The following is a 72,089-nucleotide window of genomic DNA, read 5'->3' on the forward strand; positions in this document are numbered from 1 at the left end:
ATCGAGCCAAAAATTCTTATCCCTGATGCAAGAACAAAAAATTGATGAGTGGAATATGAAAATTCTCTTTAATCTCATCTTTGCACAACTCAAAGCAACATCTTGAAGTTCAATTGTTGAAGGAAAAATTGACTCCATCTTGGAAATCATAAGCAAAATAAACTTTCTTTACCATCCTCAAAGTGAACTTGTACAGAAAAGTACACTTCTGCTAAAATTCAATGACCTAATTGGCTTTGCCTACAAAAACATAGTCATCTTGTAAAATTTTAAACAAAGATTCTATTCACAACAAGTTTCGTCTTGAATACTTGCATTAGTGTGTACATGACAAACTTGTAGATAAAATTGAAGGACAATTTGTATATTCCAAAAGTCCTTACACATACGGACTTATAAACAATCCAATAACATAACATCAATGAAACATACTTGTTGCACAGAGTGACTATTTTTGTTCAACTTACAAAAGTACCCAAACAGGTAAACAAAAGCAAATAATTACAAATTTACAAATCAACTTTACAAATAGTCTACCCAATCTCTGCCTCTCCTATGCATATGGGTTCCCTTTTTTTGCATCAACTTTGACTTGAAGTTTTCCTTAGGATCATTATGGGCCCTCTTTTCCCCCTCTTGTTTCCCTTGCATTAGGTTGCACAATCTATTTTCCCTTCTTGGAACGAATCTCTTGATGTAATGTCCAACATCATTCATTTCCATGCCCATGCATCTTGCAATGGGTACAAAATAACTTTCTATTGCTTTTCGATAAGGAATACCTCTCATGTGAAGGAGATTCATGATGCTTGATGCCTATAATCTGATCCATCCTTTCAACCATTACGAGGCATCGTTCACAGAGAGCCACACAATGGTCAAATGCATCACTTAAAGTACAAGGATACATATTCCACAAATATTCAAAATTACCAACATTTGGAAAACACCAATGAGATTTATGCACATCCCTTAGGCTACAACTTTGACGATGTGGGGTGGACAACGATATGCAAAGTCCCTTGAAGAATTATTTTTTCTTGAGAGACAAATGAACATTTTCACCACCATCTCGGTGTGACATATCATCCTTAGATGATTGTTGTGCCTCAAAGCATTTAAAGGATTCTCCAAACTCCCTTTGACCATATCCCAATCCATAATACTTTGGTCTCTTTTGTACCATGATTAGATTGGTGATCCCTTGGCCATTGATGTCGAGGCCTCCTCCTTAATAACCCATTTTAGAAAGAATATTCATACCAATTCCTTTGGTATGTTGCTCAAATGATGCAAAAAAGGTGTTATGAACATAAACATAATGAATTGTACTTAAAATTTTTATTAGCTCCTTGAAATTGCCATTTAATTTTTCAGCTTCTGATGATGATGATGACATTTTAGATGACTCTAGCCACCCACTTTTACCAAGTAGAATATGGTGATAATATTAGAGATGCTTGAAAAGTGCACATGCATAATTTTCCTCATATGGTCCATAACTACTGTTTGAACCATGTCCAGGTATTGGCTTCATTTTGGAGGTGTGTTTTGTTGTCACATAAGTGGAACTTTTAGCAACTTGTTCCTCAAGCATATCCTGCAACTGAAGGTGTATATGATTCTTATCCTATTTAGCCATTTCTAGCATTCTTCAAAACTCAATGTTCTCCATATGAAGAGTCAAATTCATATCCTCTAGCTCTTGGAGAATATTCTTTCTGATTTTTTCAACTTTGTTAGATGAGGCTCTAATACCAATTGATATGAAAATGGAGGAGGAGATCAATTTCCTCTTCCTAAAAACATGGATCATTCTCTGATGCTTTGCAAGGAAAAATGGGTCTTAACACAAAACATGTTTTCCAAAAGGTCTCTTCAAGTTATGAGTTAGTTTTCACATGTAAACTTAAGCATAAGAAACACAACATCACATAACGCATACAATCATTCATGAAGAGTAGAATGAAGGATTTGGTGATGGAATTCAACCCTCCTGAGGTACATCTCTGAGCTTTCCAACATAGCTATACTGCTTGATATATTTAGTGGAAAAGGAGTAAATAGAAGTTTGTTGATAAAACATGTGGCTATTTTCCCTTCAAGGAAATATTCTCCTATAAAGAACTCTCACATAAACACCATGACAACCTACAGTCAGTCAGGAAAACATCAACAACACAAGGTGTCTCCTACAAAGACCTTGTACTCCATCTGAAAAATGAGAATACATGAGCATATAAGTAATTCAATTCCACATTGAAGGAAAAATAGAAACATTTCCTCAATAAGACATAGTGAAAAAAGTATAGAAGAGTTGAATCCTGCAAGTAACAATTGTTGCAGTAAACTTATGAAGGTAAGAAAACCCCTACAAGGCCTTCTCCATGCTCAAACACCTTCAACAACTGCTCAACCATTGGATCCACCATTGGATCCAAAATGTCCAAAAACCCCTAGGTAGACTCTTCTTGAGCTCCAAAAGGCCAAAAACTCACAAAGATATGGCTCTACAAGCTCTCCATGTAGTTTTTCTATTATCTGTCCTACAAATTGGACCAACAGTCTAACTGTCCTACAAATCTGCCCAGTTTTCCGTTGTGAAGGAGACAAATTCGCCCACCGAAGGTGCAATTTGTTGGATACTTAAATTTCCAAATATTATCTGAATTTAAACAAGAACGCAACAAATTATATATATAACCATAAATATAGAGATGCAGCAGAAATAACAATTCATTTCATTAACATCAGATACTGAAATATGCTTACAAACAAAATGGAAATAAGACTAGCTCGGGTGATGATAACTTATCTCTGAGAAGAGATGTGGTAGCTACATGCCTTTGAATTGTGTTACAATGAGAGTTGAGGACCTATTTATCATTGATAAACAATATTGGAAAACACCAAACATCCAAAATCCTAACCTTAGAAGATGAAATGCCAAAGTATGGGCCCCGTTGGGTTAAAGTGGTACATCAACTTCCTTGGGTCGTAAATTTGGCATACGATCTCCGTTTGATGCACATGGTACCCCGTTAGAAATATATATCTGAGTACAACTGTTTACACTGGCTACCGAAGTTTAGGACCCAAAAAACTTCCAAAAATAGTAAATTGTGCTACAATTAAGGAAACTCAAAAATTGAAAGAAAACAATGGTGGGGACCCAAGTGGAATAGGTGGGTAGCCACCAATATCCACCTGGATCACCCCCCGAGGAATAAATGGTTCCCATTGGATTGAGCTCCTCCATGAGATGAAGAAACTTCTGTTGAACTTGGTCCCTGGTGAGCCACTTACCCTGGTGAAGGAGTTGGCCTATTTTGACAACTTGATATAGTTGGATCATTTGTTTTCGGGTGTTCTTGATCTATGTGTCCATGATCTGATCAGTTGTGGCCTTTTCCATGCAATTTGGATATAAATCTGCATGTGTCGATTGTTCTGTAATGTCTAATCTATCCAACAATGGTGGAAAGTGTTGGGACAAGGTCCCCTAGGGTCAATTTTGGGGCAAAAATCCCAAGTTTTGTTGTATAGAATGTAAATTTTCCTCAAGTTGTTGTCGCGGAGCACGTAGATAGTAAAGTGTCATAAAGGGTTTTAACCTTCTTTTATGTAACTTGAGTTGGCTTTTGAAGATCTACCCATGGTCCACGGACGATGGGATTGTGTAGAAAGGTGTGTCTTAGGATGTCTAGAGTAGAAGAAAGTGATGATGAAGATGAATGTAATGGTTCTGTAGAGAAAAGAGCGAAGAAGTCTCAAACTAGAAGAGAGGCTATGCAGCTGTGGGTGTAGAGGCCTAGAGTAGAGTCCGCAGCTGAGTGCGCGACCCCTGCAGCTGAGTGTGCAAGGAAGTCTTGAGTCTATAAGAAGAACTAAAGTATTAATAACGAGATTATTCCAGAAATTCCAGTGTTTTTTCCATTTACTTCTATTATGAATGAATGTGCTTTTATGTTGTAATGAATGATGGGTTATGAAGTAATATTATATTGATGCGCGACTTTACATAATTGATGTTTTTGTTATATGAACACACTTAATATTAACTGTTTACGTGAAGCATATCTTATTGCATGTTAAAGTTCCCAAAATCTTAGGCCAAATCTAGGTAAAACATTGGATTAGGAGTAGTCACAGAGGCGCGTAAGTGGTTGATTCACCTATTTAGGGTCCGCGAAAGACAGTCGTGAACATTCGCAGAGGTATTTGAGCTAATTAAGGTTAGTTATATCGATAAGCCTTAAGGGATTATCGATCTACGTGAAGGCATGTTTAGGGCATAAAATGACATTACACAAATCTCTAGGAGCGGAAACTTGGTTCCAGCATACCCCCATACTACTTCGAGTGAGACGTCAGTCTGCGCTCCACAGATTGATGTCGAAAGGTCCAGTAGTGTAGGGATTTATTTGGCAAAACTAACTTTGAACCTAGGACAGGACCCACTAAATCAACAAATGGTTCCATTGCCAGGACTGGGATCTGCATAAGGAGATGTGTGATTTCGCATCACTGGAATCCAACTGAGAAGGAAATTGAGAAGTGGTTGGATAGAAAGATCCATGAATTCATGGCACAAGAAAAAACAATCCACACCTGACAAAAGAATGGTGGTTGGACAGGTATTTGTACATAGAGATACACAAAAATTTCTTTTGTTCCTTCTCGATCGAGCTATATGAGTTGATCGCTAAAATGGCAGACGGTTAGGGAAGGTGGAGACTTAACGGTCCAATAGTGTGGACCCCGAACCTAGTGGAGAGATTGGAAGCCTCTAAAGATAAGATCGTGTGTGTTGTCAATCACTAACTTGATCATGTCATCGAAGGATTTGTGATAGAATTTATAGTCGATACCTCGGTCAGCTACAATTAAGGAGAGTGACACTTCTTCAAGGGATGGCAAGGCAAGTATTTAAGATCTTTGAATTCTTGGAATAAGATTCTCTTGTGTGAAAAGCAGGTTATGCCATTACCTTGATGTTTGGAGCTACGCGAAGTGGAAAGTTCTTCAGGGATAGAGGGAGAATAGGCCTTAAATATATCCCGCTGATTGAGCCTCCTATGGGTCATGACGAAGGAGCAGCACAGGCTTCACCATAGAGCGTTGTCCAGTTAGTAATGCAAGGTTTCCCACAAATACCCTATCCACCGACACCACCTCCACCTTCACCTCCACAACATACACCTTCACCCACACCGCCACCACCTCCGCCACCGTTCAATATGTCAAATACGATGAAGTTGACCATTTTCAAGGGCTTGGGAAATGAGGACCTAGACCAGTTTTGGTTCATTGCGAAGGCCATGTGGACAGCCTAGAATATTACAGATGATCATATGAAGAAAGTGTAGTTGGTTACTGCACTACAAGATCACATTCTAACATGGTACATTAAGTATTACACTAATAACCTTATGGCATCATTGGTGGACACTCAGACCGCGTTGAATAAGGAATTCAGTAGGCCCAAGTCTAAATTGCAATCAGTCATTAGATTCAAGAAAATCATGATGAGGTTGGGCGAAACACCACAGGAGTTAGATCAGAGACTGAAGTGCCAGATCCACGAAGCTAACATGAATCTGATAAGGCAACCCTTAGGTGTGGTAGGAGCGAGGCTAAAAACCATTCATGATGCTACCCATCAGTGAGATTCTTTGGGAGCTCAGCAGATTCATGCGGAGTTGCAGAATATTTGCCTAGAGTTTCAAAGCTTGAAGAAGGATAGAGCAGCTCGGCCAAAGGTGTGAGAAGTAGTTTGGTGTTTGAAATGTAAGAGCGAGGTGCATGATAAAGATCCCTTCCCTGTCCTCACAAATTATGTTGCAAGAGGGGGGCCAATGCCTCTGAGGTCGGAAGCTCAAGCAGGGCCAAGTACATGGCCCATGCTATGGTGTGCTATCTATCAAGTAGCTGGAAAACATGTAACATAAAATTGCCACTTGTTGTAGAAATTTGTGCAGACACCATAACAACTCTTCGATAGTTCTCAAATCTACACACATGTGACTCACCATCTAGTGTAGATATTTTTTACTATCTATGCACTCCACAAAAACAACTTGCGAAGACTTTACATTATATACAACAAAACTTGGGATTTTTTCCCTAAAACTTTGGGCTTTTAGCCCCAAAGCTGACCCTACGGGACCCTATCTCAACAGGAAGTATGGTCGAAGATGGTTCACATTGAACACTAGGTGCAAGCCAAGAAATGGGGAAATGTTAAGCTCAAATACATTACCTCCCACATTCTTGGTAAAGGTTTAAGGACCATATCAGAGTGGTTTGAATTTCCAATGGGCTCTGGCAAGGCGTTCCTTTTGAAAATGAAACCAAAATTTGTCGTTCACATGAAACTTATGTGGCACCTGTTGTTGACGATGTCGTTGCTTATACTTGGAATTTGATTTCTCTAGAATGTCGTGGACTTGCTGAAGGATGTTTTGGATGTTCTCAATGAATCTATTTGCCTTGTTGTCTTTGAACTGGACCTGAGCGGAATTTGCTTGAGTGGCTATAAATGGTATGGCCACATCAATGGGACATAGTGGCTAGAATCCCAAGCCCACCTAAAAAAGGTTGTGGCCAATTGAACTATGGAGAGCTCGATCATAGCTGTGTTGGACATAGGGGAGGCTCTCATCCCATTTGTATGGATTCTTTGAGTTGTACATGTGTATATTGTGTACGATCATCCTGTTTATGACCTCTATCTGTCCATTAGTTTGGGGATGGAAATTTGTGGACTTAGTGAGCTTGGTGTCCAACATCGACTAGAGGTTGGACCAAAATGTATTAAGGAACCTACTGTCATGATCTGAGATGATAGACTGTGGGATCCCAAAGTGTACCCACACTTGTTCAAAGAAGAGTTTGGCAGTGGCTTCTACTGTGATATTCTTCTTACAGGCTGCCATAATGGCCATCTTTGCGAATCTGTCGACGACCATAAAAGCACATTCATTGCCATGCTTAGTAGAAGGAATACCTGACATATAATCCATGGAGATGGATTCCCAAGGTTGACTAGGGGTATGAAGTGGAGTATAGAAGCCTTGATTCTTGATGGTTGGTTTGACAATGGCACAGGAAGTGCAGGGTCTGATGTACTTCCCTACATATTTTCAAAGGTTTGGCTAGTAGAAATACTTCTGCAGTACTGCCACTGTTTTCTTGACCCCAAAATTCCTAGTGACCCAACTGTAGTGCGCCTCCCAAATAATTTTGGCATGCTCACTTGAAGGAACATAAAGGTTTCCTAGGTGGCATAACAACGCATCCTGGAGGTAAAAATTTGGAACTTGCTGACCCTCCAAGAGTGTATGATATGTGTGGTCAAATTTTGGGTCACTTTTGTAGAGAAGTGGCCAATTACAAGTCTCGTGCCCACAAGAATTGAGCACAGTGGTTAACGCCATGATCAATGGTCAGCTGAGGAAATATACAACATTATTAATTCTTCCCTTCTTGTACTTGATCTTGAAATGGAACTATTGCAGATATGTGGACCACTTCTAATGGCGATCATTCTGCAACTTCCCTTGCATCTATATGAAGTGCAGGAGTCAGTGGTCTGTGTGGATGATCGTTTCCTTCCCCAAAATGTAATGCTTCCATTATCGGTAGGCTTGCACAATGGAATACATATCTTTTTCATAAGTAGGATACTTCCTGACTGTGTCTAAAAGTGTCTCACTATGATATGCCACTGGATGCCTTGTTGAGTAAGGACTACCCTAATAGCATAGTCAGAGGCATTTGTCTCTATCTCAAATGGTTGTTGCAAGTCAGGTAATGTGAGCACTGGTGTAGAGCAGAGGCAATGTTTCAACTCTTTGAATGCCTTCTCTTGAGATTCAAGAAAAAAAAATTTCTTTCGTGCCTCGCTTGGTGACTCGAATCAAGGGCCAAGTGATATGAGAGAACCCCAACACGAACCTACAGTAGAAATCAGAAAGACCCAAAAAGTTGTGGAGCTATGTCAGAGTGGTTGGGGCTGGCTAATCCCGAATGACTTAGATCTTGGCTAGATCCACATGCACCCCCGTTCATCAATAGTGTATCCCAGATACTAAACTTGGTTCATGCCAAAAGTGCATTTCTCCAAATTGGCACACATCTTGTGTTGTCAGAGTCTTTGGAGACCCTGTCGGATGTGGTGGAGGTGCTCTTCCCTTGATCTGGAATTGATCCAAGATAATTAATAAGGTATTACAAACTCATGTGCATGGATGTGCCTATGTTATTTTATGCAACGGATCGATAAGATTATGAAATACACAGGCAATGAAGCAGTTAAAGAAAACATAACAGGCAACACATATAAATACAACAACTTTAATAAGGAGTTCACCTAATACGCTTGGGCTACGTCTCCCGGTCCAGCCTTCAGTGGTGGCCTCTCTATTATGTTTTCAAAGAAGAGTTTTTACAACAATGAGCTCAATTTGAGTTTCACTCAATAGATACAAATCAGTAAGACTGTACTTGGATTCCCCAAGTCTCTGGAGTACACAGACTCTCCTCACTGAATTCTTGACCTCTATTGGTCACAGTAGTATGAGTCCAATCTGAGACTCATACATGACAAGCATTACAGAGGAGTGTGCTTGAACCTCTCAAGCCTTCTCTAGAGTACACAGACTCTCTGACTCTCTCTTTCTCTGTCCTAACTCTAGCTCGATGCTGCCTTTGCTTCTATAGGTTAGTTGGGCTTCCTCTCTCTGCTTTCAACTTACTGCCTACTACTCTTCACTTATTTTTTTCCTCTCTCTCTATCAGTTTGTGGCTTTTAAGCCAATCTACTTCCTGAATATTTGTTTCCACTTCTCTTCTTTCCGGTTCCCCTACCTATGTCTGTTTTAATCCCTCTGTCCTATGTAATCAGTCACTGTATAACGCCTCATAGGGAGGTGGCCACCCAGTTCATAACAGATGAGTGTCAGTTGTCTTGTACATATTTGAAATGACTGTTTTTTCCATTAACTCCAAGAATGGCCGCGAAATATGACCTTCTTCCAACACATTGTCCATATCAGACTTCAAATCCTGTGTGACCTCGCTTCATAATCTTGTCAAATTCGGTCATCCATCAGAACGCGTCTCAACCATTGATCTGGGGGCCCCAGATCCAACGGTCATCGTTCACATCGGGTGGCTAAGTAACAAGATGTTACCCGTCCGATGTGAGCGGTTCTCTCTCTCTTCCCTGAGACGTGTGGCACCCGTTGTATGGAATCGGGCAGAACTCGGTTGAAACCACTTACCACTCGAAACCCCTCTGATACTTTGTCGGTTTTGTGGAATCCCGCTCCGACGAAACCGAAACATTAGTTTCCACGTTTTATAGTTATTTTGGGTTCGAGCACTTGTGTCTTCTCTTCGTTGAGAGGTTTGCCCTACGATATGCGATTAGCAACTTGTCAGAAACTACCTCCACTTCTTAAACTAGTCCCTGCATTCGCTGGTTGGTGTCAGCGTGCATTACCGTGGTTCGCCGCTTTGGGCGCTAGATCGACGGCCCTCGTTGATCCGCACTGATCGCCATTGCAACTATCTGAGGATTCCTTCTGATAGCTAGATCTTTATAAGACTTTGAATCTTTGGCATGATCTTTGAAGTGTTCATGAAAACTTAGAGAGTGTTCCAGGATCCATTTTGGATCACGCCTTCCCACTGAAAAATATTTTGGACCACCAAAAGTTGGTTTTTAAGCATCAATCAAGTGAGGATATAGATTCATCGCTTGCCCAAATTCTATCCATCTTGCACTGCTTGGTTTTGAACCTTTGAGCCCAATCCTAAGGTATTCAACATCCCCTCTGTGCGTAGTTCTCACCTTCCTGACCAGAACTATATCTTCCTACAATTCATTGAGATATTCAGGCAACAAGTCATCAATAGAAGGCAATTGACTCTGCTCTTCAGGATCTTCAATCAATGAAGGTTCAAACAGTCTCAAGCTTTCTACATTAACTACTGAATAGATGTGCATGTAAGTTGGAAAATCAAGGTGAAAATCATTCTCACTGATTTTCTCAAGTATCTTGAAAGGTCCATACCTTATCGGCTTCAGCTTCTTACCTTCACCTTGCATTCTGTCTTTGCTGATATACAACCAGACTTGATCACCAACTTACAAACTATGCTCAATCTGATGCTTATCATGCTTTGTCTTGTACTTGGCTTGGCTCTTTTCCAATTGTTCCTCTACTGCTTGGTGAATCTCTTGGATTTGTTCAATGAGCTTGGTTGCCTTGTCCACATCACTATGTCCATCAAACGGTATGTCTTTACCAAAGATGAAATCCAAGGGAGACCTTGGTGTGAAACCAAAACAGCTCTCAAAAGGAAATCTTTGTGTAGAAGAATGTTTAGCCCAATTGCAAGCATGTTGCACATAACATAAATTTTCATCCCAAAGCTTGGGATGCTTGACGCAATATCCTCTGAACAACTGGATCACTATCCTATTGACCGCCTCTATTTGGCCATCTATTTGTGGATGAAAGGTTGTACTCTTCTTTAGTCTGGTGTCCATCAATTCCCATAGACTTGTCCAAAACTTCCCAACAAATTGGGAATCTCGATCAGATACAATGGAAGTGGGTAATCCAAAATGAACCCATACATGTTGAAAGAACAACTTTGATGTTTTTTCAGCTATAATCTATTTGTTACAAGGTATTAAAATACACATTTTGCTGAACCTATCCGCAATAACATATAAATAGTCATGACCTTTTCTAGATTTAGGTAATCCCCCAACAAAGTCCATGGAAATACTTTCCCAAGGATGAGAAGCAACTGGTAGTGGAGTCTACAAGCCTAGTTTTCTATTGCTGGGCTTTCTCTTAGCACACATGGTACACCCTCTTATATATCTAGAAATCGTCTCATTCATTTTGGACCAATAACAAAATCTTTACAGCTATGCAACTGTTTTACTTACACCAAAGTGACCTGATATTAGAGAAGTGTGTGCTTCTCAAATTATCTTTACTCTTTCAGTTTGAGGAATGCATACCTTTCCAAAAAGATACAAGAGTTGGTCCTTAACATGATAATCCAATTCTTCTACTTGTTTTCCATGACTTAAAGTTGCATATACATCTTTAAAATCTATATCTTGAGCATATTGTTCAATGTAGCTTTCATGGAATATTGAATTATGCTTAAGTATAGTGGATGCATTTATGATTGGTATGGACAACATATCTGCAACTTTACTGTGTATGCCCTTTTTATATCTGATGACAAGATGAAATTGTTGTATAAAACCCATCCACCTATAGTGTCTTGATTGCTGCAACTTAGTTTGTGAGTGTAAATATTGAAGTGGTTGATGATCAGTATGTATAACTGTCTCTTTTCCCATTAAATAATGTTTCCACTTTTTCACACTCTGTACTAATGCATACAATTATTTATCATATGTGGGATAATTATCTACTGCAGAATTAAATGTCTCAAAATGATAACTTATGGGTTTACGATGCTGCATCAAAACTGCTCCCATGGCATAATCACTGGCATCTGTTTCAATCTTAAAGGGTCTTTGAAGATCGGGCAGTGCTAGTACTGGCGTTGTACTAATCTTTTCTTTCAAGGTGTCAAAGGATTTCTGCTATTTGCCTCCCCACTGAAACACCTTGTTCAATCCTGTTAAAGCATGTAAGGGAGTTGTAATCAAGGAAAAGTTAGCAATAAACTTTCTCCAATATTGTGCTGCTCCTAGGAAGCTTCTAACTTCTGTAACAGATTTGCATTTAGGCCAGTTTATAATGACTGCAACCTTAGAGGGATCTATCTTCAATTCACCACCCCCTACAATATGACCCAAATAATTCAAAGATGTTTTGCAAATTCACACTTTGATAGCTTAACATAAATATTTTCTCTTTTTAAAACATCTAGAGTCTGCTTTACATGCTTCAAATGTTCTTCCCGTGTTTTACTAAATACAAGAATGTCATCTAGATATACAATGAAAAAATCGTCAATAAAGTGCCTGAGTACATCATTCATTACTCTCATGAAAGTAGTAGGAGCATTAGTTAAGTCAAAAGGCATAACTAACCGCTCATACAATCCCTGCTTTGTTTTGAAAGCAGTCTTCCATGCATCTTTCTATGCAACTCTGACCTGATGGTAGCCACTATGTAAGTCCAACTTGGAAAAGTAAACAACTTCTTTCAACTTATCTAATAGATCATCTATGCGAGGAAGAGGATAATGATTTTTTATCATTATCTTATTCAATTCTTGGTAATCAATGCACATTATCCATGGGCCATCTTTCTTTCTCACCAAGACAATTGGAGACCCACATGGTGATGTGTTAGGTCTTATGAACCCTTTCTTGAGCAGATCCTATACATGCTTCTGGATTTTTGCATTCTCTAAAGCGGACAACCTTTTATACCTGTGGTTGTGATTGTTGTTTCATCCCTTGAGTCTAACCCAAATACTTCTGAATAGCTGCAGAAGTCTTCTTCTTTTTGCCATCGTACTTATTGGGCCTCAGCTCCAGGTTCAGAATCAAGCAATGTTCATCATCATGCCCATCCTTTTTCTAGTGAGTGCATGAAGGTTTGGTCTTTTGTACAACATTTTTATTCCTCTCTTTCGATTTCAGCTTTCTCCTTTCCTTGCTCTTGCTTGCAGTGGGTTTTGATGATCCCCCAACATCTGGGTTCACATTCTTACCTCTAGCCTCTAGATGTGTAGCTTGGACAAATACCTCATCTATGCTAGTAGGATTAAACATGAGAATGGTGTGCTTTAAATAGCTGTGTATACCACCTATATACTTCAGCAGAGTTTCAGGTGAGTCTAAAGAAATGCATAGAATCAAAGCTCATTTTCTAAATTCTTGGGTGTAACTTTGTACACTTTGCCCTTTCAATTGGCGAAGAGTTTTCCAACTCATCATAGCTTGCTGCATATAAGCTAGTGGATAGAATTGTTTTTTAACTGCAGAACCAAATTCATTCTAGGTAGAAAGTATTTTACCATGATTCTTCAAATCAGCTTGTGTCCTGCCTTCCCACCATGCCAGGGCGGTGCCTCCAAGGCGTAGGCTAGCTAGCTGAAACTTTCTCCTTTCTGAATCGATGTTCTACACTCTGCAATATACATCAATCTGTCTAATCCAGTTATCTAGCTTTTCTGCATTCAATTCTCTGTCATAAACTGGAAAATCAAACTTCGTATCTAATTTAATCAAAGAAGGTTTCTTCCTTTTCTTTTCAGGGCTTTCTTTATGTGAAGAAGATGGTGATGAAGGTGATGATGGGGGAGATGGTGGAGAGGGTTTCTCTTCTTTTCCTTTGCATTTTAGATGGGCAACTAGAAGAGGTTCTTCTACTCCTTTATCTTGTTTGGAGGTTGATGACTCTTCACCTCTACCTCTCTTAAATTTTCTATACATTTTTTCTACCATGGCTCTCATGGTCATGAAACTATCCATGAACTGGGAGACTGATTCCAAGGGACTTTCTTCTGACATTTTCCTCTTTGGATAAAATCTTCCAATTTCTAGGTTAGCTTCAACCAACTCTCCTTCTCCTAATTTAAGATTTGATCTAGTTATCATTCACAAACAGTGCAACACAAGTTTTCCTAACCTTAGAAACCTAAAGCTCTGATACCACTTGATCTGGAATTGATCCAAGACAATTAATAAGGTATTACAGACTCATGTGCATGGATGTGCCTATGCTATTTTATGCAACAGATCAATAAGATTGCGAAATACACAGGCAATGAAGCAGTTAAAGAAAACATAACATGAAACAAATATAAACACAAGAAGTTCAATAAGGAGTTCACCCAATACTCTTGGGCTACATCTCCCAGTGTCTCCCAGTCCAGCCTTCAATGGTGGCCTCTCTATTATGTTTTCAAAGCAGAGTTTTTACAACAGTGAGCTCAATTTGAGTCTCACTTAGTAAATACAAATCAGTAATACTGTACTTGGATTCCCCAAGTCTCTGGAGTACATAGACTCTCCTCACTGAACTCTTGACCTCTATTGGTCACAGTAGTATGAGCCCAATCTGAGACTCATACATGACAAGCATTACAGAGGAGTGTGCTTGAACCTCTCAAGCCTTCTCTGGAGTACACACACTCTCTGACTCTCTTTGTCTTTGTCTTAACTCTATCTCGATATTTCCTTTGCTTCTGTAGGTCAGCTCGACTTCCTCTCTCTTCTTTCAGCTTACTACCTACTACTCTTCACTTACTACTTTCCTCTTTCTCTGTTAGTTTGTGGTTTTTAAGCCAATCTACTTCCTGACTATTCGTTTCCACTTCGCGACTTTTCGGTTCCCCTGCCTTTGTCCGTTTCAATCCCTCTATCCTGCGTAATCAGTCATGGTATAACACGTCATAATGAGGTGGCCACCTAGTTCATAACATATGAGTGTCAGTTCTCTTGGACATATTTGAAACGACCATTTTTTCGTTAACTCTAATTATGCCCGTGAAACACAACCTTCTGCCAACGTATCATCCATATCAACTTCAAATCCTATGTGACCTCCCTTCATAATCTTGTCAAATCTGGTCATCCATCGAAATGCATCTGAGCCGTTGATCTGGGGGCCCCAGATCTGACAGTCATCATTCATATCGAGTGGCTAAGTAACATGATGTTTATTCGTCCAATGTGAGTGGTTCTCTCTCTCTTCTCCAGGATGCGTGGCACCCACTGTATGGCATTGGGCGAAACTCGATTGAAACCACTTACCACTCGAAGCCCCTCCAATATTTTTCCGGTTTTATGGAATTCCGCTTCGACGGAACCAAAACATTATTTTTTGCATTTTATATTTATTTCAGGTCTAGGTGCTTGGGGCTTCTCTTCACTGAGAGGTTTTCCCTGCGATATGCGATTAGCAACTTAAACTACCTCCGCTGCTTAAACTTGTCCTTGCATTTGCTGATTGGTGTCAACACGCATTACCATGGTTTGCCACTCTACGTGCTAGATCGACGACCCTCGTTCATCCATGCTGATTTCCATTGCAACTATCTAAGGATTCCTTCCGATAGCTTGATCTTTATAAGACTTTGAATCTTTAGCATGATTTTTAAAGAGTTCATGAAAACTTAGAGAGTGTTCTAGGATCCATTTTGGATCATCCCAACTTTGGATGAAGATTAGGATGCCATCCAAGTATACCACTACAAATGAGTTGGTGAATGGCCACAAGATGTCATACGTCAGCCTCATGAAGGTTGTACGAGCATTTTTCAACCTGAAAGGCATAACCAGCCATTCGAAAAGTCCCTCCTTGGCTTTGAAGGCAGTTTTCCACACATTGGAGGGTTCGATTGGTACTTGGTGATATTCAGACTTCAAGACGATCTTGCTGAAATATTTTCCCCCTTGAGTTGGTCCAAAACGTCATCAATCCATGGGATCATGTACCTATTCCGGACAATGATCTTGTTTGGTGCCCGAAAGTCAATACAGAGTCTCCAAGTCCCATTCTTCTTCTGTACCAACATGATCGGGCTCCCATAGGGCGATGAACTCGGACGAATGTGAACTTTCTACAACAGCTCTTGAATATGCGTCTTGATTTCATCGTTCTCCAGAACGTAGCATTGATAGATTGGTTCATTGTACAATGACGTACTTAATCTTAGATCGATGGAGTGCTTGACCTGACAGTGCAGACGCACCCCTACAGGAGAGGTGAATATGTCCTCGTACTCTTCCACAACCTTGTTCATTTGTTGTTGTCATGTGAAGGGGCCTTGTCTGGAGGTCTTGGCCACCCTCTTCTTCTTTCCTTGAGGGCATATCATTAGGAAAACAAATTTCCAGGTTTTGTAAATTAGGTTACTGCATTGTTTTGCAATAACCAAAGAGATGATGGTAGGCATGCTACCTTTGGTACCTTGTACAACTTATTTCCCAAGATAACAATAACAACACGAGGACTTGGCTCATACATAGCATGCTGCTTCCACAAGTATGGTTGGCCTAATAATACATCACAAAAATCAAGAGGAGCAACGTCACATAATACCTCATCCATGAAGGGCTTGACGCTATATGGAAGGCAACACTGTTGGTTGACACGAAGGTCCCCTTAATGGTTAAGCCACCCGATGGTGTACAATTGTGGGTGTGCTGTTGTCGGTAAGCCTAGCTGCTTCATGACCTCTACTGAAATGAGGTTCTTTTGGCTCCTGTTGTCTACAATGAACTCTAGCGGGGAAAAATTTACCCACATCTAGGAAGAGGTGCTCCTCCTCCTCTAAATCTTCAGGTTCCTCCTTTTGTATCTTCATGGTGGCAATGGTGGCGTTGGGCTCTGCATCAATAATATGCTTCCCTTTTTCATTTCCCTTGTCAAGTTTTGAATCAGAGTCAGAACATGCATCTGATTCAGAAGCCTTTAGCTTGGCCACCAGTGACTACTTAGCCTAACAATCACTTGTGTTGTGAGTGGAGCTCTTATGGAACTCACACCACTTTCCCATGTTCTTCTTCGACTTCACCATGTTATTCTTTGCTTGTGAATTTGGCGGGTTGTCCTGGGCTGCCGCGCCTTGGCTTTGTCCTTTGTTCTGTAGTTTGGGGGTACCTATCCCTTACTTTTGATTCACAGATCCAAAGTATAGATTTTTTTGTTTAAGCCTCTGCTCAACCTTGACAGTGTATTAGTATGTTGTGCCAAGTGAGGAGATTTCTAGGAACTCCATATCATCCTGGATGTACCTGTGTAGGCAACTATGGTACTTTAGTAACAAATGTTTCTCAAAATCCTTGATACCCAACTTCGTGTGAAGGGTATGAAAATCATTGGTAAACTCTAGCACGTCTTCGTCCCTTCCCTATCGTAGCGTTGTCCACTTTATGTATTTATCCTCATATCTCCCTATAGGGTGGTATTGGTCCTTGATGGCGTCCTTGATGGTGAGGGTGTACTTTCATCCTTCTGCTCACAATAGGTTTCCCACCAGTCCTTGACGTGGGGGGCGACTTTGAGAAGAGAAAAAGTAATATTTTCCCGACAGGAACAATCATGAATAGAAAAATATCCTTCTAGAAGATTTAAACATTTATCTATGACATCTACATCTATTTCACCCTCAAATATGGGAATGTTAAAGTTTACTTCTACCTTAAAAGTAGTGGTGCATCTAGAGTGGTTTTTGGATGTGGATGCATTGTCGGTGGGCAACCGTTGAAGGATCTAAGCAAAGTTATCCATCATCGCGTTCCTTTGTTTCTCAAGGACCTCCTTGAGCAATATTTTGATAGGATTTCCTGCTCCCTCCTCTTTATTTTGTTCCCCCATGGGCAGTCATTAAGGTTTGCGAGGATGATCTTGCAAAGGTTCAACCCCATTAAGCCCTAACTCCTTATACCCTGACCTCATTAGGGACATGCAAAGAAGGATTGAGAACGAGAAGATTGCTCTGACACCACTGATAAAAATTTAAATGTGAATGCAACAAATTACAGACATAGCCATAAATATAGATATGCAATAGAAATAATACTTCATTTCATTAATATTAGATATTGAAATATGCTTACAAACAAAATGGAAATAAGACTAGCTCGGGCAATGGTAGCTTATCTCTAAGAAGAGATGTGGCAGATACATGGCTCAGAATTGTGTTACAATGAGTCTTGAGGGCCTATTTATCATTGAGAAATAATGGAAAACCCCAAACATCTAAAGACCTAACCCTAGGAGATGAAACACCAAACTATGGGCCTCGATGGGTTAAATTGGTATATAAACATCCCGGGGTCGTAAATTTGGCATAAGATCTCTGTTTGATGCACATGATACCTTGTTAGAAAGATATATCTGAGTAATACAACCCATAATAGAAAATATTGAGGTGTAAACTCGTATTCTCCACCGGTGTTTTTCCAAAAAAACGTTGTTTATGACTTCAAAACGGCTCTAGAAGTTTAGGACCCGAAAAATTGCCAAAAATAGTAAATTGTGCTACAGTTAAGGAAAGTAAAAAAATGAAAGAAAAAATGGTGGAGATCCAAGTGGAATAGTCAGGTGGCCAAAAATATCTTCCTAGATCACAATAACCCTTAAAGGTGGAAATTTTTGCCACATGGGCCATGCAGTTGGGGTCGGGGCTAATCGCCCGCCCTTGTTGGCCTTGGCCCCCTTAAAATTTGGGCACGTGGTCAAATTGGAGTTAATATGGCCTGAGGCCAGTCCCCTTATGGAGCTCCCCCCACTGAGCACCTCTTCCACGGTTCTATGGAGTAATAAGTGACCGAGGGATGGGCTAGCCCCAAGCCCTTTCCTTCGCCAACACTCAAACTTTCCGCTTTTGGTCCTGTGCAGAACAAGTGACTAGGGGACAAGCTAGGCCCTAAGCCACATACCATCTGCGCCATGGTGGTGTGATGGTATAGGTGACCGAGGGTGTAGGATGACAGCTCAGCCCCTCCTCCCAAAACGTTGGCAATGAAACTTTAAATAACCTTTGCACCCATAGTGGTTAAGAACCACCTTGCAGAGGAGTTGGTAGAGTGCCAGATTTGTATGAGGGAGGTCATGGGTTTGAGCCTTATGTTGGGTAGTATAAATGCTAGGTTTTATATGAACAACTTGACTTTGGAACGACCCAAGCTATAGTGGATGCGTGGCTCTTCACTCAAGTCTTACCGTCACTTCTGCCTTCGAGCTGCCCTGCAACTAAGATGACACCAACATTGATACCGAAATTTAATTTTTCAACCCAGGGTTGTAAGACTCAGAGGTGTAGCACAGGTAATGCCAGAATACGACCTTATAGATTGTGAAATGAAAACCTAGAACCTACAAGAAATCAAAAGGAAACAATCAAGTAAAGAAACAACACTCTTCAAGGAAAAATAAACACTATGGGAGTCTACTTCTGGCTCCTCCTGGGTTGGGTTGACTCCTGCAGTAAGTCTTCCTTAATTGTCCAGGGGGCAAAGGGATGTAGGTTCCGCTCACACTCACATCCTGTTCAGGAAAATAAATGCAAGACAAGCCCAATGAAAAGCATATTAAAATCTAGTTTTACACTACAAATATGAGAGAGCATGAACTAAGATAGAAATCATAAGATCTACTACTATACTACAAAGATGAATTGAGCTAGAAATCATAAGCAACTGAATCCTACAAAAATAGCTGAATGTTTTTAAAGGAATCAAGATGATGATGTTCTACTTCAACACAAAGTGTATCATAGAAATAAGACAGATCCATTTGTTGCTTCCAGGCTCACAAAAATACTATGATATATGCAACATTCGTTATGGTGAAAGGAATATTAATCACAATTATTGATCTTCACTGATCCTTGCATTATTTTATTCAGATAATAATGAATGATAAGAAATCAACTCCATGAATGCTCTAATTTCCCTTTTTGAATCTTAGAGTAATTTTCATTATGTAGCAGTTGAGATCAAGGTAAATATAATGTTTTAATTCTGCAAACCAATTGAGATTCAAATGAAAGTATATACTCTGCCTCACTCTTTTTAATATAACATCATTAGTCAAATCTAAATAACATTCAAAATGATGGAAAGTTTTTAATAATCTGCTAGATTTGCAGTCTAGACTAGAAGAATGTTGTCATACTACGCAAAACAAGTTGTCACACAATCAAATGGTAATCAATGCCAACACACACTATATCAAATCAAACTATACCAATCTAAGCCAAGGAATCATAAACTAAGAAAACTAACCGACATTAAACCATGTGAGGAAATCTGGAACAAGAATTGAATCTGAGTGGAAGGATTAGTATATAAAACTAATGTCAGATTGTATTAATTCTAAAATTGATATTGCATATTTGGACTCCAGTGGTCCCCTCTGTCATTCCACTTAGCGCATAGTAAAAATTAATCTTCTACATTATAAAAATACCCTGCCTCTATCGAACGCAATACATCAAAGTCCTGGTGTCTCCCTACGCTATCGATTCAGATATGCCCCCTTCATGCGTGTGTCTCCCTGTGCTATCGATTCAGATGTGCCCCCTTCATGCGTGTGTCCCTCCTATAGAGCATGGCTTCATGTTTTATAACCATGCTAGCACACCAGTCATCCGAATTTTATGGTGGTCTAAAACAAAAATTAGAGTTCAAAATCGTTTCAACTAAAAATAAGAGATGCGATAACTAGATAGCTACAAAACGATCTGTAGTTCCCCTAGAAAGGAAAAAAAACAGTATTGTAGATATTGTTGGAATGTTGTTGAATGCAGTTTGACCGAATGTTTGACTCTAACTCCACGTACTATTTTGAAGGCCTGGAATCCATCAAAGGAACACATTAGCATATTGATCGCCTGCCCTCCAAAACCCATATGGCCTTTTTATTTCATGAGAGTCCGAAGTATGAAAATCATGGAAGTGAGAACAGGATTTCCACTGTTGGAGTCAGGAACTAGGCTGGTGGAACAAGAAATGGACTAATGGAATTGGATCTATACATCTACCATCCATGAAACTTGATATTAGTGGTGCTTTGACATGAAAATACCTTCAGATTATTACATAAAGAAGAATTCAAGAATTCCCAGCTTATTACCTCTGGGTGACTATATATTAGCATAAAAAGGATGGTAATGGCTATAAACACCTGGTGAAAACACAAGTCATTTAACAAAAAACATAAAAGGTCGAGACAAAACAGAGGCTCAACATCCCCCCATGCTCAACTTCTTGCATGTCCTCATGCAAGCCAAACCGAAAGATGGACTTCAAACTTCAAAAATTCCAAAAGATGCAGAGTTGTGGCCTAGAGCCCTATTGTATTAATCGAAATGTTCAAGTTCTTTCTTGTTGTGCTTTTGACCACTTCAATTTCTCTTTTCAAAATCCTGTTATGGGTAGCATAGGACCTGGCTCGCCTGGTCCACTCCTTGACCAACTTCTATAATTTCTCCGTCTTAACACCTAGTCTGACGTTTTTATTATGTATCTTGGTGCACAGTTCCTCCAAATTTTGGTTCTCTCCTTTTACAATGTCTTCACGAGCAATGAGCACTCACACCTTTTTCTTCAATCTCCTGATCAACCTATTTTTCTTCTACAATATGTAATCATTGGTAAGCCCTTTTGATCTTGGTTGATTGCTGGAATGAACATCCATCGTTCCAACCTCGGGGGGATCAAATTGGGACTGAAATCCTTGGTCCATGGGGCTTTCAAACTGAGGCTTTTCCCTTTAAAAATTTTGATTTTTCCCTACAACTGGTTCAATGACTCGTTCAGCTACTGAATTCTTGATCAGGGACATAAATTTTTCAGTAAATTCAATAAATTTCTGGAGTTTATCTTCCTCGATGGCACCTATCTGCCCTTTTGCCATTTCTTCTTCCTTTGGATCCAAATCAATGGCTTGAAAATCCAAGTTTCTGGAAGGAGGTCGAGTGGCTTTCTTCATACTGCGTGTAATCCGTCGTCCTAAATCGGGGGTTTGAGGTTCTAATGGTGATGTTACAGGTGTTATAGGGTTTACAGGGGTTGCAAGGATTTCAAGAATTTCTACCCTTTTCCGCCTCGATTTCCTGGGATGTGAATAGAGGAAAGCATCTATTCCATTTTCCTATAGTGTTTTGTTCGCCTCACTCAATTCGTCAAGAGGCTGGGTGTCGGGCTCCTCAACGACTATTATAAACTAATTTCTCCAAAGAAAATTGTCCCAGTCATTGTTCTTGATGCCTAGCTCGTCTTCAATTAATATTTTGATGAGCCCGTAATGGTAAAGGCTTACCCTAGGGTTTTTAGCAGCCCTACAGACCCCTTGTGACATCTTTTGCAAGCTCTTGAGAAGGAAATATGGAACATTGATTCTCTGCTCACCAGTAAAATGTAACAACAAACCTAGATGATAGAGAAAAATGGTTGTATACCTGCCTTTGCAGGTCAAATACTTCTGGAGAATGAACAAAGGAGTGCACCATTCGTCTTTGATCTAAGAATGTGGTATCCCCTTTACCTAGTTAACCTCTTGATGCCCTGCTTTGAGAAATTGCACAGTCTGTCGCTTATCTACACTTTTGTTCTTAAACCACTTAACCCCTTCCAAGGGTAGCCCAGTTGCTCGAGAAATGGTCTTTTCATTTACATTCATAGTCACATCTCCAATTCGAGCTATTTTTCCATCAAATCCTTGAGTGAATTGAAACGCAACCTCATCTTCATGGCCCTAGAATTTGGCCATGAATTCGTGCCACCCATCTCTTATTAATTTTTGTTTGCAAGCATTGTACTCCGGAGTTTGCTCCAACTCTTTGATGGATGTAGGTTCATGGCAGTCATATTTCTTCGTCATGGCTTGGATGGATGATATGTGCTTCCAGGGGGAGACGAACAAAACTAACTCAATATGTTCTGAACAACTTTTAGACTAAGTACTTATGAGTGACATAATGGTTCATAATGCACATTTGATGGGATATGCATAGCGGAGGACTCATGAAGCATCAAAGGGCCGTGAAAATGTAATCATCATAAAAAGTGTCACGAATTAACCTCGATCCTATCCGAATATAGCTTTCCTATCACTGATCAACTATAATGATTACTCACATCCATCCTTATGACAAAGAGGAGTATGACTATGCATTATCAGTTATGATTACCTCAGTTGATAGCATAAAACACCCATTGGCGAAATGATGAAAGTTAGTGCAGAAAAATACTTAAGGTTTTGCATCAGTAAAGACCGATTTATCTTTTGCATTTCCCATTAGAGTTCTACAAGCCCTTGCGAAAGCATCGAGGACACAAATTATTAAAGTAGAGAGGATTAACATAATCAATGTCAGGAAACAACATATATACAAATCATAAAAAGAAATCAAATATGTACCTGTCGTCCTGTTTTGAACAATTTCCCTATCCAACATAGATTTCTTTGAAGAATTCTGAGTCTCATGAGGATTAATGATGAAAATTTTGTTGAAATAGGAGTGAAATTCAAAATACCGCTACAAGATTCTCATATCTGTTTTAACAATCCTGTACTTATGATAACAATCCTATTCTTACTATGACAATCCTGTTCCCAAGACATATAGGGCTTATTCAAAGGCAACTACAAACAATAAACATTGTTGTTAAACAACACCTAGTGAATAATCATTATTGAGTAATTCATCCCTATGAAAATTAAATCAAGTGATGATACCAGGAAGAGAGTAAGAATAGAGTTAAGATATTACTTTCCTGGATCAATCAGTAACCTTGAACACTCTAAATGTTTGTTGTCATATAGATGCAAAAATAAATTTCCCCTCAATTTGGTACAAAGGATTACCTTCACTAAGGGTACCACATCATCAAAGATCTCTAATTTTTGAAAGATAGAACTCGATGCATCATGTTCAAATTGTCTTAAAATCATTGTCCAAGAAAAAGGATGAGTTTCAGGGAAAGAGAAGGATAACCAAGAAAATCATAGTATGTAATTAACTTTAATACCACAGACATAGACTTTTTGTCCACAGGTGTCCATAAACTTGGCAAGGATGTCTTTTAACCCAGAAAAATGTCTATGGCCCACTTACTAGATATAGATTCAGAGCTAGATTTTTTTAACTTTTAGATGAAGGCCACTGTCCTGGCTTGGTAACCAGTTGATGGCAGTGCCACTCACAAGAAGTAACATGGATGAACAAGCCAGCTCGTGATGAGACCTCCTATCTTCTAGCTTTTGGCTAAAAGCCATTACTCTGGCTTGGTGACCAGGAGTAGTAATGTCATACATGTTAGGTCCCATGATCATGGTAGGTAGGTCAGCTCATCACGAGACCTCCTATCCTCCCCTAAATCTTTTGTAAACTCTAATTTTGATTAACTTTAGAGGCTACTTAATAAGTGGGGAGACAAATCTACTCCTTAAGAGTTATGGGGTGGTGTGAAAAGTTTTTAATGACTATTCATTATTGGCTAGTTTCTCTACCCTAAAGACTTATTAAATATAATCATGCATAATGACTGAGAGATTCTTTGAATTAGGAATGCTAGTGTTCTCATGAATAACTTATTGTGATCTTTACTAGAGTGGTCCACCATAGGGGGTTTTTCAATAGTACCTTCTAAGGGAAACCGAAAACATATATCTCAATTGACAGCTCATTAGAGTGATTAATCATGGTTACCTTTGCAAAATCATGAGGTATTAGAGTGAATCGTACTCAACAAGATTTGTCACAAAGGTGTGTTAACAACTAATGTAGATCATAAAGTGGTTTCATTGGCTAAAAAAAAACCCTGGTAGCTTTATTCATGACACTAATTTATTCTTCCTACCCTACCCTACCCTCAGAAGTGGAAGACTCCCTTCCACGTATAGGATTACTTCCGATGCATCCATGTGCGTAATAGAAGGACAATTATACTCATGTTCAAGTTTGCAAAGTATATACACGAAAATACGAGAACATGAGGTACAAGCTGCTTTAACTGATGTGATGCTACAAATTTTCGAATGATAAGGGAGGAGTGGATACTGACAGTCATTTCAAACCAAGATTCTATGGGATCCATATACTCTTGTTCATTTGATTCATGGGAAGCCTCTAGTGCAGCATGAAAATCCTCCATATTTCTTTTCTTGTCTTCTAAAGTGCAGGCTAGATCAAGTAGGTGTTCTTCAATCTTTGTTTTTGATGGCTTCTCTTCATCAAGCATGATCAAAAACTTCTCAGTCTCCTTAGGAATATTTTCTGGATCTTCATGAGTCTTCTCTTCCAAAGGAATAAACTTTTCTCTGATTAAGGCCAAAATATGATCTTTCTGTGAAACAGAGACTCTAGCTTCTACTAGAATTTGAGATAAGTCTTTTAATAGCATCACATTTCCTGTCATTTTCCTGCTAGCTGGTATTGTCAACACATGGATTTAGAGTGGGGGTTCTTTTAGTATATGCAAAAATTAACTCAAAAGATCAAGAACAAACCAAAATCGTAAGCTAAGGAAATCACACTTGCAGAAATTAAATAATCTAGATTGCGGCAAAGAAAGCTACTTAAGAAATTATTCCTAAAAACTCAATTGCAAATAAAAACAAATCAGGAAACACACTTTGCACTAAATAAAATCACTCATTTGCAAAAAGGAAAACCTGGCTTGTGAGATTTTTGGCAATACTGTCCAGTATGCTGCAGCAAGCAAGGGGAATCTCACTAATCTAAAAATTCAATTGCAAAAAAAAAAAATCACGAGGCCTTATCCTACAACGCCTCCCCGACAATGGTGCCAAAATGTTGGGTAGTATAAATGCTAGGTTTTATATGAACAACTCGACTTTGGAATGACCCAAGCTACAACGGATGCGTGGCTCTTCACTCATGTCTTACCGTCACTTCTGCCCTCGAGCTGCCCTGCAACTAAGATGACACCAACATTTATACTGACATTTAATTTGTCAACCTGGGGTCGTAAGACTCAGAGGCGTAGCATAGGTAATGCCAGAATATGACCTCAAAGACTTGTGAAATTGAAACCTTAGAACCTACAAGAAATCAAAAGGCATCAATCAAGTAAAGAAACAACACTCTTTAAGGAAAAATAAACACACTGGGAGTCTACTTCTAGCTCCTCCTGGGTTGGGTTGACTCCTGCAGTAAGTCTTCCTCAATTGTCCAGGGGACAAAGGAATGTAGGTTCCACTCACACTCACAACCTGTTCAGGAAAATAAATGCAAGACAAGCCCAATGAAAAGCATCTTAAAATGTACTACTACACTACAAATATGAGAGAACATGAACTAAGCTAGAAATCATAAGATCTACTGCTATAATACAAAGATGAATTGAGCTAGAAATCATAAGCAACCGAATCTTACAAAAATAGTTGAATTTTTTTAAAGGAATCAAGATGATGATGTTCTGCTTCAACACAAAGTGTATCATAGAAATAAGACAGATCCATTTGTTGCTTCCAGGCTCACAGAAATACTATGATATATGCAGCATTCATTATGATGAAAGGAATATTAATCATGATTATTGATCTTCACTAATCCTTGCATTATTTTGTTCAGATAATAATGAATGATAAGAAATCAGCTCCATGAATGCTCTAATTTCCCTTTTTGAATCTTACAGTAATTTACATTATGCAATAGTCAAGATCAAGGTAAATATAATGTTTTAATTCTGCAAACCAATAGAGATGCAAATGAAAGTATATACTCTGCCTCGCTCTTTTTAATATAACATCATTAGTCAAATTTAAATAATATTCAAAATGATGGAAAGGATTTAATAATCTACTTGAATTGTAGTCTAGACCAGAAGCATGTTGTCATACTATGCAAAACAAACTTTCACATAATCAAATGGTAATTTATGCCAACACACACTATATCAAATCAAACTATACCAATCTAAGCCAAGGAATCATAAACTAAGAAAACTAACTGACATTAAACCATGCAAGGAAATCTGGAACAAGAATTGAATCTGAGTGGAAGGATTAATATATAAAACTAATGTTAGATTGTATTAATTCTAAAATTGATATTACATATTTGGACTCCAGTGGTCCCCTCAGTCATTCCATTGAGTGCATAGTAAAACTTAATCTTCTACATTATAAAAATACCCTGCCTCTATCAAACACAATACATCTAGGTCCTGGTGTCTCCCTATGCTATCGATACAGATGTGCCCCCTTCATGTGTGTGTCTCCGTGCACTATCGATTTAGATGTGCCCCCTTCATGCGTGTGTCCCTCCTACAAAGCATGGCTTCACATTTTATAACCATGTTGTCACACCAGAAATCCAAATTTTATGGTGGCTTAATACACAAATTAGAGTTCAAAATCATTTCAACTAAAAATAATAGATACGATAACTAGATAGCTACAAAATGATCTGCAGTTCCCCTAGAAAGGCAAAGAATAGTATTGTAGATATTGTCGGAATGCTGTTGAATGAAATTTTACCAAATATTTGACTCTAACTCCATGTGTTGTTTGGAAGGGCTCGAATCCGTTGCAGGAACACATCAGCATATTGATCGCCTGCCAAAACCCATATGGCCATTTTATTTCATGATAGTCCGAAGTATGAAAATCGTGGAAGTGAGAATAGGATTTCCACTATTGGTGCAGGAACTGGGCTGGTGGAACGGGAAGTGGACTGATGGAACTGGATCTATACATTTGCCATCCAAGAAATTTGATATTGGTGGTGCTTTGACCTGAAAATACCTTCATATTATTACATAAAGAAGAATTCAAGAATTCACAGCTTATTACCCCTAGGTGACTATATATTATCATAAAAAGGATGGTAATGGCTATAAACACCTAGTGCAAACACAAGTCATTTAACAAAAGGCATAAAATGTCGAGACAAAACAGAGGCTCAACACCTTGCCTAGGCCATCTGAACCCTTAACAAATTTTGGCCAGCCACGGAGTGCCACGTGGTGGCCTCTAGTTGGGCCATGTGGCATATCCTAATTGGTCCACCACATCAAAAGCCAAGCAATCAAAATGCTCCAATTCAACCAATATGTGTGTGCCACTTGGCATTCTCTCATTGGCTCATACCTTCACAATTACCTTGGATGATGTCAGTTGTACAAAAGCTCAGTTAGCAAATGTGCTCATTTTTTAGTTGTTGGGCCAAACAATAAAAATACAATAACTTTAGCATACAGTGTCGTATTTAGGTGAAACGAATGTCGTTTGATTCAAAACAATAAACACTTCTACTTGACCCAGTTTCAATACTTTATGGGAATTTAAATTTTGAGCTAAAAATTGATCACCTGATCAATTTTGTTGTCTAGTGTCGTTTCAATAAGGAAGTGGTTGAATTCCCATGCTACTAGCCAACAAATGTACATTTTAATGGATTTTTTGTTTCCATCCATGGATAGGGAACTCACAAGCCAAATGGGTGCTCAAAATTCTCATCCAACTTATTTAAATAAATTAACTATAAATCACTTGAAATCGTGTCAAAATATTTTTGCTCTAGCCAACATGAGTATTTTTTTTGTAGAGGATTTTATAAACAGATGCAAAACCCATCTTCAAAGCACTGAGTATTATCTAGATCATAGGATATATTGAAAAACTTGAACATATGATTTTATTAATGAAGGAATTTTTGGAAGGAGCTAGCTACCAAATTATCCATTTCTCATATGGTTATCCACCTTTAGATGCTTCCATAAAATATTTTGTTGGATAATTTTTAGGTGCCAAAAACATTCATGATGCATCTACCAATTACTGTGAAGGAATTCTTGACCTCATTAAATATGAAGTAGAGCTCTTTAAAAATAGTCTTCACTTAAATTTTGGTTCCATGCCATATAGTTGGTTTCTCCCCAAATGTTTTGTAGCAATACATCATGGTGACAATGGAATAACTATAGCAGCATTACATGTTGGAGTACCCTAGATAATTTTCTCTTTCATACTAAACCAATTTTATTGGACTGAATGTATGAATTGGATAGGGGTTGCACCGCCACCATTAAAGAAGAAGCATCTTATCCCAGATAACAATGAATATAGTATTATGGAAGTTGTAAATCCTGTTTAGACTCAATCCATATGGCTATGGCTGCTAAAATGAAAGATAATGTAGATGACATTGCAGAAAGAATTTGTTTCGACGATGGAGTTGGAAATTTTATAAATATTCTTATGAATAAGGTCTTCATTTCAGCAAATAGAATATTCTGAAAATTCAAGGCTAGGAATTAAAGTCATACCAAATATGTTAGGGAGATTTGGTCTTGGAAGTATGATACTCCTAAGATTTTCTAGGATCTCAACATCATGTAGGGGCACAATGTTTCCTTTTAGAGCCACTGTAATGCAAAATCTAGAACAAGGCATATTTGCGAATGTGGGTTGTATTTTTTGTGAAATATATTAAGGAGTTTCTTGAAGCCTATGATGACCAAATTTTGATGGTTTGAGGGAAACATTTTTTTTTAACTAAGGAAGCTTATCTTGGATGTTGTAATGAAGGTTCTCAATTGCACGTTTTATTATAACAATAAATAAATTACTGAGTAGACAAGAATGGGCCTCTAACAAAAAACTTGAAAGGAGACTTACCTAGATAGAATATGTAGTTCAGATTGCATCTGCCAATGCTAGTATCTAAATAAAACATTCATTCCATTTCCAAATTTAAATGGTTGATGGTTGACATGCATTCTAGTTTTCTTTAATAGTTTTTTATATTATTGTAATTTTGCATATAAGGTAAGAGGAGATATATAATGGTTGGGGGAAGTGTTGCAAAGAACCAAATAAAATGCTACAAGTGTAGTTTTCCTACCTCAAATAGGAAATAATAATAAACATGGCAGCAAAAACATGAGAAAGTTAATAAATAAAGAGTAATTGAATTCTAAGCAAGCATGATCACAAGAACTAGGACAAATGGATTTAGGTTATGTGTGTGTTGTGGATATCAAAAAATTTTATTTCCCATCTATGGCATACTAATGCAAATATTTCTTCCTGCATTTCTACATACAAGTTCACTAATATAAACATGACATGTTTTGATAGATGGAATTGAAGATTGAATTACAAGTGAAGAGTCAACAAAGGAAATTCGGATCAAGGGGTGGTGTAAAGTGGCATAAATAAATTGGATTCTTTTAGCTCTATGCGTTGTCATCACAGTAGGATCTAGGGATACAACCTCAAGTGTGAATGCCTATAGAATTGTTTCTATCACTGTTATGTTGGCATGACAACATGTGTTGTGTCATAAGTTATAGACATTGTATAACAAATATTTTTTATGGAATAATGGATTTCTTCTCTTCTTTGGATAGATTGAAGGGCCCTACCTCTCAACCTCTATTATGAAAGTGACACAAGAACCTAGGCTCCTCTTGCTTTGTCAGTGATAATTATGGTTATCATGTAGAGAATTTGTTAGAGATAATTTTCCGAGGCACCAATGTTAAGGATGTCTTTTCAATTATCAAGATTATATATATATATATATATATATATATATATATATATAGATATAGATATGTTCTCTACAATAGAATATTTTGTTCGTTCACTTTGTTTTTACTTTATCTTAGATCTCTAAATCCTTACATATTATAAATTTGCACATGGTTTCAAAAGAATACCTAGCATTTTTTACAATGAAGGTTTAAAAATCCCTAGGAGTAGACAATATGCATCAAAAGATGCTATTGAAATGGTAAGGAGTGTATCACAACTAGATGTACATGTCTTTAGTCAATTTGAAATTTCATTATTTCTCTCAGGTTCTAAGTAATTTGCCTTCTATTGATATTATATTCTTCAAATTCTTCATAGACGAGGAACCATGATGCTTGCATTAGATAGGATGACCTTTCAAAATCAGAATATTTCTGTCAACTTAAAATGATAGGAGACAGAGTCTAATGTCTTCAAGAATATTTTTGTTTCTGCTAAGGATTTAGAAAATGGTCTAATAAAGTATTTCATAGACTTTGGGAAATAGAAATCCATTCCAACCTACATTGTTAAACATGGAACAAATATTATGGAGGTCTTACATGATCCATGCAAGTATTGGCTAAGTGACTATCATGTGCCTCCATGCTTGTTGAATGATTTTGAACAAGAAGTCCAATTATGTGCCCACCCAAAGAAAGGTTCAAAGATATTTTATAAGGTTCATTACAGATTCTCCAAAATTTCCAAGTTGGGTGTGTTTTGCATTATCTTGGAAAAATTAGAGAATCATGATAAATGTTCATGTACTCATTCAAACAAGGATTTACTTATGTGATATGGAGTGTTTTTTTCTTGTTTTCTATCAAAACTCCCCTTAATTAGTCAGGATTATGTGGATATGAACTTAATGGGTTGCTTGTTATGAAATTTTATGGTCTACTATTGTACCATACACTTATCTACAAGATTAGAGATTATTACAATGATAGGTGTAGATACCATGTCCAATTACTCTCCACTTTGACGAGATTAAATAATCTCTTTAATTAACTTGTGTTAATCAACAATTTAGATGAGTTTTGGAGGAATATTCTATAGTCATTGTTGACAATGGACATTCAATGTAAAATTATAATCATATGTCTTTGTTCCTTAACCCAATTGTTTTGTATTAAGGAACTTAGTCATGGAGGTTTGAATGGCATGAAAATGTAGAGAATTTGATAGAAAATTTTTTCCAAGGCACAAATGTTAAGGGTGTCTTTTCAGTTATCAAGATAAATAAATAAAGAAATAAATATATCTAGATATATCTATCTATATATATATATATATATGTTTTCTACTACAGAGTATTTTGTTCGTTCACTTTGTTTTTACTTTATCTTGGATCTCTAAATCATTACATATTATAAATTTTCACGTGGTTTCAGAAGAATACCTAGTACTTTTTACAATGAAGGTTTAGAAATCCCTAGGAGTAGCCAATATGCATGACAAGGTTCTATTGAAATGGTAAGGAGTATATCACAACTAGATGTACATGTCTTAATTCAATTTGAAATTTCATTATTTCTCTCAGTTTCTAAGCAATTGGCCTTCTATTGATATTATATTCTTGAAATTATTTATATATGAGGAACCATGATGCTTGCATTAGATGGGATGACCTTCCAAATTCAGAATATTTTTGTCAACCTAAAATGGTAGGAGACAGAGTCTATTGTCTTCAAGAATATTTTTATTTGTGCTAAGGATTTAGAAAATGGTCTAATAAAGTATTTCATAGACTTTGGGAAATAGAAATCCATTCCATCCTACATTATTAAACATGGAACAAAGGTTGAGGAGGCCTTACATGATCCATGCAAGTATTGGCTAAGCAACTATCATGTGCCTCTAGGCTTGTTGAAGGACTTTAAACAAGAAGTTCAATTTTGTGCCCACCTAAAGAAAGGTTCAAAGATATTCTATAAGGTTCATTACAGATTCTCCACAATTTCCAAGTTGGATGTATTTACCATCATCTTGGGAAAATTAGAGAATCATGAGAAATGTTCATGTACTCATTCAAACAAGGATGTACTTATGCGATATGTAGTGTTTTTTTCTTGTCTGTTATCAAAACTCCCCTTAATTAGTCAGGATTATGTGGATATGCACTTAATGGGTTTCTTTTTATGAAAATTTATGGTCTACTATTGTACCATACACTTATCTACAACATTGTAGAGTGTAGATACCATGTCCAATTACTCTCCACTTTGGCGAGATTAAATAATCTCTTTAATTAAATTATGTTAATCAATAGTTTAGATGAGTTTTGGAGGAATATTCTATAGTCATTGTTGACAATGGACATTCAACGTAAAATTCTAATCATATGTCCTTGTTCCTTAACCAAATTGTTTTGTATTAAGGAACTTAGTCATGGAGGTTTGAATGGCATGCAAATGTTTTGTGCCAGTGAAAAAATGTTACAACTTTTCACATATTGAAACCCTCTCTGAAGGCCATTAGTGAGGAAATGGTCTCAGAGGACATGTAGTAGGTTCCATATTTTTTAGGGCCAAGTAGAACATAAATGGAGCATTTTGGATGTAATGCTCCACCATTGTGGGATATTATACTTTTGAATTTTGTTTTTGTTTGTTATTTTAACTTTTTATTTCTAGTCTTTCTTGTAATGGGAAATTTTGTGGTTCTTTTGCATCAATAATAAAAATTTGACTCAAATAATTTTCTAACAATCCAAATGCTACATTTTTAAGAATCTTGATGGTTTTTAGCCATGTGAATTGACTGAGCTAAAGGCTGACACATATGGATTTTTTGTTTATGGTCATACACTTTATATTTGTTGAAATGAAGTACTCCATTTTGAGTTGCTTTACACTTTTGAACTTGTGTATTAATAATAAACATGGAAAATAAATTAGGGGAGTTTTAATATCTACTTGTTAAAAATATTTGTTCCCTAACTGTGAATACATGTAAAGGTCAAACAATTTGGCTGTAATTTTATGTTAATGGATGTACTTTTTTCCTTTCAAGGTGATAAATTCTTTAAAAGTGCAAGTTATACAATATAAGTTGTTTGTGCTCGACCCTTTTCTAAAGAAATTGAGAAAATATATGAGGAGACTCAAATTTTGACTAAATGTATTGAGCTTTCCATGTTTGAAGTTGAATATAGGGAGGTGAGTATTTAGATTTGGGTGTGAGGGGGGAATTTAGTTTCATAACTAATAATTGAAACTAAGGAATATTTACTAAGTAAATTTGTTGCATGGCTTACTGCTGACAGATTTTGGCTTAGTTTACAAAAATGACTCCTAGATATTATGAAGAAATGTAAGTTGTGAGTTCATTTGTAGAACTTTCACATTCAAGCGATTCTTGTCACATACTAGTTCCTCATGTTAATATGAACTATGGTGGAAATGTTGATTATTGTATTCATGGAACTGTTCTTTGATTATTATAAGAAAATTATGTATATTTTGATAATTATCATATATGAGTTCTTCTTATGGATGCATCCTTAATGAGTCTCATGACTTATCTCCTTGTTTGGCGTCAATGAGAGCTTAAAATAGATTGAAGTCAACTATACAAGGCCTTCAGACTTTCCTTTTTATAGGAGCCCAATAATAGATTGGCATATTTTTATGGTTTCCAAACCACCATGCCTTTGCCAGAAATATTGTTTTAGGATGTGGTTTCTCTAAAGCTTAAGCTTGTTGACTTTTGGAATATTGTGCATAAAAAATAAAGTTTTCCATACTCGAAATAGTTTCTAGACTCCATACACTTGAATGGAATGTTCTTTTTGTATAAATATTGTACCCATGAATAATCTAGAATATGTAGCCTGGTCATATTTATGTTTTGATTTTTGTTGCATCTTCCTAATACATAAGAAATGTTCACATGGTATTATTCAATTGTTCAATATTTAAGTGTGCCATAATTGGGAATGAAAATCTTGAAGTATTACCCATTCCATATTTGAAGGAGAGCCTTTGAGAATGGTTGAAGCATATAGTCTAGTGCTTCATAGATAGGAAGGCCGTTTCCATATTTAAGGTCCCCCTTTAAAGACCACACACCTCTCTTCGACATCTAAAAAACACCAATAAACAACTTTGTGGAAATTTTTGATAACCCACCATTATAAAATTTCATGTTTTTCTTTATCCATTTCACTATTGTTTCTTTTGATGGCCATATATCCATGAAACAACATATTAAATCCTTTTTGTGTAGGGTCCTTAACATGTTCTAACAACATATGATGATTGAAATTCGAGAATGAGATTCACTATTTCTGAAATATGAATACTCCAATTTCTTTAGATAGGGGAATTTTTGGCCCTCATTTTAAATAGCTGAGGCAAACTCCCAATGGAAAATGTTGAGGGTTATACTTCATATTCCTTACCTTTCATGATTGATGGCTTTTGGTGCCTCTACTGCCCACCAAAATAAAGATAAAGTAAATGCCCCTATGAGAAGAGACCTTTTGGTGAAATTGTCTGGGATCATGGAGAAAAATTAGGTTGCAACACATGTTCCACCATAGAGGATTCCCACTAAATACCACCACATGTGCACAAAAATTACAAAAATAGAATGAAAATGAAATATATAGATCCATGGCTTCTCAAGCCCCAAAACCTACTTGCCACAAGCATGGAGATTAGTCATGAAAAATCATGCCTTCTAGATTATGAATTTCTTGAGGTCCCTCCCTTTCATGTAGAGGATACTTTTCCTTTTCCCTAGAAGGACTTGGACTCGATTTTCAAATACCTTGGTTTCTTTCTTAAACCAAATTGTTACAAGTTTTCACATTTGGTATCTTATATTGTGTTTCCTTTAATTTTTAAAAAAGGTTTCGAAATTCCTTTTGGCCTTCACTTCCTAGATTTTGCATGAAGCATTTGAAGATTGTATGGTTTCGTTGTTGTTTTTGGTAGAAGAATCTTTTTGTTAATCCTAATATTATGTTGTAGCCTATAAAAATATAGAATGGACAATCTCTAAGACACAAAATTATGAAGGATCTATAAAATAAGCTAAACACATAAATAACAATGTAGTAGAAATTTGTTTTTATGTATTCAACTGTGTCAAAAATCAGATAAAGATAATATGAATTTGTTGTACATAAGGAAATCATACTCCAATATAGCTTGTAAAAGTAAACTAAGTTTCTAGCTACAAGTTGTAAGATGCATGATTATATTATGTTAGATCCCTATACTACTGGTGTAACCCCTTATTGTTATTACTACAACCCATTTATTATATTTTTGTGCCCACGTAGTCCCCATATTGTTATTATTGTGCCCCATAGAAACCCACTATTGTTATTGTTGTGCCCTTACATTATTATTGTTATGTCGGCTTTGATTATATTATGACCCTTGAGACTCTTATATATAGAAAGGAGGTCCTTTCATTTGTATCATCCAAGAATCGTTCATTTGTGTAATGTAAAGGATGTTTCCCCTCGAAGAGGCTGAATCTAAGGCATTGATCTACCTTTTCTAACTTTTGGTGAGCTGGTTTCATAACATTTGGTATCCGAGCTGTGGATTCTAGAGTTTCGCTACCCCAAACAGGTCATTATGGTATTTTCGCTATATATTTTTCAATATGAAGTTTCAGAATCTATAGAAAAAACCCATTTGAGAAGAGATCAATATAAACCTCGGATACAAATTTCATATATTTTCACACTATATTTCCGGAGATATGATCTGAGGAAGTTAGGTTTTTTGCAAGCTCCAAAATTTCATCTAAAACAGGTCATCGTGGAAGTTTCGCTATAACTCTTTCGCTACAAAGTTTAAAAATCTAAAACCAAAACATTTGAGACAAAATCAGTCTAAATCTTGGCTCTGAATTTCAGATCCTGTCTCACTATATGTTCGGAGATATAATCTGAGGAAGCTAGGGTTTTTGCAAACCCCCGAATTACATTCCAAATAGGTCATCTTGGGAAAATCGTCATAAATTTTGTTCTGAGCATCAGATTGAAATTTCGTCAGAAATTACAAAAAGAGCACTGCCTGTAGTTTTCGATATATCAGTTTCAGGTACTAAGGTCGAATCAGTGAGACATAGCACATTGTACACGTTCACTCTACTGAACTAGTCTATAATCAGGTCACTCTGGGAGATTTGGCATAACTCTTTCTTGGATAATCAAATTCTGATCAGACTTGCGGGGTTAGAAAGAGAACTCAAAAAGATACCACATAAAGAAATTTGAGAACTTGAAGATTTGAAAGGATAGAGTTACAATCATTTCAAGATCGAGCTCCTAAAATCAAGAAAAATTGAGATGAGGAAGTTTGATGGCAATGATCCGATAAATTGGATACTACAGATGGAGAAATATTTTGATCTACATGGTGTACCACTGTTACAAAAGGTATGTATTGCATCTTCATATTTAGAACAAGATCAATTTTTATGGTATAAAGGACTTTCTTACAAAGTGCAAAGAAAAATTATGGCAACAAGGAAGTCTACCCCTCACAACTATAATTATGGAAGTGTTTCTTCTCCTAGCCTTCCATGACCTACAAGGTTTACACCACAACAATTGGAAGAAAAAAGAGAAAAAGGGCTTTGTTACAATTGTGATAGAAAATACACTAAAGGTCATAAGTGTGCTGAGAAGAAATTATTCTACATAGATTGTGAAGAGGAGGAAGAAAAGGAACAAGAAATGTCAAAAGAAGAGGATATACTCCAGGAACAAACCCTAGATTAATAAGAAATGAATCCGACCATATCTTGTAATGCATTGGCTAGAATTACCACTCCTCAAACTATCAAGATAGAAGGACATATCAAGAAAAAAAGGTAATAGTGTTGATTGATTCAGGAAGTACCCATAATTTTATTCATTGTAAGATAGTAAAAGAATTGAATTGCTTCCTATATCTAGCACCAGAGTGTCAAGTGATGGTTGCAAGTGGAGGAACCACAAATTGCTCTGGAAAGTACCATAATATCAAGCTATCCATGGGAGAATATGTATTGAATAACCCAATGATTTCCATTCCAATGGGTGGTGTTGATGTTGTACTAGGAGTCCAATGGCTACAATCCTTGGGTACAATAGCTTTTAATTTTTAAGAACTTTTCATGAAATTTTCTGCGGAAGGAAAGGAATTTGAATTAAGGTGTATTGTAGGGAAACCGGGAAAGATAATTATCTCTAATGATATGACAAAGCTTCTAAAAAAGCAACAAAGAGGTGTAATTGCACAATTATGTTTGCTAGATGTTTCCACATAGGAATCATCTATTTCTCTAGATCTCCAAAAGGTCTTGGACAATCATTCCAAGTTATTTGAGACTCCCAAAGGTCTCCCACCTATTCGTGATCATGATCATGCTATTCATCTGATTCCAGGAAGTGTTCCTCCAAACATCAAGCTGTACAGATATTCCTATGCCCAAAAGAGTGAAATTGAATGTATGGTTGCAGAAATGCTAGAGGCTGGTATAATTCAACCTAGTCAAAGTTCTTTCTCTGCTCCAGTAGTATTGGTGCACGAGAAGGATGGATCATGGTGCATGTGTCCGGATTATAGGGAGCTCAACAAGCTCACTGTTAAAGATAATTTCCCATTCCTGTCATTGACGAATTATTGGATGAATTGCATGAATCATTTTACTTCACCAAGTTGGATCTTCGTTCAGGATATCATCAAATCAGAATGAAGACTGAAGACATTCTAAAAATAGCATTTAGAACTCATGAGGGTCATTATGAATTTTTGGTCATGCCTTTTTGCCTTACCAATGCAACTTCTACATTTCAAGATTTGATGAATTCCATTTTCAAACCCTTCCTTTGAAAATTTGTGTTAATATTTTTTGATGATATACTAATCTACAACAAGTCTTGGAAGGATCATGTTCAACATGTTGAAAGGGTGCTCAAACTATTGGAAGAGAAATAATTATATGCAAAAAGATCCAATTGTTTCTTCGAAGTACAAGAGGTGGAATATTTGGGTCATATTGTATCTCATGAAGGTGTTAAGGTAAACCCTCGCAAAATTAAAGCCATTAAGGGATGGAAAATCCTGACATCCATAAAGCATCTGCGAGGATTTCTCAGGTTGAAAGGGTATTATCGCAAGTTTGTTAAGGATTATGGGAGAATAGAAACACCTCTAACAATATTATTAAAGAAAGATGCATTTTCATGGACTCTAGAAGCAACAAAGGCCTTCGAACATCTTAAGGAAGCAATGTGCCAAGCACAGGTCTTAGCTACACCGAACTTCACAGAAACCTTTATTGTGGAATGTGATGCTTCAGGAAATGGAATTGGTGCTATTTTAATGCAAGATGAAAGACCCATTTCTTTCGAAAGTTGTCCAATCACAGGAAAGTATGCTATTTATGAGAAGGAAATGTTGGCAATACTACATGCACTTAAGAAATAGTGACCCTACCTAATGGGAAGACACTTCAAGGTAAAAACGGATCATGATAGTCTTAAATACTTTTTAGAACAAATATTATCCTCTGAAGAGAAACAAAAATGGGTCACAAATATGTTGGGTTATGACTTTGAAATCATCTACAAAAAATGAAAGAAAACTGTTGTTGCAAATGCACCCTCAAGAAAGGATGAGGATGTGGAAGCATTGTTTTGTGTTATTTCTATTATCCAACTAGAATGGATAAATGAAGTAAGGGATGAATGGAAGAATGATGAAGATGTGTAGCCACTCATTCAAAAGTTGTAGAAGATCCTAGTTCAAATAATATTGCCGGAATTTGACAAGGAAGGAAAAATCATATTAGAACCTGAAGCAGTCACAAAAACAAGAAATCGATAGCTACGAAATGGATCAATTTCAGAGTATATCATCAAGTGGAAGAACTTACCTGTTGAAGATTCCACATGGGAGGATGGGAATTTTATACAGAATCATCCAGAACTACTCAAGCATTGAGGACAACACTTTTTGAAGGAAAGGAGCATGTTAGGTCCCTACACTACTAGTGTAACCCCTTATTATTATTAGTACAACCCCCTTATTATATTGTTGTGCCCATGTAGTCCCCATATTGTTATTATTGTGCCCCATAGAAACCCACTATTGTTATTGTTGTGTCCTTACATTATTATTGTTATGTCAGCTATAATTATATTGTGACCCCTTAGACTCCTACATATAGAAATGAGGTCTTGTCATTTGTATCATCCGAGAATTGTTCATTTGTGTGATGTAAAGGAGATTCCCCCTCGAAGAGGTTAAATTCTAAGGCGTTGATCTATCTTTTCTATCTTCTGGTGAGTTGGTTTCATAACATATTAGTTGTGTATGTGCATTTCAAAATATTTGGTTTAGTTATTTGTGTATAATTATTGCTTCAAGTGTGACCATGCAGTGGGCATTTGACCTTTTATTTCTCATAGCAAGAATCCTATACAATACTTTTATGGTGCAAAGTTTGGCATTTTTGGTGGTAAGTTCTCTCATTTATTTCTTTTTATTTTCTTTCATTTTTCTCATGTCAAAGAGGAACTTATTTACTTGTTTTAAATACTTTGATTGAACGTTTCATTGAAATATCAATATTTTTATAAAAAGTTGTTATGAAGTGTATGAAGTCCTACCTCAAGCATGAATTTGTAGATCTCAACGTTTTCTAGTTTTTGTTGTGGAGAATCATTGGAAGAAGTATTTAAGTGGGGCCATTTTATTTAGTGTTTTTGTGAAATTTTTCATGTGGTGTAAAGGAGGTTATATAGTCTCATTATATTGAAAATAGTCATAAGGGCTTTAATAGATATTTTAATTACATATTGAGCTTCTAGTCTTTAGCATGACTCTCGATTGGTGGATGCTATCAGTTACATAGTCTTTAGAGGTAAACTATTGCATCATTTGAAAGGTGTAAAGACATGTGGAATGCATTGGCAATACAGTGGGAATGTTTTGAAGTGATTAAACAATATTTCATGTGTAAATAGTAGCCCAATCAATATTTAGATGGAAACTCATATTGTAATACTTGGCATTTCATATAATAAAATTTGTGGTTTGTAATTTTCATATCAAAAACATGTTTTTGAGATGAAAACAAAGTATTTTAGTTTGTTGATGTAATTTAAGTCATTATATGTAATAATTGTTCCCAATGCTGCCCAAACATGTCTCCTTGCTGCAAGAAGTGAGCCACTGAAGAAATCAGCGCAATCAAAGCTACATCCACCTGAAAAGAGACCGAGAAAGAGAAACATTAGACAAAGATTTGAAAACAAAATAAAAAGTTCCAAACAAACATTATAAAGTGGGTTTTTTCATGAGAAAAATCAAAATCATCCTCTATATAAAATTTCAAAAACATTTTTCAAAGTTCATTAGTTCCTTTGCATTCTAAGTTATCCTTGGCAAAGAGGAGATTGAGTGAAGGAGGAAAAAATCAGAAGGGTGCACTTGTTGAGAGCGTTGCGCGCTGGGGGAATGTGTTGCACACCTGTAGGGTCAAGGGCACGTTTTCTAGCCTAATCCTAAGTTAAATTTAATGGTGTTGTGTGCCTGTAGGGTGAAGGGCGCACCTGCTGAGAGTGTTGCACGCTGGGAGAAGGTGTTGCGTGTTTGGCCAGAGGAGCCTGGCAAACCCTAGGGGTGCCAAAACATCATTTCCTTCACCTACTCCAAGCCACAAAGGCTTCAACTCACTGCATTCAACAAGTAAGTGGCTTGGCATTTCTTTTTCTCCATCAAATAAAGAAAATTGGCACTCTAAAAGTTGAAACCCTAGCAAAATTCCCTTGCATGCTTCCAAAATCATTTCATTAATCAAAATTGTAGTACTTCACATACTTTGTCACCTTCCAATCACCCTCACTGTATTTCACTCCACCTCCTCACTATTTCACTCATCTTGGCATATATATTAGTTCCTCAAGTTTCACCTACAAAGCATGGCAGAATACAGTAGTTTAAAAGAAGGTGAAGGACAACCCAGGAGGCCAATCAAGAAAGGAGGGAGAATTATTAGATTTGAACCCATTGATACAACAGAACTTATGGCATCACCACTTGCAGTATCATGTTTTAGGAATATGGGTTTTTTAGAGTTTTTTCAAAAGGTTTAGATGGTGAATTTTCATCAGCAGTTAACCAAGAAGTTCATCCTCAATTTGTAAAATAACCAGGTCACTTTAGCCAAGGTCACATTCACTATATCTTCAGCCATCATATCACAAGCTACTAGAATTACAAATGCACGAGAGAAATGGTTCAAGCAGAAAGAGATGCATCACAATTTTTATGAGCCATATCTTAAAACAAGGTTCAAAGATGATAAGAAGAGAATTTTCCCTATCTCTTATCTTTTGGACAAATATGTGCCATTGATGAAGATCATCATGAGGTACTTCACATGTGAGGGTAGGTTTTCCCGACTATACTCATACCACATCAAGAAATTACAGAGATACAACATATTCAAGAGCAAGCTCCTAAAATCAAGAATAAGATCGATATGAGGAAATTTGATGGCAAGGATCTCGTAACATGGATACTACAAATGGAGCAATATTTCAATCTACATGATGTTCAACTGTTACAAAAGGTAAATATTTCATCTGTATACTTAGAACCAAATCAATTTGTATGGTATAGAGGGCTTTGTTATAATAAACCACTTGTCACTTGGTTAATTTTCATAGAGTAAATGATAGCACGTTATGAGGATGCAAAGAGAAACACCTTCTTTAGCCAATTGATAAATCTAAAACAAAAGGGTTCAATGGTAGAGCACATTGAGGGCTTCCAAAAATTGAATATAAGGGTAAATGATATTCAAGAGAAGAAAAGGATTGATGTCTTCATATGGACTTTAAAGGATAACATTCAACATGAGGTTTGTCTTTGGGAACCTGATTGATTGGAGAAGGCATTCAGGTTGGCAAGACAAATTGAAAGCAGAATTATGGGAACAAGGAATCCTACCATTCACAACTATAAATATGGAAGTGTTTTTTCTCCTAACCTTACATAACCTACAAGGTTTACACCACAACAATTGGAAGAAAAAGAGAAAAAAGGCTTTGTTACAGTTGTGATAACAAATATGCTAAAGGTCATAAGTGTGCTGAGAAGAAATTATTTTACATAGATAGTGAATAAGGGGGAGAAAATGATCAAGAAATGTCAAAAGAAGAGGATATACACCAAGAACCAACCCTAGAGAAAGAATAAATGAGTCTGACCATATATTTTAAAGCATTGGCAATAATTACCACTCCTCAAACTCTCAAGATAGAAGGACATATCAAAAAAAAAGGTTGAAGAAGTGGAAAATCACATCGAGCATCAAGAAATGAATCTGACCATATCTTGTAATGCATTGGCAATAATTACCACTCCTCAAACTCTCAAGATATAAGTGAAATATCACATCAAGCATCAACAAAAACTCTCTAACTTTTAAAGGATAACCCCACTTTGGTCCAGAATCGAATGAAACAACAGATAGATCAACATCGCAGTGAAAGAAGTTTTGATGTAGGTGATTGGATATTTCTACGAATACAACCATATAAACAAATTTCCCTAAAGCAAACTAATAAGGATAATAAATTATCACCAAAGTACTGTGGTCCTTTCAAGGTGCTACAAAAGATTGGTACTATAGCATAAAAATTGGAGCTTCCTCCATCTTCCCGAGTGCCCCCAATTTTCCATGTTTCATGCTTAAAGAAGGTTATAGGTGACAAGCTCCTAGTTCAAACAATATTGTCGAAACTTGATGAGGAAGTAAAAATAATATTGGAATCTGAAGCAGTCATGGAAACAAGAACCTGACAGCTACGAAATCGATAAAGTTTAGAGTATCTCATCAAGTGGAAGAACTTACCTGTTGAAGATTCCACATGGAGTACAAGAATTTTATACAGAAGAATCCATAACTACTCAAGCGTTGAGGACAACACTTTTTGAAGGAGAGGGGCATGTTAGGCCCCTATACTACTAGTGTAACCCCTTATTTTTATTAGTGCAACCCCCTTATTATATTGTTGTGCCCATGTAGTCCCCATATTGTTATTATTGTGCCCCATAGAAACCCACTATTGTCATTGTTGTGCCCTTACATTATGATTGTTATGTCGCCTCTGATTATATTATGACCCCTTAGACTCCTACATATAGAAAGTAGGTATTGTCATTTGTATCATCCAATAATTGTTCATTTGTGTAATGTAAAGGAGGTTTACCCCTCGAAAAGGCTGATTTCTATTTGGTAGGCAACAATCCATGATGCATGAGGGTGGCTAGAAAATCTAGTTGTGCTACAGCGACAGTGTGATGTCTGAGAGGAGGAGATTGAGAGGCTAGCATAGCGACGATGAATACAGATTCGTGGTCCCTTTGGTGAGGGGATGAGCTCATATGTTGCTAGGGAGGAAGAGAGACAACGAGGGTGTTCTCATGCAATGGAAGCTCATCTAACAGCTATGGTGGAGCAACTTCAAGATTATGAGGATGCTTGGGGTTGAGCTAACGCTTTGACAAGGGGGATGCCCGAGTATGGTTGGGCAGGATTGGGGGAAGTGGTAGTGGATATGGAAATGGCACACCATTAGGAACACAAACCAGTTCTTCGGTGCATTGCAATGGTAGTGGACACTGCCGATTCGACTCTTACACCTAATGCAAAAGTTGGTTCTTAGGAGAAGGGGAGGGCCCCAACCCTAGATTTATGTGACAAGATGCATGTGCCACGGAAATAACCCATTATGAGGATGCTCCCCTATTTTTTGGGACTTATTTTTCCCTCACATAAGCCAGTATATGTACAATCATTTTCTGTACTCATATATTTTTTAGATGATATATTTTGGCAACTCTTATGATGTTTCAGATGTGTCTATACTCTTGATGTATTTATGCATTTGTTTGAGATGGATCTTATGCTTATGTTTTATGTATCTTGATGGTTATAGATATGTGATGCTTGCTAGTCTAGGATTTGATTATCTATGTGATCAACTGTATGATTTCGACCCCTTGGTATATGTCTAAATGTGATATGATCAAAATGTTGACCTAACCTTTGTGCATGCAGATACTTTCGTAAAAGGTGTATATCATGAAACTGAAAGGTCTTTTTCAACTATGATAAAACCAATTGGGAATCAAGGAATACATGCAGGTGACAGTGTCGTATTCAACTTTATTGTTGGTGGCTAACCTAATACAAAGTCCATCAGAGAGATGACATGTCTGGTTAGGAGGGTATATGGCCCAGTTGCAGCAGTGAGTTTTTGCAACCATTGAGAGGAACCATCGAAAAAACCATGATGATAGGGTTGTGGATGATCCATCTGTGACACATGATGAGAGAGTGATTTTAGAGTGGGTAAATGATGAGGTGATCATGAACAAATAAGTGATAGTGCATACATGTACATTCTAGGGCTACTAAAACATTTTTATGGGTGAAATTTTTGTTGGTAGAGACCATTGATGGGATTTTTTAGGCAATTCTCATTCACCTTTGATAATATGTATGCCCCCCTTAAGGAGGAAATTTTTGAAAATGTATGGACCCTTCCATAGTGTTTCGAATTTCCTAGGTCCTACTCCTTCCTCAGAAACATCATAGCAGATGACTCTCCCCTTAGGTAAATGTCTGATGGGTGATGTTGCGATCGAATGAGGCTTTGATCATTTTTTTTTGTGCTTCATTATTCTGGAGAGATTCGCGTTGAATTTCATTGACAAGATTCAATTGTACTAACCTTTGTTCCATAGGTTTGGTGTCACTGAGAAGCTCGATGACAGAGTGTAAGGTAGGGATCTCACACTTGATGGGAAGTATAGCTTCGACCCCATATACTTGTTGGAAGGGTATGAACCTTGTAGACACCTTGATCGTTGTGTGGTATGCCCATAAGGGTGAGAACACCATGTGGTGCCAATTAGTTTTGTGATTGCTCACCATATGCTACAACATTGTCTTCAGAACCTTGTTGACAACTTCTACCAGGTCATTCAACTAAGGGTAGTATGGCGAAGAAAATGCTTAAGAGAAACCAAGGCATTGGGATAGCTCTTGAAATATTTCATTCTTGAAATGTTTACCATGGTCCAAAACCAACTTCTTGGGAACACCAAACCATTTTATGACATGGTTAAAGAAAATTTGTGCAGTGATTTTTGCAGTGTTATTATATGTGGCCATTATTGCTGCCCATTTGGCGAAGTAGTCAACAACAACCAAAATGTACTTGTGGTTGTCAGATGATGGGGGGTTATAGGTCATGAAGTTGATGCCCTATTTTTCGAAGGGGCTAGCCATGATGATTGTATGTAGGGGAGTGGGTGGTTTTTACACCTTATTAGAATATCATGGGCATCGCTCACTTCCTTTAACTACTTATATGCAATCATGGAAGAGGGTGGGCTAGAAATAACTGACACAAAGGATTTATTGCTAGTGGCCATCCTAGAGAGGTGGCCAACACAAGCCCCATTGTGGAAATCACTTAAGGTTTACTACGCTTGTTGGTGAGTTAGCCACCTATGTAGGATGGTGTCGATGCCTCATCGATAAAGGACTTCCCACAAAAGGAAGTATCTAGGGTCCTGGTGGCATATGCGCCGCCGATCATTGCGAGTAAGTTGGGGTTTGAACTTTTAAGTTCATAAAAGGAGGATATCACCATACCATGGGTCAACCATTGATACTAGAAATATATATTCATCAAGAAGAGCATCATTAACAGGAGAGCCTTGGGTATCTATTGGGAGATCTGTGATGAACTCGATAAGGATGAGTGCCTTTTTTCTCTTAGGAGAATTAAACTGTAGATAAAATTCTTGCAGAATAACAATCCATCGAGTGTGCTTTTCATTCATCATACGATGAGTGAGAAGATACGTCATGGGGTTAATAGTTGTTACTATGATAGTGGTCCGAATGATGATATAATGTTGAAGCTTATGTACAGAATGTACTAGAGCTAAGGGATTTTCTTCTTTTGGTTTATACTTCATTGCATGCCCGAATAAGTTCTTTCGAATGTAGTAAATTATGTGCCCCTTGTTATCTGGTATGTCCACGACTAACACCCCAACGATGGCTACATTTGATGTTGATAGGTATAGGGTATAGTATTTGTTGTGGTTGGGTGGGCTAATTAATGGAACTTGAGATAATGCGTCTTTTAAAGCTTCAAATTATTTTTGAGCTTGATCATCCCATTGGAAGGGAATATCTTGATGAAGGAAACCTTTTGTGCAAGGAGCTTAATCAGGGGAAAATCATTGTAAGAAATTGGCCTTACCCTGCAAGCTTTGTAACTATTTCAATGTTTTTGGAGGTGGTACCTCCTTAATGGCTTGGAATTTGAGAGGGTCAACTCTAATACCTTGTTGGGAAACTATGAAGCCCAATATTCTTCTGGCATTGACACTAAATACATAATTGAGAGGGTTCAAGCATAGGTTATATTTTTGGCATCTCTAAAAGACCATGCGTAGATCCTCCAAATGGTTAGCACGCTTCTTGGATTGCATTGTAAGGTCATCTAGATAAGCGAGGATAAGATTATCTAAAACGTGGAAGATGTAATTCGTGGCCCATTGGAAGGTGGTGGAAACATTTTTAATACCAAAAGGCATTACTTGGTATGTGAATGTATCCCAATGAGTTGTAAATGTTGTTTTGTACTGATCTGTATGGAGAGTCTGGATTTGGTTATACCCAGAGAGCCTGTCCATGAAGGATAGGGCCTTGTGATTGGTGCAAGCGTCAATGACTTGGTCTATGAATGGCGTAGGGTAATTGCCTTTGGGACAAGATTTGTTCAGATCTCATAAATCAATAAAAACATGGATGGTGCCCTATTTTTTCATGAAGGTTACAGGGTTAGAAACCTAATATGTGTAAGTGGTAAGATATATTAACCCATCTTTGTGGAGTTTATTGCTTTCATATTTGATTTCTTTTGCCTTATAAGGATGTAACTGACATTGTTTCTGCCTGACGGGATGGGCATCAAGTCACATGTCAATATGGTGTTCCACTATGGTGGGGCTAATGCCTGGCATCTAAGAGTGATCCCATGCAAAAATATCCTTGTATTCTTGGAACAAGGACGTGTATGCGATTATTTCTTCTAGAGAGCATACTTCCCCTAGGGAGATCTCTTTAACTTTTCCAAGTTTGTTCGAAATATTTACCTTGATAGTAGGTGAAATATTTGACACATTCCCTTCCTAAAATGCATCAGGTGCTGGGATGGGATTCTTTAACCAATCGACCTTTCATGGTGGTAGGAAATATTTTTACTCTATGGCGTAGATATCATGGGTTGATGCGTTTGTGGGTACAAATGCTTTTTTGGGTAGAACAAATGAACGATGGTGCATGGTGTTCCATGGATATTTAGGTTTCATCATGGCCTCTAGAATATCTTCATTTGAGTGAAAAATATTAGCCAGTCGTAACTTGGGTTGTGCCAGGACTTGAGGTTGGGGTTCAGACTTGGTTTTGCTAGTTGACAAGAAAGAATATGATTCGTTAGTTAATGTTGTAGGACCAAGCGAGGTTGACAAAGTGAAAATGGGATGATTCTGCACCATCGGTGGTGTTACCACTGGTGGGGTGCCTTTTATGGTCTCAAAACAAAAAAATGATGAGAATATAACACAAATCATGGTTCCTACGGATGAGGAAATGAATCATATATGGTGTTGCATGTCGTCAGCATTAGGTGGTGGTAGAATTTTAGTTATGGTGGGTTGATGCCGCATGGGAGGAATTTCTTACAGTCTTATTGGTGTACAAGGGGAAAAAATATCTTCCTCAATAGGAGTTTGATGTTAAATCTTAAGCTTCTAAAATGTTTGTAACATATGACATGTCTCGATGCTATGAGAGGTACATATTTGGGTTGTAGCCATCTCTGGGTCTTAGTATTGGCATGATGTGACTTCGTGGTGTGGATTTGTCTTAGTGTTTCTCTCGCTGCACGAAAACATGGAAGGTACTGACGATTCATCGTATAATATGATTGAGAGCAGATGCAAGAATAACAACGTGTGATTTTCTCTTGATTGGAGAGATGGATTTGTGGAATTCAGACCACTAAGAAAAATATGTCATTAAACTTACTCAAATGGTAGCATTGATTTACCAAGTTGTTGGGTTTATCACAAAGGGCACATGTAATGGGTGATCATTTTTGCTAGATGACCTTAGATCAATTTTTCACTGTCTATATTGATGATGGTGAGGGGAGATGTAATGATGGGGGCTTGGTTGAACTATTGGCTTCCATTTCTCCTCCAACACACATAAAATGGACCTAGATGCTTCATTCCCTTGTAGTGTGGCATGATCTGATAGTTTGGTATCTAACCTGACTAAAATAGAACTCTCAACAATAAATCACCACATGAATCCTAGCATAGAATAGAATCGAGAAAGGTGGGGACAATGCCGCACATGATGATTTCCTACAAAAATATGGCAAGTGTGACGTCTGTGCCTCAGCTGGTGATTTGAGCGATGAAGGCAACTAGATAGAATCAGTTAAAGGCCCTTAATTCGCGAAATTGGCTGATCAAATGGTCTGTTTCGTCGCATAAAGCACAAGTGGGCACTAGTAGGGGTGTTGTTGGTTCGAGTTACCTATGATCATGGCACGACGCTGATGGACCAAACGAGGGATTGGAAAAAGAATACTCTTCCCTCATGATGTAAAAAATGTTTTTAGATCCATCCTCTACTGTGAGTAATGAGGTATTTCTTTGGTTGAGTTCACCTAACAAATCTTGATATCGAGGGATTTATGGGAAATGATGAGTCTAATGACCATATTTCGCACATATGGCACATGCATGGCTGGTGCGCAATGGATTATGACATGTCGATGTGCTCTTTTCTCCAACATGGGGAGGGGTGTTCACTGGCACTTGTGGGGCATGCAAAAGAGCTTTGAGCTTGTTTAGTTTGGGGCACTTATTGGTGGGGTGCCCAACTTTTTCTCACAAAGCATAGGGTTGAGGCATCCTAGAGGAGGGAGTGTTTGAAACTTACACCTTTTTACCTTTTTGTTTATCCCTTGTTCTATCATTGGTTAGTATCAATGCAAGAACTTCTTGTGGTGGTGTGTTATCCTAAGGAGGAATAGGACTAACGTCCATTGCAGTGATTCCTAAGCTTGCTGATGTAACCTGAGGGGGCATATACCATACCAATATTATGAGAGACATATGGGGAAATGATAGTGTTGAAATGACCTGGTGAGAGATAAAACTAGGTGGGGAGAATAATAATTTTATTTCGGTGACGAAATATTGTAAGAAAGTAAGATTGGTAACAACATTTTTATTGGCATCCAAAACTAGCTCTTGAGCTTGGGGGGTGTTTGGTGAAGTCATCATGCACACCGATGCTCTTGTGGTTGGGAAATTTTCCTCTATCATTGGATTGTCTCCTATGAATGTGCCTAAGTGTGTTGATGACTTAAATTGGCCTAGGATGAGTTCAATGTAAGTGGTGATCCATTCATGAGAAGATGAGATGAAAGGTAACACACCATCAGGTGTAGGAAATGTCTTTTTCTCATAATATGTGAGTTGATCTATTGTAATGATTTTTCCGTCATGGGGGGACATCATTACCCTGAACACAAATGAGGCAAATGCTAACATTTCATACATGTAACTTTGGTCCAACAGGATATTGTAATCCAACTGAGCATATAATACTTTGATATCTATTAGCACGGTTTTGTCGGCCAGCTATACTGGCACACCAGCGTGTAGGCCTATAGGGGCTAAAGGGAACCTATAATATGTTCTAAGCATGATGTCAAAAGGCTTGAGTTTGGGGGATCCCAGATTCTTCCAAATAGATTTGGACATTATACATGGGGATTCCCCTTTGTCAACATTGCAACGATGGGCAGTGATGTTTTCGACTGAGACCGGAATTTGGAAAGAACTGGATGATGGTAGTCGTGGGGCAGCTTTATCCAAGTCAAAGACCATTAGGCGAGAATCAACCAAGTCAATATTTTCTAGAGTGGAAAGTAAGGCTTTCCGTTGGGTTGGACATGTTTGCAAGACCTCTAATGCTAACATGGCTGATGGTGATTGTGTTAAGTCATCAACTATGTTGTAGCTATGAGCATATTTTGAGTTATGTCATCCTCGTTGTAAAGGTCCTTTGACCATCTTTGGCATAGGTTCTATAGGAATTCAAGGAATGGTCAATGACCCTGTAGGTATTTCCATGGTCGAGGTGGATGGGTTGGGCTCTAGGGGAGCTTCATAAATTTTATTTCATGTTTGCAGGAGAACATATTCTCTTGTCATGAAAATGTCATGATTAGAATTATCATGGGGGTTCCTTGTTACACAACATTTTGTCATTGTCCCTGCACTCCCCATCCATGATCTTGGAGGACCTCTATAGTGTACCCAACATGCTTTCCTACCATGAAGAAACTCCCATTGTGTCCCTCTTCATGAGAAGAACAATTCCCTTTTGCGTCATTTCCCAAAAATATTATGTTTATCCTAGTTTACAAGAACGATGCTAATGACCTGTGTCCTGCTCACGCCGATATGTAAGGTTTACAACTGTCCCTAGCGCCGATCAGATTGACTGAGCCCTTTCTCAATCATGTCGATCCTCTTTTGGAACTTTTCTTAAATATGGAGCCGAATCTTCCATCTCTAGAAGCTTCATAACGAAATGGTTATGCCAGATGGAGTCGAGGCGATCAGTTTGGGCTCCTTTCCCCTATTAGGATGGAACTAATCCAAGAGATAAGGCCTTCTCCCATGAGAAGAGGAACCATCTCCCCTCCATCCCAGCTATACAAACCTCTCTTTTTCCCAAGCACAAGTTAGCTTTTAGTCCTAATTAAGTTCTAGCTAAGGTTTTGATTTGGGAGTAGTTAGCAATCTACCCATAGTTTGTAGCTTTCTAGTTTTTGTTTAAGGGAGAATTGTGAGTTTGGTTTGGTGCAAAGACTATAGGAAGAGCCTTGAGACTACCATTGTCGAAGTTATCCGTGAGATGCTAGTAGAAGTGTGCGAACCCAGATATGTCGGAGGAGAACAACAACGTCAAGACATCAGTTGTAATCTCTTCTTGAACTAATATAGATGCAACTCTCGATTGATTTGCTACATGAAATGTAACCTCACATATTTATGACTTAATGTTTCTTTACCTGTTGAGTAGGCTGAATATAATATTGTATGCTATTACGTTTATTGTTTTCTGTTGGTTTAGGTGTGCGAAGGAAACGAAAAATAGCTGGAACGAGGAAGCAAGATCATCACCAAGAGGAATAGCGTTCTAAGAGGTAGGCCCTCTTAATTGGTTTTAGCCTAAGGAAATCTTCCATAGATTGTCTGTTTGTGACTAGACCCGCTCTCTTCGGCTAGAGGAATTTTTTGTGTCCACACTTAGAATTTACCTGCATCACAAACTGGTGACTCCGCTGGGGAACCAATCCTTCTATTTGATTCATTGTAATTTCATGGTTTTGTGTGAACTTTTATAGTATCACCATTTCCCTCTAGTGTTCTCTTCTTTTCCTGGTTTACTGCTCCGAGTCTGAAATTTATGGTAGCAAGTTTGTTTTTTACCTGAAGAAATTTTTATTTTTCCCTTGAATCCTCAGCCAGTGCCGTTTTTTCTAAAACGGTCACGCCGATCGGATCGAGTCTCACCAAAATAGTCGCGTCGACCCCCCTCTGACGCTTGTTTTCAGTTAGGCAATCGTGCCGATGCCTGTAGGTGGAGATTAGGGTTTTCCCCATATCTCAACCAGTGTGTCTTTCTCTCTTGATTTCTGCCTCTTAGCTTGTTTTAGGTTATTTCTCCCTAACTGGAAAGCTTGATTTGTCTTGGTTTGTGTCCTTATTGGTTTGCCTTCTTTTTCTTGATTTATTGAGTATTTGGATGGTTAGTGGCTCTAGGACATCTAGCTTGTCTCCATCTTGCTGATTGTGAACTCAGTGAGTCAAGTTGTTGGTAAATTTACTCCTTGCATTTTGTTTGTAGTCCTCTTATTTCTTTGGTCTCCATCATTCAAGTTTGAAGAGTTTTGTTTGATTGTTCAAATGTCTCTTTTCCAGCATAGATCACATTACTTCTCTTTTTTTTGGTAGAGTCATTGCGTCATTAGTTTGGAGGAAGTTCTTTTTGTGTCTTTTCATCGTTTTTGGGATTAATTATCTCGAAAACTTTCTCATTGAAGTGTTTTACAAAAATTCCATTTTGTCATTTCATGAAAAGTACATGATTCTAGTTTGTTGCATCAATATGTTACATTATTTAGCATCATTGAAGACTAGAGTTGCATTTGTATTTGAAAAGAAAAATAATTCTCTTTACCTGTGAAAGGACTGCTTGAAGTGCACTCGTTAGGAACATAAGAATTGGGAAGAATTTTTCATTATTTTGTTTTCAAAAAGTGAAGTAGTGAAAACATCATTGTGTTTTTAGTTGCTTGATTGTTTGCATTTGATTGTGTTTTCTACCCTCTCTAGTGTAAACAATTCATTGAATTGAAAAAGTCTTGTCTCATTTAGCTGCATACAAGATTTTTTCGAGTCACATCATGAAGGCCTGAAAACTGAGACATAATTGAAGATAAATTTTAAAAATAACTCAATTAACCTAAGGCGCATTTGAAACCTAACGATCACATCTAGAAGGTATAGGATAGAGACGTGTTCTAGCATCTTTAAACCTAGCAGCTTGTTGGCATTATGATTCTGGTATGGCTTTATGATACATATGTTGTACTTGATGGCAACCCACTCATCTCAGATGATAAATTATAGTGCAGAAAAGTTCACGCACTTATATGCAGAGAAAAGCTTATTCTATGTAGAGAAAAGTTCACGCACTTATATGCAGAGAAAAGTTCACGCACTTTTATGCAGAGAAAAGTTTATTTCATGTAGAGAAAAGTTTATGTCATGTAGAGAAAGAGTTCACGCACTTTCATGTTGGAGAACTTACCTTTGGTCCATGGTAGTTAGTCCTTGGTATTTGAACCTATGGTTTTGGACCATGGTACCTCGTCAAAACTGTGTATATGTTGGAGAACTTACCTTTGGTCCATGGTGGTTAGTCCTTGGTATTATTGAGCCCCATGTTTTTGGGCCCCTTGTATTGGTTATCTATGGTATTGATCCATGATTTTACGAAGAAGCTTGCCTATATAAAGCAAAGGAGATCACTTGGCTAATTCATCCTTGCAATTGAATATCTTAAGATCTGAAATATTGGGTTATTCTTTTGAAATTTTGATCTATGAAATTGAAGTTGAAAGCGAATCTGTGAAAGGTGATCTCTCGAGCGCTGTAGCTGCAGAAGTGCGGAGGCGCCACAGAAGGTGCAGTGCGGAGGCACCACAGAAGGCGCAGTGCGGAGACGCCATAGAGGCGCCACAGAAGGTGCAGTGTGGAGGCGCCACAGAAGGCGCAGTGCGGAGGCGCCACAGAAGGCGCAGTGCGGAGACGCCATAGAGGCGCCATAGAAGGCGCAGTGCAGGGGCGCCACAGAAGGCGCAGTGCGGAGGTGCCAGAGAAGGCGCAGTGCAGAGGCGCCACAAAAGGCGCAGTGCGGAGGCGCCACAGAAGGCGCAGTGCAGAGGCGCCACAGAAGGTGCAGTGCGGAGGCGCCACAGAAGGCGCAGTGCAGAGGTGCCACAGAAGGCGAAGTGCGGAGAAGCCACAGAGGCGCCACAGAAGGCGCAGTGTGGAGGCGCCACAGAAGGCACAGTGCGGAGGCGCCACAGAAGGCGCAATGTGGAGACGCCACAGAAGGCACAGTGCGGAGGCGCCACAGAAGGCGCAGTGTGGAGACGCCACAGAGGCGCCACAGAAGGCGCAGTGCGGAGGCGCCACAAAAGGCGCAGGTGCGGTGGTCGTGGCGCCACAGAAGGCCAGGTGCAGAGGTAGTACAGATATCCGCAGATATATACCAGTGAAGTTGCGATCCCTGCTTAAAATTTGTTTTAACTGCCTTTGACTATTCTGTAGGGTTTTGGGTGCATAACTGATGTTTGGTTACTGGTATTGAGTTCAGATAACAGCATGATTAATGACTTATCTTTATGTACTAGATCTGGTTGATAACTCTGATAATATCATTGTATATGTATGGATCTAGTGATTGGGTGATTCAGAAGGTTGTTTGATTATGAGCTTCAATGTTGTTGTTGGGTCCAGTATCAAAATTGGATGAAAAGTGGCCTTTCAAATTATGTGTTGTGCTTCAGTGTATCCAGTCTGAAAATTGATGAAATGTGGTACCTGGAGGAGAGAAGATTGTAGGCCAGCGCCTATGTACTAGCATCTAAGCTAGTACAAAAGCTAAGGGAGATCTTTGGAGCATTGTAGTAGGTAGCAGCCTGCGTACTAGTAAATGGATTGGCTAGTACAAGAGCGAAGGGGGTTGTAGCTCCCGTACTGGTATAAGACTGCACCAGTAAAAATATTGTAAAAGGATTTTCTTATAAAGAAGAAGATTGAGATGACTTGCAGCAGGTGGTTTTTCTCCCGCATTGGGTTTCCACCTTATATCATGGTGTTCATGTGTGTGCCTTATGTGTGATGATCTATTCTCTATTACTGCATCTGTTATCTGATAATATGGTTGATAATGTTCTAATGCACTCATTGAAGATCAATTAACTTAATCATAAGAAGTTGTGGAAGTAGCATATATGAATCTGATTATGGAAATGAAAATGTTTTATTAATGTGATAATACTGATTCACCCCCCCTCTCAGTATTATTTCCAACAATTGGTATTAGAGCAGGTCCTTTGATAGAAGCTTGATCGCTTGAAGGAGATCCGTGGAACAATGGGAAAGAAGCTTAAGAAGAAAGCACCTAAGAAAAAGAAGTCATCTCAGAAGAACTATGACAGTGGGAGAATCGATTGGGGATTAGGTATAAGAAGCTCTTCAGATTCAAAATCAGATTCAGAATCATTATCAGGTATGAATATATTATCCTCTGATGTTCCAGCTATCTTTCCTTTTGGAAGAGATGAAAGTGATAGCGAAACTACTCAATTTTCTCTTATGGGTGAACAAGAAAGATATCAAATAGAGGCAGAATTTAAAAGGCTGACAGACAAAATTAGAGATCAACAAGATCTATTGAACAAAAGGGAATGTGATTTCAAAGAAGAAGCTACCAAACTAAAGGCCCATCTAGAAGAAGGAAACAAGGTAAGAAAGCTACTCAAGGACAAGGAAGACCAATGTCAAAAATTGCAGCATGAAGTGACATCATTAAGAAAAGAAGTCAATGAAAGAAGCACAACCATCAAGAAACTCAAAGATAGATCCAGCTACTATGAAAATCTTGAAGCTTCAATCCTCTCACTAAAAGGAGATCTTGAAGAATCAAAGAAGCAGAATACAGATCTACTCCAAGCTATTGCAAAACAAGAAAACGAAGTAACCAGCTTAAAATCTCAATTAGAATGTGCCTTCCGAGTTTTTCAAATGCAGCAGGATCTGAATGAAGAACAAGAAAAGGAGATTCTCAATCTAAGGGAACAAATGGAAGAAGGAAGGAAAGCTGAAGAAGATTTGAAAAAGCAATCTCTTGAAAAGGAAGAACAACTTCAGGTTGAGGTAAATATCTTGAAAGGTAAACTAGAAGAAAAGGATAAGCTTTTACGATTTCAAGATAGTTTTAAAGTCTTGGATGATATTCTTAGTAGTCAAAGGTCTCCTGCTATAAAGACTGGTCTTGGTTTCCATGAATCTGTTGAAGGTGAATCTAGTTCACAAGGTGAGGCAAGGAACTCTAAAGAGAAATCTAAAGTGATCAACGAAGAAATGAAAGATCAATCTCATCATCAACCAAGAAAAGAGATTCCTCAAAGAAAATCCTTTACTCCTCCTATGAATAATGTTGAATGTTATGTATGTCATAATCTTGGACATGTTGCAGCTAGATGTAGAAGAAGAAGGGTTCAAGACCATTATGCACAAAGATCATCACATTCAAGGTACTTTTATGGATATTGCTTTGCTTGCAATATGTTTGGTCACAAAGATGCTGATTGTTACAGGAGGAATATGAAACATGTAAGATGTTATGCATGTAACAAGCTTCGACATATAGCTAAGGAATGCAGGAACAAAATGTGGGCACCATATCAAAAGGAGAAAATGTCATCATCACACTTGAAGATATGGAGGAAAAAGGAAGTACAGTCAGAAAAAGGTGGCACTGCACAACGTATAGACATACTAGAATCAGAGGGAGCTGAAAGTACAAAACTTCAGTGTCCTGAATCTCATATGAAAACTCCATAAAGGAAAGTTGCATATATACGCGAGTTAGTTACTGCACAGTCGCGTATATGATTGTTTGAAGAAAGGCAGTAGGGACAAATTCAAGAGAAGGATCAGTTTGCTCTAGTTAATAATAATGATGTGTGGACATGATGGTTAGAAGTGTTTTGGTTCTAACTTGATATTGATGATGTCTTGATACTTCTTATTGATATGCATGATCAGACAGATGGCACAGGTTTAGAGGGAGCATATGGACTTAATGCATTATTGGCATTATGGTTAATAGTCCTTGGTGATGATACTTATATGGATAAATGATTTATCTTGCTATGGTTATGAGTTGTTCACATGGTTCTTGGATCAGATTTATGGTTGATTCTCTAATGATGCTTGCATGGGAAGCACTTAGCTTGAATTCACATCTTCTTGATGTTGAGCCACTCATATGCTGTTGTCGTCATATGCATAAAGATCATATATTACAGTTATGATTCCTTTCATTCTTGGCACAAATGGATGAGGATTGTTGGCTGGATACAGGGATGATTATTCAAAGTTGCATTGTTGGAGACATGATGATAATGAGCTCTTATATATATGATGATAGGATTGTTTCATACATATGTTGATTAATGCAGATATTCCCAATTGATGATACTTGATTCATGTAGATCTGGATGGCTATGATGTTTCTCACATAGAATGTGAAATTTTGTTGATGCGGACATACCTTGATGATTCATGCACTAATACAAGTTGTTGGTCTAGTTGTTGTTGATAGATACTATGGAGCAGATCATAAAGTGTTGTTGCTGATGTTCATCTTATTTAGGTGATGTCATATCAAGACTCATGATGTAATAGTGTCATCTCTTCAGGTCATGTAACGACCTATGTTGGTTTCCCCACTATGCCTGGGATGAAGATGTAATGTATTTGGTTTTCATTTTTCTGATATATCCCCACTTGGTTGGGTGATGGATGTATGTATTGAATCTTTTAGTAAGGTCATTTGTGATGTAGAACATCCTTTTGCAGACCTTGCTTACAGTCAGGGGGAGCCTGAGCATGAACAACACTATATAGCAGAGCAGACATTTCAGCTTGTTCTCAGAAACAGCATGATCAGATTGGTGCACCATGACATATACAAAGGGGGAGCTCATTCAGAGATTTCAACAGGTACTCAGGGGGAGCTTATAATGCATTGTTGGAATTATGGAGGATGTACAAAAGGAGATCTTGGATGCTGGTCTGATTATTGCTGCAATCTATCTCTTTCATGGTCATTTATGGTGTTTGGTGGATTATGTTTCTTCTTTACAGATCTGGTTCATATTCAGGGGGAGCATGCTCTTAGGGGGAGCATAACCCTTTGCCCTTGATGTCAAAGAGGGAGAATGAGCTGAAGATTTTGAGGTTGCCATCAAGCCCAAAGGGGGATATTGTTGGCATTATGATTCTGGTATGGCTTTATGATACATATGTTGTACTTGATGGCAACCCACTCATCTCAGATGATAAATTATAATGCAGAAACGTTCACGCACTTATATGCAAAGAAAATCTTATTCTATGTAGAGAAAAGTTCACGCACTTATATGCAGAGAAAAGTTTATTTCATGTAGAGAAAAGTTCACGCACTTTTATGTAGAGAAAAGTTTATTTCATGTAGAGAAAAAGTTCACGCACTTTCATGTTGGAGAACTTACCTTTGGTCCATGGTAGTTAGTCCTTGGTATTTGAACCTATGGTTTTGGACCATGGTATCTTGTCAAAAGTGTGTATATGTTGGAGAACTTACCTGGGGTCCATGGTGGTTAGTCCTTGGTATTATTGAGCCCCATGTTTTTGGGCCCCTTGTATTGGTTATCTATGGTATTGATCCATGATTTTAGGAAGAAGCTTGCCTATATAAAGCAAAGGAGATCACTTGGCTAATTCATCCTTCCAATTGAATATCTTAAGATCTGAAATATTGGGTCATTGTTTTGAAAGTTTGATCTATGAAAGTGAAGTTGAAAGCGAATCTGTGAAGGGTGATCTCTCGAGCGCTGCAGCTGCGGAAGTGCGGAGGCGCCACAGAAGGCGCAGTGTGGAGGCGCCACAGAAGGCGCAGTGCGGAGACGCCACAGAGGCGCCACAGAAGGTGCAGTGCGGAGGCGCCACAGAAGGCGCAGTGCGGAGGCGCCACAGAAGGCGCAGTGCGGAGATGCCACAGAGGCGCCACAGAAGGCGCAGTGCGGAGGTGCCACAGAAGGCCCAGTGCGGAGGCGCCACAGAAGGCGCAGTGGGGAGGCGCCACAGAAGGCGCAGTGCAGAGGCGCCACAGAAGGCACAGTGCGGAGGCGCCACAGAAGGAGCAGTGCAGAGGTGCCACAGAAGGCACAGTGCGGAGACGCCACAGAGGCGCCACAGAAGGCGTAGTGCGGAGGCGCCACAGAAGGCACAGTGCGGAGGTGCCACAGAAGGCGCAGTGCGGAGACGCCACAGAGGCGCCACAGAAGGCACAGTGCGGAGGCGCCACAAAAGGCGCAGGTGCGGTGGTCGTGGCGCCACAGAAGGCCAGGTGCGGAGGTAGTACAGATATCCGCAGATATATACCAGTGAAGTTGCGATCCCTGCTTAAAATTTGTTTTAACTGCCTTTGACTATTCTGTAGGGTTTTGGGTGCATAACTGATGTTTGGTTACTGGTATTGAGTTCAGATAACAGCATGATTAATGACTTATCTTTATGTACTAGATCTGGTTGATAACTCTGATAATATCATTGTATATGTATGGATCTAGTGATTGGGTGATTCAGAAGGTTGTTTGATTATGAGCTTCAATGTTGTTGTTGGGTCCAATATGAAAATTGGATGAAAAGTGGCTTTTCAGATTATGTGTTGTGCTTCAGTGTATCCAGTCTGAAAATTGATGAAACGTGGTACCCGGAGGAGAGAAGATTGTAGGCGAGTGCCTATGTACTAGTATCTAAGCTAGTACAAAAGCTAAGGGAGATCTTTGGAGCATTGTAGCAGGTAGCAGCCTGCGTACTAGTAAATGGATTGGCTAGTACAAGAGCGAAGGGGGTTGTAGCTCGCGTACTAGTATAAGACTGCACCAGTAAAAATATTGTAAAAGGATTTTCTTATAAAGAAGAAGATTGAGATGACTTGCAGCAGGTGGTTTTTCTCCCGCATTGGGTTTCCACCTTATATCATGGTGTTCATGTGTGTTCCTTATGTGTGATGATCTATTCTCTATTACTGCATCTGTTATCTGATAATATGGTTGATAATGTTCTAATGCACTCATTGAAGATCAATTAACTTAATCATAAGAAGTTGTGGAAGTAGCATATATGAATCTGATTATGGAAATGAAAATGTTTTATTAATGTGATAATACTGATTCACCCCCCCTCTCACTATTATTTCCAACAATTGGTATTAGAGCAGGTCCTTTGATAGAAGCTTGATCGCTTGAAGGAGATCCGTGGAACAATGGGAAAGAAGCTTAAGAAGAAAGCACCTAAGAAAAAGAAGTCATCTCAGAAGAACTATGACAGTGGGAGAATCGATTGGGGATTCGGTATAAGAAGCTCTTCAGATTCAGAATCAGATTCAGAATCATTATCAGGTATGAATATATTATCCTCTGATGTTCCAGCTATCTTTCCTTTTGGAAGAGATGAAAGTGATAGCGAAACTACTGAATTTTCTCTTATGGGTGAACAAGAAAGATATCAAATAGAGGCAGAATTTAAAAGGCTGACAGACAAAATTAGAGATCAACAAGATCTATTGAACAAAAGGGAATGTGATTCCAAAGAAGAAGCTACCAAACTAAAGACCCATCTAGAAGAAGGAAACAAGGTACGAAAGCTACTCAAGGACAAGGAAGACCAATGTCAAAAATTGCAGCATGAAGTGACATCATTAAGAAAAGAAGTCAACGAAAGAAGCACAACCATCAAGAAACTCAAAGATAGATCCAGCTACTATGAAAATCTTGAAGCTACAATCCTCTCACTAAAAGGAGATCTTGAAGAATCAAAGAAGCATAATACAGATCTACTCCAAGCTATTGCAAAACAAGAAAACGAAGTAACCAGCTTAAAATCTCAATTAGAATGTGCCTTCCGAGTTTGTCAAATGCAACAGGATCTGAATGAAGAACAAGAAAAGGAGATTCCCAAACTAAGGGAACAAATGGAAGAAGGAAGGAAAGCTGAAGAAGATTTGAAAAAGCAATCTCTTGAAAAGGAAGAACAACTTCAGGTTGAGGTAAATATCTTGAAAGGTAAACTAGAAGAAAAGGATAAGCTTTTACGATTTCAAGATAGTTTTAAAGTCTTGGATGATATTCTTAGTAGTCAAAGGTCTCTTGTTATAAAGACTGGTCTTGGTTTCCATGAATCTGTTGAAGGTGAATCTAGTTCACAAGGTGAGGCAAGGAACTCTAAAGAGAAATCTAAAGTGATCAACGAAGAAATGAAAGATCAATCTCATCATCAACCAAGAAAAGAGATTCCTCAAAGAAAATCCTTTACTCCTCCTATGAATAATGTTGAATGTTATGTATGTCATAATCTTGGACATGTTGCAGCTAGAGGTAGAAGAAGAAGGGTTCAAGACCATTATGCAGAAAGATCATCACATTCAAGGTACTTTTATGGATATTGCTTTGCTTGCAATATGTTTGGTCACAAAGCTGCTGATTGTTACAGGAGGAATATGAAACATGTAAGATGTTATGCATGTAACAAGCTTGGACATATAGCTAAGGAATGCAGGAACAAAATGTGGGCACCATATCAAAAGGAGAAAATGTCATCATCACACTTGAAGATATGGAGGAAAAAGGAAGTACAGTCAGAAAAAGGCGGCACTGCACAACGTACAGACATACTAGAATCAGAGGGAGCTGAAAGTACAAAACTTCAGTGTCCTGAATCTCATATGAAAACTCCATAAAGGAAGGTTGCATATATACGCGAGTTAGTTACTGCACAGTCGCGTATATGATTGTTTGAAGAAAGGCAGTAGGGACAGATTCAAGAGAAGGATCAGTTTGCTCTAGTTAATAATAATGATGTGTGGATATGATGGTTAGAAGTGTTTTGGTTCTAACTTGATATTGATGATGTCTTGATACTTCTTATTGATATGCATGATCAGACAGATGGCACAGGTTTAGAGGGAGCATATGGACTTAATGCATTATTGGCATTATGGTTAATAGTCCTTGGTGATGATACTTATATGGATAAATGATTTATCTTGCTATGGTTATGAGTTGTTCACATGGTTCTTGGATCAGATTTATGGTTGATTCTCTAATGATGCTTGCATGGGAAGCACTTAGCTTGAATTCACATCTTCTTGATGTTGAGCCACTCATATGCTGTTGTCATCATACGCATAAAGATCATATATTACAGTTATGATTCCTTTCATTCTTGGCACAAATGGATGAGGATTGTTGGCTGGATACAGGGATGATTATTCAAAGTTGCATTGTTGGAGACATGATGATAATGAGCTCTTATATATATGATGATAGGATTGTTTCATACATATGTTGATTAATGCAGATATTCCCAATTGATGATACTTGATTCATGTAGATCTGGATGGCTATGATGTTTCTCACATAGAATGTGAAATTTTGTTGATGCGGACATACCTTGATGATTCATGCACTAATACAAGTTGTTGGTCTAGTTGTTGTTGATAGATACTATGGAGCAGATCATAAAGTGTTGTTGCTGATGTTCATCTTATTTAGGTGATGTCATATCAAGACTCATGATGTAATAGTGTCATCTCTTCAGGTCATGTAACGACCTATGTTGGTTTCCCCACTATGCCTGGGATGAAGATGTAATGTATTTGGTTTTCATTTTTCTGATATATCCCCACTTGGTTGGGTGATGGATGTATGTATTGAATCTTTTAGTAAGGTCATTTGTGATGTAGAACATCCTTTTGCAGACCTTGCTTACAGTCAGGGGGAGCCTGAGCATGAACAGCACTATATAGCAGAGCAGACATTTCAGCTTGTTCTTAGAAACAGCATGATCAGATTGGTGCACCATGACATATACAAAGGGGGAGCTCAATCAGAGATTTCAACAGGTACTCAGGGGGAGCTTATAATGCATTGTTGGAATTATGGAGGATGTACAGAAGGAGATCTTGGATGCTGGTCTGCTAATTGCTGCAATCTATCTCTTTCATGGTCATTTATGGTGTTTGGTGGATTATGTTTCTTCTTTACAGATCTCGTTCATATTCAGGGGGAGCATGCTCTTAGGGGGAGCATAACCCTTTTCCCTTGATGTCAAAGAGGGAGAATGAGCTGAAGATTTTGAGGTTACCATCAAGTCCAAAGAGGGAGATTGTTGGCATTATGATTCTGGTATGGCTTTATGATACATATGTTGTACTTGATGGCAACCCACTCATCTCAGATGATAAATTATAGTGCAGAAACATTCACGCACTTATATGCAGAGAAAAGCTTATTCTATGTAGAGAAAAGTTCACGCACTTATATGCAGAGAAAAGTTTATTTCATGTAGAGAAAAGTTCACGCACTTTTATGTAGAGAAAAGTTTATTTCATGTAGAGAAAAAGTTCACGCACTTTCATGTTGGAGAACTTACCTTTGGTCCATGGTAGTTAGTCCTTGGTATTTGAACCTATGGTTTTGGACCATGGTACCTCGTCAAAAGTGTGTATATGTTGGAGAACTTACCTTTGGTCCATGGTGGTTAGTCCTTGGTATTATTGAGCCCCATGTTTTTGGGCCCCTTGTATTGGTTATCTATGGTATTGATCCATGATTTTAGGAAGAAGCTTGCCTATATAAAGCAAAGGAGATCACTTGGCTAATTCATCCTTGCAATTGAATATCTTAAGATCTGAAATATTGGGTTATTGTTTTGAAAGTTTGATCTATGAAAGTGAAGTTGAAAGCGAATCTGTGAAGGGTGATCTCTCGAGCACTGCAGCTGCGGAAGTGCGGAGGCGCCACAGAAGGCGCAGTGCGGAGGTGCCACAAAAGGCGCAGTGCAGAGACGCCACAGAGGCGCCACAGAAGGTGCAGTGCGGAGGCGCCACAGAAGGCGCAGTGCGGAGGCGCCACAGAAGGCGCAGTGCAGAGACGCCACAGAGGCGCCACAGAAGGCGCAGTGCGGAGGCGCCACAGAAGGCGTTGTGCGGAGGTGCCACAGAAGGCGTAGTGCAGAGGCGCCACAAAAGGCGCAGTGCGGAGGCGCCACAAAAGGCGCAGTGTGGAGGCGCCACAGAAGGCGCAGTGCAGAGGTGCCACAAAAGGCGGAGTGCAGAGACGCCACAGAGGCGCCACAGAAGGCACAGTGCGGAAGCACCACAGAAGGCGCAGTGCAGAGGTACCACAGAAGGCGTAGTGCAGAGACGCCACAGAAGACGCAGTGCGGAGGCGCCACATAAGGCGCAGGTGCGGTGGTCGCGACGCCACAGAAGGCGCAGGTGCGGAGGTAGTACAGATATCCGCAGATCTATACCAGTGAAGTTGCGATCCCTGCTTAAAAAAATTTTTAACTGCCTTTGACTATTCTGCGGGGTTTTGGGTGCATAACTGATGTTTGGTTACTGGTATTGAGTTCAGATAACAGCATGATTAATGACTTATCTTTATGTACTAGATCTGGTTGATAACTCTCATAATATCATTGTATATGTATGGATCTGGTGATTGGGTGATTCAGAAGGTTGTTTGATTATGAGCTTCAATGTTGTTGTTGGGTCTAGTATGAAAATTGGATGAAAGGTGGCCTTTCAGATTATGTGTTGTGCTTGAGTGTATCCAGTCTGAAAATTGATGAAACGTGGTACCTGGAGGAGAGAAGATTGTAGGCCAGCGCCTATGTACTAGTATCTAAGCTAGTACAATATCTAAGGGAGATCTTTGGAGCATTGTAGCAGGTAGCAGCCTGCGTACTAGTAAATGGATCGGCTAGTACAAGAGCGAAGGGGGTTGTAGCTCCCGTACTGGTATAAGACTGCACCAGTACAAATATTGTAAAAGGATTTTCTTATTAAGAAGAAGATTGAGATGACTTGCAGCAGGTGGTTTTTCTCCCGCATTGGGTTTCCACCTTATATCATGGTGTTCATGTGTGTGCCTTATGTGTGATGATCTATTCTCTATTACTGCATCTGTTATCTGATAATATGGTTGATAATGTTCTAATGCACTCATTGAAGATCAATTAACTTAATCATAAGAAGTTGTGGAAGTAGCATATATGAATCTGATTATGGAAATGAAAAAGTTTTATTAATGTGATAATATTGATTCACCCCCCCCTCGCAGTATTATTTCCAACACAGCTGTCATTGGCTTCAGCACTAGAAAATGCTAGTATGGATTTGTGCTCCCCGTACCATCGATTATATAAGGGGAGACCCCACTAGGCTGCAATCCTTTATCCATAGGAAGCTGAGTCTACTACCTTGTAAACGTGATACACTAAACACAACATTCGGGGAGATCGCCTGCCCGTACTTCTCGGTTCGCTGGAAGGTATTCTGCAGTTAACAGTTACCTTATAAGCCTTTTTACCTAGATCATCCTGAGTATTCATTTGATCTTTTTGACTCTTTAAGCTTAAAAGATCATTCGAGCACTTTTCCTTTCGAGCTTGCTTCAAATCAAAAGTGATAGAGTCACCTTTGCTTCTTTCTCAACTCTTAAAACATGAAAAAGCACCAATTTGTTTATGCGTCTTAAAAAATTGTTGCCCACGATCTCATAACATCCCTGTTAGTCTTTTCTAGACCACATCATGAGTATTCTTTTTAAAGTACATTTAAAGCCTTGGAATTTATCTCTTTGTTCCTGCTCTTTAAGGCAAACACATCGTGGCTGAACCGTTCAATTCACCTAGTTCCTCCTCCTCTCCTTCGTTTCAAAGATTGTTTGAGGAGACATTTCTAGAATTACCATAGTCACTTTAGGACCAAGGCGTTGAACTTGGAATTACTATGAGCATTCAACCTTTGTCATCTCGTCCTCCACCTCCCTCAGATACAGGGTCACTTTCTAATATTGGCCCGAAATCTCCAAATAATCCTATCCAGACTCCCGAGAGTCAGCCGACCCCTGATGATCAACATGGACTGGTTATTTATCCTCTGAATCCTTTGTTCGACCTTGTTGTGATATCACCACATTGTTTGTACAGTCCATATGATCAGCCTGGTATTCCTTTGGAAATATCCCCTCGAACATCTTTGGTCGTTCGTTGTCGTTTGTTTCCACCCATGGAACCCGAAGGCAAGTTTCTAGTCTCCTCTCCGAGTCACTCGAAGGTTTTCACTCCACACATTGTCGAAGAGGAAGAATATCAGTTTCCTCCAGAAGGTTTCCCCTACACAAGATGCATTCCCAACAGTGTTTACAAGAACTTACCTCATAATTATGTGACTTTAGCATAGTTTGTCTCAAGTACACCTAGTGCCTCTTCATTTTATCATAATCATGTTTGGGTGTATGGCGTGATGCCTACCATGGGTCTGTTCATTCCGAATTCGACCCGCCAACAAACGTTGATTTTTGCAGTTACTTTAGTCCTTGTGCATCCCACCGTTCTGAACCCTCTTGTCTCACCAGTCCAAGTCACCGATTCGGTGCAACTGACGGCCTCGAGTCCTGCCTCTGTCAGTCTTTGATCCCTCTACTAAGTGCACAAGTTGTGTCACCACCTGGGGGGTAGAATCCAAATGTCTCTATGGTGTCGGTACAAATAATGTGAGTATCTCGCATGCTCATACACTTGGGGTGAACCAGCCTTCTTTTGGTGTTATTCAAAATCTTCCTAGTCCTGCTAGAGCAAGCAATGTCCAGTACCAATAGGTCCAAAATCTTGTTGATCCGTTTGGGTCAAGAAATTTCCAGTATCAACAGCCTTATGAGGCCCAAGTTCAATACCACACTCCTTATGTTCCATATGGTTCTCAAGGAATGGTAAATCCACCTTACATCCGTCAGCTTGGGCAGTACATTCAGCCTGGTCTGACCACCGTTCCCAGTGGCTATGGCCATATATAGTTCGGAAATTTTCAAGGTTTGAATCCAGGAACTGTCCAAGTACCCTTGCAGCCATAATGAAAACCTTTGCAACAACAAGGACAACCTTCATTGCGGTAAGGGCCATCTGTGCAGCCACATGGTCCAATGATGCAGTAGCACGGACCACTGCAAAATAGTCGCTGGGGCAACCCTCACAGCATTTGCAGCAAGCCATGCAATCCCAAATGTAGTACATTCAGAAAACCTCCCACCCTATGTCTTCACAAGGCCAAAATCTGCAGTCGCAGGAACAAATTTTGCAACCGCAAGGTCAGCCCTCGCAGCAACAAGGCCAACCCAGGAAGAAACAACCCTTATATACATATCAATAGGGTCAACCTTTGAAAGGACAAGTTCAGGGTCAAGTCCTGCAGCAGCATGCCCTATATCCTCATGTCCAAGGGCAACAAGTTCAAAATCCTCTTTCGCAAGGATAGCCGGTCCAAAATCCTTATGTCAAGGGCCAACAGGTTCAAAACCCATATGCCCATGGACAGTGTTAGAGTTGGTCTGGTCAGCCCTCCATCAAAGATCAAAAATCTTTATGCATTTCATTTTTAGGTGTCCTGCTCCATTCATTCAGCTACATTCTGCTAGGGGCATGCCATGATCTGACGGAGAAGGTCATGCTAGTCATTTCCCCTCATGTCGGGTTCCTGTTGGCTTAGGTCTTTTGTCAATGATCACCAAAGTCCATGACAGTCAAGGTCTGGTCCTTTAATGGACAATAGTCATTTTCGGTCATTAGGTCTAGGGATTAAATCAATTTGGTCTTTAAATATGTCCAGTAAAGCCATGCAGGCCAGAGTGATGCCCTTGTAAAGTAATGATTCACAGAGTTTCATCGTCATATTGATAAACTTCGACTGTTCTCCAAAACTTTGTTTTGAAGAAATGTCAAACAGTGTCATGGGTGATAAAATTTTCCAAAAGGTCTTCAATTGATCTCTTCAGGTGTAATCATGGTTTCCGTGGCCAAATTTCCTGTCAAGCAATCCCTGCAAAGAGTGTCGAAAATTTCATCACTTGAGCCAAATTTAGAGGAAAAGTGAAAATCAGGGTTGTTTTAAAGTCAGTGAAAAAGTGTCAAATATAACATTAGAAAGAGGGTTTTTTGAAAAAGCAAAATTTAAATCATGACCTCCAAGTCTATATATACAAATTCCCACCAAAATCAAAGTCATTGTGTAATCAAAGGCAGAGCGAAAACATTGCAAAGTCATGGAGAGTGCAATTGCGTGGTTTGGAGAAAGTTTGGAGGCCATTACAGGCGCGCGGTGCATATAGGCAGGGGCGCGGCGCACACAGAGCCTACCCACAGTGAAAATTCCTAACTGGCGAGGCGCACACCCAGAGCACAGTGAACTGGGTTTTGCGTGCGACACACACAGACAAAGCACCAAAAACGGGCCAAAACTCCTTCAAATTTTTTGTGAAGCACATCAATTGCAAGGTAGGCTTGAAACATCACTTGTTCATCAAATTTTATGAGTGATATGGTGGTTTTATGCCTATGATTGAATGCAACAAATTTCATAAATTCAACCACAAGAAGACACCAAAAACCATTGATGATAGGGTTGTATAAGTATATGTTGATGCCAAGGCTCTATTTTTCCTGCCCTACCACTTTTCCTTATTCCCCTATGCCATTTTTCCTATTATCACTACCCTAACACTACCAAAATCATATTCCCTTCCCCTCCTCCTATTGGTCAATAAAAACCCCAAACCCTAACCTATCAAAATACCCAAAACCCCTACATATCCCTAAACAAAATTCTCCCTACAACCCCTATTCCCATTACATTACTCCCCTCCTAATACTCCCTTTGTTTCATTGTTCCCCTTGGTGGCAGATATCACAAACAACAACCAGCTTCACCATCATCAAAGGGAAGCCTTAATACAGTATATAAATAGTAGTCATGGCATCTGAGGGTTCATCAGAGTATGAGGTGGAAACTCATAGTGATACAGACTCAGGAGAACAAGCTCCCATGAGACATCACAGGAGTGGAAAACATGTTAGGGATGAGCCAAACACCCTCACTGAATTGCAGGCATGCCCTCTTGCTATGTCATGTTTCCAGCACCTAGCATGTTTTGAATTTTGTCAAAGGGTGGAAAATGTTAGAGTTCATCATGAGTTGGCCCGTCTTTTTGTGCTTCACCTACATGGAGGTCAGTCTATCTTGGCCAGGGTCACCTTCACATTGACACCCGAAACTATCTCAGTGGCAACAGGCATACCAAATGTTGGAGAACAGTGGCATAAGAAGAAGAAGGTGGATAGGCAATACTATGAGCCTTACATTAAGGCCAGTTGTTTGAGGCATCTCACAAGAGTCTTCCCATTCAGATATTTCAAAGATGAGTATGCTACACTCATGAAATTGATCATGAAGTACTTCAGTTATGAGGGGAGGTTATCTCGCCTATATTCCTATCACATCAGGTTGCTCATGCACTTTACCAGGGTGTGGATGATGAACCGCCCATTTTTCATTTGTAGGAACATAGAGAGGATGAACAATTTCATGCAGCATAAGACCCCTTAGCAGCAGCTTAACAGTGTTTATCACTTTGCTCTTGTCCGGATTTTGGTGGATCATCAGTTGGGATTGAAGGGCATTTCTTGGGAGGACTTCATCTCCCGTGACTCCTTCAGCACTCCACAGGTAGTGTCAGAGGCAGAGCATGAGATAGGTGGTCCTTCTCATCAGTATGAGCGCCATGAGACCGCTACTATGCTAGTATTCATCACCTATCAGAGAGGCAATAGACATTTATTTGCAGCAGCAAAGCGAGTGTTATCTCCACCCAGGGTGGAAGGGGCCTCGCTTCCTACATCGACGACACGGGAACAGGATAGAGGTAAGGAGCCAATGCATGATGAGGGGCCTTCAGGTGAGCCATCAGGTGAACGAGAGACAGAATTCGTTCTCCTTCATGATGATGAGACAGATAAAGAACCGACAAATGCAGAGCTTAGAGAGATCATCGAGGAGCAGCAATTAGTGATTGAGGCCTTATCCCTTAACTTAGAGAGGGCCAAGTGGAACATGAAGTACTTGGATCAGAGAAACAAATAGCCAGAGGATCAGCAGGCGATTATGGAGCTACAAAACATTCGTGAGCATCGCCAAGCTGCACAAAGAAGAAGAGTTGAGCTCACGTCATTGGAGCAAGAGATCAATGAGGATCGGGAGGCCAATCTAGAGAGAGTCAAAATGCACTTGGAGAGGCTACTGGACAAGTTTGATAAGGACCTTGCCTTACTGAGACACATGGCTTTCCATTATAGGGCACGGAACATGAGTGCAAGGGCCCAGATAAAGATCTTGAAGGCAAAATTGAGCAAAGCAACAAAAGAGGAAAAAGAGCAAGATCGGCTTCGAATCTTGACTAAAGCTTCCTTGGCATAGCATAACACTTCATAGGGGACCTCCAGCCCAAATTTCAAGAAATTTGGGGAAATTTTGGTCACATGACAAATTTTTGGGCAAAACACAGGTTTTTTCTCCCTGTGCGGCGCGACGCTAAAAATTGGGAACTCCAAATGAAGAATGGTTTGCATTTTTGGATTCAGCATGAAAAATCACGACTACTGGTGCTTGGACAAGAAATTTGGGCAAGGTATGAGTCTCCAGGAGGTCAAAAAACACCCAAAAAATGACCTCTCTGCCCCTATTTTGACACACAGGAAGCAGTCTTAGGAGAATGAATATTGGGAGGTGCAAATGAGCCCCAAATTCAGAAATTCCACTTGGGTTGGAAAGTAGACAGGCTAGGCTTTCCAACAAGAACACTTGGGAATAATTTGGACTACTACGGGTACCTCAAAATAGCCTCCAAAGTGGCATGGCGCATATAGAATTTGGCGCGGCGCATATAGATAAAAAGGGCAAAATCGCGCCCGTTTCGTGAAATTTCGATTCGCGACTTCTCCAAGTGGGCCCGCTCATCTAAATTTCACTTTTTCGGCACCTAAGACAGCATTTAAATTATTTTCACTTCAGATTGGCTTCTATCCAAGTGGCAAAGGAAGGCAAACAGCCACCCAAGCCATTTGTCATGTTTGTAACGCTGCACCTGTAGCTAATGGTTGGCTTTCCACCTCCATTTTGTAATGATTCGAGTAACTCCCCAACCCTTGGGCGTTCTATCTCTTCATGGAACATTCTATATATTGTATGCAAACTATTTGCAAAGGGTTGGTTGGCTTGTAACTTCTGGGAGACTGTGGGAAAGAAACTCTGTTTCTTCACTGTATATTTTTGACAGAGAATTAATGAAAGGTGGCGCTCTGTTTCATGAGATTCATGTGGTTGTGAGTGTAGTAAATGTGTCTCTTATGTTTCATATGTATTTTTTAATGTTCATAGTTCAATTCATATTCATTTCCAGTGAAATTTTCTGAGTTAGATAAGGTAGAATTCAATTTTATTGCTCTGCCTGTGGGAAAATTTCATGTTCAGTGTTCTTCTTCTGTTGAAAAGAATTCATGTACTTATGTACTTTTCACTCTCCTAAGAAACATCTCCATTTAACGTTATTTCGAACTAAATTGCTACACTTTCCACCTGTCTTGCCTCACGGAGTAATCTGTGCCTTTGTATTAAATTCTCTGTTCATTGTTGTCCGTTGGTCCCATAACATCCCAGAAGCTCAGTCATTCATAAAAATTGTTTTTTGTATCCCTGTTCACTTACTAGCCTAAGATCAATATTCCAATGTAAGTCATCTCGGACTGTTTCGTTTATCTATTCACTGAGCGTGACTCGGAGAGAGCCCTCTCCTGTTCTGGTAGGGCTAGCTACCAGACTGAGCGTGGTTTGTGGTTACCCTGAATTTTGCCTTCTTTCAGCCTAGGGCAGATTTAGGTGCTAACAAACAGCAGGTGAAAAACCCATATGTCCAGGGTCAATAGGCTCAATAGCCTTTTAACACATATGTTTTCCATCAACAACCTATGGTTGGACAATTTCAAGGCTTTCAAAGTCAAAATCCTCCCTACGGGCAAGGTAACCTATAGTGGGGGAAAAATCAAATGCCCTATGGACAGAACCCTCCATTATGGGAACAAAATCCTTACCAGTAGGGATGGCCTCCTCTATTTGGACCTGCTTATCGACCTCCAATACCCAATTATCGTTCTTGGCTACACTAGAGTTGCTAGATGTGTCTCAACTCTCAAATTATCCAATTCTTCATTCACCCTACTAGCCTCTAGTCCCATCCAAGATCTTCAGTGGTTGTCCAAAGTTTTATGGGAAAGCAAAGGAAGATCCTCAAGCCCATGTGATGACATATCACCTCTGGTGCTCTTCGAATTATTACATTGATGATTCTATTCATCTTCGTCTTTTCCAACGAACTCTCACAGGCACTGCAGCCAGGTGGTACATTGAGCTCCCTCAAAGTACTTATTATGACTTCAACTGTTTGGCCATGTATTTCATGACCAATTTCCAATTGCTAGTTTGCTATGAAATTGGCACCTATTTTCTTACATCACTCAAGCAAAATATTGTGACCCACATCTCCGATCACATCCATGAATGGAGACGTAGGCATCACCTGATCAAATTTGAGATTGCTGATCAGTTACT

Source organism: Pinus tabuliformis, chromosome 6 (assembly GCF_031772625.1).
Source record: "Pinus tabuliformis cultivar Carrire ecotype Pingquan chromosome 6, CPIR1, whole genome shotgun sequence".
In the NCBI taxonomy this organism is placed as follows: domain Eukaryota; kingdom Viridiplantae; phylum Streptophyta; class Pinopsida; order Pinales; family Pinaceae; genus Pinus; species Pinus tabuliformis.